This window comes from Diprion similis, chromosome 8, assembly GCF_021155765.1.
Source record: "Diprion similis isolate iyDipSimi1 chromosome 8, iyDipSimi1.1, whole genome shotgun sequence".
Taxonomy (NCBI): domain Eukaryota; kingdom Metazoa; phylum Arthropoda; class Insecta; order Hymenoptera; family Diprionidae; genus Diprion; species Diprion similis.
In genome coordinates this window covers 17722574-17781619 of record NC_060112.1, presented here as the reverse complement: position 1 = coordinate 17781619, position 59046 = coordinate 17722574, and the positions used below count along the sequence as shown (strand labels likewise).

Below are 59046 nucleotides of genomic sequence, written 5' to 3'. Positions count from 1 at the left end.
TTCCTGTTCCCCGTAGCCCCGAACCCTCCGCAACAACCCCTGGAGCGGTTAATGGCTGCAAATGCGAATGGGTTTCTTGCTGAATGGGGAACCTCCCGCAGAGTGCGTGCGCAAAGCTCTGGACCCCGTCAGAAATTTCCGGTTTAATACACGTGGATTTTGATGCGTGGTTACAACGGACAGGTAACGGAAAATCGGTCAGGGTGCAGGTTAGTTTTCGATGCGACGGTTCAAAGCCCTTTTATGGCCCTTTGACGTTCGTCGTTTGTTATTCCGTTTTCATTTCTACGGTTTTCAGCTGAATGTTTATCGTCGTATAAACGAATCGTGATATGAAGATGCTGGATTGTCCGCGAAATTGCGAGTAAGATTTGAACTGGACCTGCACGCCCGCGCCCTCGAAAATAACTCGATTATGTAACGATGTGTTGTAAACAAAGTTCCAGCTGCGCACTGCTCATGCGGTCTTCGGGGCGGCGCGGCGGCGTGCAGAAAAAGAAAGATGAAGAAAGAAAAGAAGGAAAAGTGTAAAGTGAAAAAAAGTGAAGTAAAAAATTATACGGTTATACAACCAAGCGAACGAAATCGTGGGATTCTTATTAGTATTATTATAAGTATATATATTTTCTTCTTCTTCTTCTTCTTCTTCTTCTTCTCAACGATCCAAATCTTCTACTGCGGACGGCTACTTCCGCTGTCGTAAACTCTGTTCACAGAGACGCCCTGGCACACAGGCGTGGGCGTGGCCCCGCGTAACCCGGACGCGTTTTATGAACGGCGGCATTGATGCGCCTTCCCTCAAGTGGTTCAGCTACTGCGCCTAGTTCCGGTCTCACGCGAGAGAACAACCCCTGTGTACATTGTGCGTACGTACATACATACGTTCGACATTAGAGTGGGACCGACAGGCAAGACATTTGATCGGGTCAGAGATTTCCCTCCCGGAAACGCTGTGTATAAATAATAATGGTTCACATTTTACCCATGCAACCGGGCAAACAATCGTTACAAGTAGATATAGGTATAATTTACGGCGTGAAATAAGGTAAAAGATGTGAGAAGTAAGGCGAGAGACAGAATTCGAAAAACAAAGACTGTTGCAGTTCGATATCGAATCGGAATTCAAGGCTCAACCTCCCGGGCTGTTTATGTATAAGTAATGATTACTCTCGATGACAGTGAATTTAAATTCGTGTAAACAGATTCAGAATCCCAGAAGCGTGACCTAAGCCTGAGACAAAGCGAAGCGCACAGGTAAACGTTCCGAGACAAAGGTAAAAATGCGCTCAAGGTTTCTCGTCGAGCGATGTATTCCACGTTTTCGCATCGTGTCAGGGATCTGTTTCGTTATACACACATCACACAAATCACGCCAAGGGCTCACGGTTCGTCACAGCTGATGCCACCTGCATTTCGTATTCTACACCTGCGTGAGCAGGCTGCCGGAACGGTGAAGAAAATACATTCCTGGAAAATAATTGGCTAGCAATTGAACGGCGATGTGATTTCTGCACATTTGTATCGATCTAATGAAGAGCGGCATTCCTCGAATCCAAGATGTCGTGCGACTTGCCCCGCACGAGAGCTTCCGAAAATGCATGATTTCGGGGGGCGAGACGTCTTTCAATTAGTCTTGCTTCTCGTATCTCCGAAGTAATAATTTACTCGAAATCCATGCATTATGGGTATATATAAGGATACTCGTTAAAAAAAAGTTCATGCTCCGACTTGAAAAATCTTGAGTTCACCTTGAGACAAAAAGATCCTGAAAGTTTCAATGCTCTATCTTACTATTAATGAGTATCGGCAGATTTTTAAAATAATTTCTTCTTTTTCAAGGTGAACTCAAGATTTTTCAAGTTGGAGTATGAACTTTTTTCGTAACGGCCACCCTAGTATACATATTATATATATTGTTACAAATTCGTTGATTCCTCTGTTGTACCAATATATGAAATTTTGTAGATTTTTTATAGGGGTGATGTACCCCGTGGCCGGAAATGCCGCTTGATAATTCCGTATAGCAACACCGTGATTACGCAGAAGGCGATGCGTAAGGTTCCCATCCCACGACCCTTTCATTCCGTCTTGTTCGCTATTTCCTCCTCGCGTAGGTAGGCAGACACGCAGGTCCCCCATACGCACATGCAGCACGACGCATACATAGGGGGGGGGTTCGTTCGCATTCGTTCGCCTTAAGTAACCGTACGTACCGGAAGTGATCTCACTGCTAGGAGCTCTTACCGAGTATATAACTGAGTAATTAACCGTCACAGACCGATGACTATCTCAGGCAGTTCGCTGTTGAACATATTTCACTCGCATTATCATCATCGTCATACCGTATGATCGTTACATCGCTTTCCGATAATTCGCGTTACCGATTTAACTTTGGATTTCACGTGCAACGCGACTCATCAAGAAGTCTATAGATATATATATATATATAAAGGATATATATCTTCCGGTTCAACAAACCGATTCGCGAAATTGTGTCTCTAATATTGCATCGTCAGGCTTGTACTAGTGAAAACCACGATATTGTTACTCAAATCGTATGATACACTCCAGAGACACAGTTCCACGTGAGGATAAACGCGTTAGGCACATACCACGGCATAGGTCTTCCCACTCGTCACTTGCAGTTGCGCTTAATTTACGCGACTTCCTAGAATTGCCGCTGAGTGGATGTTGCGGTAGAATTTCATTACGAGGTTTTCCTACCCTGAGTATATTTATGAAATTACTACGTTAGCAAGCTACCAAGATTTATTCAAAAATATAAAAGATTGGGCATGTCGATGCCTCGATCTAAATCGCTTCAAAATGGTTGAAAATCTTGATTCACCGGACTGTACTCGATGATAGACTATTTTCGTCGGTGGATTATTTTATATGACAAATGGAATTAAATTCTTTTTATTCATAATGCTCGCATCGTTAAATATATTCAATCTTCCAGCGTCGAGTTGCACTGATATTGACCATATGTGATCGACGAACGATTAAAACCACCAATATGATAATTTTTTATTCATTCCTAGTCTCAAATTCACGATCTTTGTACCCAACCGCATCAGGAATGATCGTTGTGCAGCGAATTTCCGAGCGGAGAAATCGTATCGCTCGACACTTCCGGTAGAAAATAGAGCTTCTCATCTTTTTCCGCAACACGAATTAAAGACCGCAGTGTAACGAACTTGAGGCTTCTGTAGGAGGACTATGGTATTCCCTGTTGAGCGTGAGATGAAAAAGAAGATTGTAGGTAAAAAGAAGGAGAAGAATCGCAGCAGGAAATCCTCGAGTAGCGATTCGCGGAAGACCGCGATACCGTCTTCCTTCAATTGTTTCACCACAGTGTGTACACGCTCGCTAATTTCCATCTTGGTAAGTGAATTTTTCGGTTACCGATGCGTAATGGTTCTTTTCGTCACACCTGCGCAACGGGAACCCCAGGATAACCCCAAGGGATTTGAACCCTACCGTCCGTTCTCCAGGATGCTGGTAAATACCCACATTGACATTTCAGCAAAGGCTATTATAGACACGAACAAAAACGGTTTTGCCAGACGAAAACAAAACCGCCCCCCGATGACCTCCGGAGTCGCATAAAGGCCGCAACTCAGGGCGGAAGTGAGGACTTAAGTCGGTGCGGTGGACTGCAGCACGTTACTGCAGGGTGAAACCCTCAAGATCTACAACGAGAGTTCTGAGAAACGGTCGGAACGGCCTCTGCAGATTAAGATCCGTTCTTTCCGTGCCTCGCAGAAGCGACCTCGCCGGCTGGATCTTCTTTGTTTGGTCTATTGTTCGCGTTTCTATGGGGTTTGATGGCTAACCTTATAATATGCAGTGTGCACACACACCTAGTTCTAGTTCGCGAAACACTTCGGGTCCCGCTATAAATGCATTGTCGTAAATTTGAAAGCGTGTTCCTTTTCGTTATACTCGCCTCACTTTTCTTTCTCGGCTTTATTAACAGGAAAAAAGTAACGATTCATGTTTCTCGGACCATGTACATGTCCGCATTTTTCTTCGATCAGGACTCCTCTGCTGTAGCTTTGTCGTCTTTTCGTGCAGGTTGGCCACCTCAAGCTCCTGCAGCTGTCAAACTTGGCTTTGCAATGATGCGATATTTTTTTTACCAAAATCTCCAATAAATAACAGAGTGATTTGGAATGGCTTTGCAAACATTTGTTGCTGATTCAATGATGACTGTATCCTACGAGTAATCATAATATACATTCAATCCGCGATTTTACGCTTCAAAGTTTTACGGCTCGTGCTCTGTTTCGAGCAAGTTGGCTGCCCTGTCTCGCAGACCAATGGAGTTCAATCATTTGCGCATGCGCAATCGGTCATTTAATCTGCTAAGTTTCATCGTTTCCTCACCGTGTAATAACCGAGTAAAATAACGTAGCAACAGAAACAAGCACACAACCGAGCCGTTGCGATATCGCGTAGATTGAAGTTCGCGAATATTGATGAAGTGTGAACGTGCCGATTGTTGCTAATTGTAAGCTTTCTAATGACGTGAGATATCGGTACTGGAACACAAGTTCATCAGCTAGTAGTAGTCTATAACATCTCAGCAAAAGCGATGAATTCATTCCTGCATTTAAACTAGGAATCAGCTAACCAACGAATCGAGTGAAAGCCAGCGCTCAACACTGGACAGTATATGTATACATCGCGAGTTCGTTAACTTCCTAGACAAAATAAACATGTCTGATATCATGTGTTTTTACGACGTAGCAGTTTGCCCCGTTTTCCACCAAATGATTAACAACTTGCATAGCGGTTTGCAGTGCGAGTTTATTATCCCCTGAAGGCATACAGACCTTGGCGATTTTTGCTAAACCATGCCGCAGCCGCTCTGCAACTATTTTTAGAATCGAGGATATGCACGGGTTCGCTGACGACTTCCGCTCCATTCATGGATCACTGTTTATTGACGCTACGTCAGCACCGTTCTGCAAACTTTTGCAAAATCAGGCCATGCCTGTACGTGTGTATGTATATGTATATCTTGGATATTTATAACGTAGATAAAATTACCGTCGTCTTGGTTATTAAGTAATTGACCTTCGGAAGCATACAATATATGTTTAAAATTTGACGGAGTCTTTGAAGTAGATAATACAAAATCAGTAGACAAGTGATTAAACATGCGGTTGCTGTGTTAAACTAATTTCAAAGAAAACTATTTTCAACAGAGTCATAACATCGTGTACAAATATGGCATAAATTGGCACAATTTGATGTGACGCTAATTCGACAAGTGGGTTCGAAACCACGTGCCGATCGCTCATTCACACCGGATGAACCGGCGAGTTTTATAGGTCTAGAGTACGATGAAAGTCACCGTCAATGGGAAGTATAACATAATGCGTCGTTATAGGCAGGCGACCTTCCGGTTTCTTACAACAATTGCCTGCAGCCGTGGGTAATAACGAGGTTGTAATCCGGCTGTCGGAGTCACTTTCGCACACCCATACCTGCGGAATTGTATACGAATATGTGCATGGACATAAGGTGCGATTGTGTCGAGTGCGGATTAATGCGAGGCGCGTTCGCGACCCGAAGGCCGGCCAACCGGCCAGCCGCGCGCCGGTTCGTGATCCGGAGTAACAGAGTCAGACTTGGCCGGAACCGGACGTGACGTACTACCCGATCGGTTAACGGCGGCGTAAAAACGTTGCAATATCGTTAACGGCGCGGCGGCCACTGGATCTACGACCGAGCTGTTGCGGCGGCCCGGATGTTTGCTGGATATCTGTAAAACGTGTAGGTACAACATACATATCACTGCTACAGGACATAACACCGTACGTCACGGTGGAAGTGTGCGGAGATATCCGCGCGGGTATCTTTCGCCGCTGCCGCCTTCTCCGCCGAAAATAGAATTGAGAAGGGAAATGAGGGGAAAAAATTCTGATGAAAAAGAAAAAAAATTAACACCCGACGAGCCCAAGGTTCGGGCTGAACCTCATCACACTTTCGTCTCCCGTTGGTTCAGATCTAGATCCTAGCGGAGGGGAATATTGGGAAATGGAAAGGTGATATGTAATAGGTAAGGGTGTATTCGTTTCGTTGCGGATCATTTTTCAACCATTTTGATGATTGCCGCATCACTCTTTATTAATTCAGTTATAGGTATACAAATTACAATATCATGGGTAAGAAAATTTATTGTGATACAACTATCGGATGCGTTTCAGCAATATTTTATTCGGTAGAATCTGTAACAATTGGATCATCAAATGTACTAGCTATGCAATTTATTGACAATAATTAGACTTCATTATAATTTTTCGTATATTCTTATAACGTAATTGCAGTAGATTCTAAAGGAAAATAACGCTGGTCTAATACAGCTACCATCCTTTTCTCCCAGATATGTATACATACCAGGTACTCTTCTTAACTCTCATTTCCGACGAAAGAAAGAAAAAAAATTGGATCAAGTTGTAAGATTGAAATAAAATCGTGCTCAATTTTCTTGATTTTTTTCCATGTATTCCCGAAGTCAGAGAGCAAAACAGGTTCGAAATGATTGCCCTATGTAACATGATGTTACGAAGACACTGCCTGCGGCGAGGAGCCAGTCACGGTAGATATTTTAGTAACTTTGAAAAGAGAGACTTTTACTTTTTTCCTCCCCCGGTAGGTACTGTATAGCCTTAATTAGGTCGTTTCTGCGGACGAGACCGTGTCAGAACCTGCACACACTCGCAGTATGTTTGAGTGTAATGAATTCGTGTGTCTAAATATCAACGCTGATAAGGAAATCCAACCCGGGATGCCCTTGGGGAAATACAGTGTAATCACGTTTTGCTGTATATGGGTATTTTTCGAAATGTCAGTGTAGATTCTGAACCGTGCATTGATGTATAAAGACACAGTATGGCGGGTGTTGTGTCTGTTCAATAATTCGGTGAAATCATGGTAGCCGCGTATCTCATACGTGCAGCAGTAAGCAATTCGAAATTTTATTTCAACTTCTTTTTTTAATCGTTAACAATATACTTACTCAGCTTCCCGAATCGTTATTGCTGACAATGAGTTGTTTACGAGGATATTGTGCAGTGCAACGGATTCGTATCGGTATACATAGATGCGTGTATAATGTGTGTTACATATTCAGTTCATTATAAATACGCGAGTTGCGCAATTACCGATTTCATTGTTACCGTCGTCGATATTGTTAGCACATCGTCGTTATATGTGTATCATTGTTCTTGCCGTATTGTAATTTTATGTATAACCCACACACGCTAATATCATATACCTTGTACTTATGATATACGCGTACGTACGTTCATGATTATAACACCGGAAGTAGACATTTCCGGCAGAAATAATACAAACAGTTTGAATTAAGACGGCGGAAGGATGGCTCGCGGTTGTACTGCCGAGCGGGAGAAGGCGGTTATGACTATGCCACAGAGCGAGACATCAATTTTCAAACAACTTAGGAACGAGTTCTTCCCCTCAAAGATCATATGTAATACGACTATCATCGCGAGCAATTTTTAAAATGCAAATTCGTTTGCATTTGTCTGTAAAATACACAAATTCCCGAACAGCAATCAATCATTTTGCAGTCATCGGGTTTGCTTTTCATACCGCAAACGTATAACATAATATAAATGTACGTCAAATGCAGCGTACAATATCCTATACTATATCATACACGCACGAAATTATTCGTGATACCAAAACGTGATTTGCAAATTTTTGTCCCAACTTTTTTTCGACCGACTTCGTATTCAATTTTCGCACCTCGCACGCGCGCGAGATAAAATCAACTGTGACAATGACATTACACAGTGATATTAGCACGTCGTTGTACATAGGTATACATGTACCCTCGTTCCACGAGCTGTAGCGGATCGGTCTTGATCGTGACGAGAAAGTGCGGAGGTGGGTAGGATTATACGTATGAAAATCCCAACCGTAGCAGCCGCTGCCACCCTCGTTTCGTCATCGAAAGTGAGCGTGGGTGCCCTTCCAGGCATCCCGTCGGGACTCTTTCTGGTCGCAAGCGAAGGCTCAGTTCCGGTGTAGCGAGAGGAACGAGCGAAGCCTGAGTGAGAAAAAATGTTTAAGCCTGAGTTACACGTCGCTACATTTCGCCGGGCGAATTCTCGCCTTCCGGTCCAACGTCGAGCCTGGAATCTTGTCTGAAATAGTCTTGCCATCATTTTGTTTCGCCTGAAATAGCCCACGGTAAAGAATAGTTGCTGAAATCACCCTACAGCCGAAACAGATCTCGAGGTGGAAGAACGGCGGCCATATTGATTTTGGACCAATGTTAAAATTGACACGTGATTAGTGTCATCCAAACGTTCTTAATCGTTTCTTTAAACAAACTTTCAAATTGGTTAAAAATAAAATTACTCTCCCGTTTTTCAGAATTCATGTAACGTATAAGTGCGTCGTCTTGTTGGGCGTTTATGTTAAAACTGGCGCATGGAGGATTGTTTGGAGCGCGCGACTCGAGCCGCTTACTATGGACGGTTGACATAAAAGCGAGATTTTAAATCACTGCCGACAAGAGAGGGATGATGACTATAACGCCGATTCCCTATGCAGCGAGTCGAGCTTCACGGCCCCGAGAGACCGGAGACGACGCGTGGAGTACGAAAATATGTCCGTACAGCTGAGTTATAATTTGACACATTTTCTGCTTGAGACACATAATATTATGGCTTCCGAGGTGATTAGAGATATATGTATGTGTACGTGCCTATGTATACTTGAAGATCCGGTGTTAGAAAGCCATCCTCTAAACCAGTGATCATTTTAAATATTTAACGCCACTCCGTTCGTAGTGTTAAAATTTATGGCAATACTTTGCTGCCGTTTTTTCGTCTGTCGCGTCTCGTGTTTGATGATAAATTGTTTCTCTGAGTAATTCGTCTGGCTTCAAGAACAATAATGCTTTGAATGTAATTTACCGTAATTTGAATAACTAATGATGTATAGTTCACCCAGTTTGTTCAAGTATAAATATTTTTCGGGTTTTCCAAGTTACAATATTAGTCCAACTTCAATTCGGAGTTTCGTTTCTTGAATAAAAACGAGCATCTACATTTTTCTATATTTTTATAACTTACAATTATTGACATTGACAACGTTTTTACCACGTTTTATTAACTCGCCTGTTATTTTTCATTTCAGCGCTAAGAATTGCGACAATGCGGATAATTCCACTGACATGCAATTATACTGCTTGTACAGTGGTGCAATGTTAAGCGAAGTTACGAGAGAGTTGCGTAAAAATCGGATTATACAGTAATTGCAAGAATCCTATTTCTCAAGTTTGCACTTTGCCTCGGTTTCCCTTATTCGATTAAACGTGCGCCATATACATAACCCAAGGGGCCGAGGGTGCGGGCTTCATGTACGCGACAAGTTAAATCTTTTCGATTAATCTCGTTAGTTAACTGTAAAACTATAAACCGACGCCTTGCAGAGTAACGCGAGAGACGGGGGTGGAATAAGACTTGCGAATTGTAGAGATAAAGAGAGAAAAAAATGAAAAGAAACTAAAATAAATAAAAACAACTTTAGACTGCACGCTTCAGTTTTTCTTCCCTCCGTCGATCCGATGTGTCTATTCGGTCTCGTCGTCGTCACGAATCGTCGGCTGGCAGCGTTCGCGTATCGATTGGCGGGGACGCGGTTCCCCGACGGAAGTAGCCTACATTCGACCCTTTCCTCTCCTTCTGTCCGACATTATTCCACCCGTCTCGAACCCAGTCGAACCCCCGGCCCACTCCTCCTCATTCAACAAATTCTTCCTCCGGTTCCCCTTTCTCGGTTAGCCATCCCTCGGCGCAACCGCGCAAAACTTCCCCTCCGAACCGAGGGTTGTTCGTGCATCGCGAGTCGCGCGTGTCGTACACCTACAAGACACGCGTAGAGAATTCGCGCGCGATATTAATCCGGCGGAAAATACTCTGCGCGCAGGCGCCACCCCAACAACTCGCCAGGATCGTCCTCGAGGATTTATCGGGCCCGCTGCATCAAAATTAATGCCTTCGTGTTGAAACATTCGCCGAGAAAGATTTGAAACACCGAACACATCTGTCTGAAAGATCTATGTTAATATTTATACATGATATACACATTATTTTGCCTGCGGGGAAATTCGTTGACTAAATCCCCTCCCGACTTCCCTGCACCCTAGATATTTTACTTGAACACTGAACAATCCGTGCAAAAACACATCATTGAGAAGAGAAACGTCTTCTTGTCGGGGGTAACGCTCGTTCTGGTTTCAGGACTGCGGGGCAAAGGGGGAAAGGACGAGATCTGAGCATGAACGAGAGGACGACGCACGCACAAAGTACCGAACTCGGAGGACGGAGTGGCGATAGTACGTTTTTACATGTATGCGTGCCGATGTCGAGCGGAGACGCGATGTGAGCAGGAAAGGAAGACGACACGAGAGCGATGCGACGGCGCGCGTCCCTTCGATGCAGCTCGTAAAATTTTGAACGCAGTTACCCGCCAGACTGCAACCTGTTCGGACGAACGTCGGAATCCGGTCGAATCCGCGTTGCTTGATCGCGAATTTTTTTCTCCACCTATATATATATACCTATGCCTACAGAGAAACGTAGAATAAATTGAATCACCCACACTGACTTATACACAAAATATACAATATATGCCAACGGGTAAAACACCCGGCAGATTCGCAACTTACAACCGATCGACTCGTGTGAATTTCCTAGAGCCTTATTCGTCGCGGTACGTATATATATATATATATATCAATGTACACACATGTATGTATTACAAATTGAGGTAAGACTCAGAAGCGTCGTCCTGACGTTTGTCTCTGCACGTATAGGTTTCATTCGAGGACCCACCTACGCAACAATTATTCCTCCGATCACGAATTAATACCCCTTAGCCTTCCTACGCGCGGGGCGCGAATCTTATCAATGGGCCGTGAGCCAAGGTCACACTTTTACACCCCCTCCTCCCCCTTCTTCATCCTCCTCCACCGTCATCCCGCCGCCCTTCGCTCCTGATTGCGGCGCTCTGCCTATCGACTACGCGGCGTCAAAAGGGCTCGCGAAGAGCGAAGACGCGCGCCTCGACGTGTCGCCCACGCACAGGGATCGGAGGCCAATCGTACAGCACGCAGTTTACGCAAGTGTGGGTTGCCTGCCTGCCTGCCTGCCTGCCTGCCTGGCCTCGGAGCCCGATTGCTGAATGGAGCTGCTATGCCGCGGCGACTCGCACCTACCGTTTCGCCAAAATCCAGTCAGTAGCACAGCCACCCTCGCCGGAGGCTTTGCGCCGGGTACCAGGGCCCTTGTTTTTCACCACCGCCGCGTCTTCTTTCTTTCCGTTTTCCGTTATCGCGCCCTACAAGCTACGCCTCGCCATTACACTCTTCGCTCTCTGCACCGTGCGCGGAATTCGAAACTCCCTCTTAATATACATACGATTCAAATGTCAACCCTGTGCCGCTACTTACTGCCGCTATATCTCTTCTGTCTTTCTCGTTATACTGTATCTTATTTCTCTGCAAATTCAACGAACGATGATATAATCAGCCGCTATCCGGAACGTTTAGGCAAATTTAAAGCCTTGCCAATATCATTTTACCAGTATATATTGCTGCATGGTCTCAAGCAGCATCGTTTGCGACTCAATTGGTCACTTACAACCTTTCAATTAATTTTTGTAAAACTCACCGTGTAGGTACACACATTGTACTAATACACGATGCGAATCATTAACATCTCATCAAAATCATTGATTGTCTCACAAAATTTTTGCAAATAAGGCGTACGAATACGTGTTTTAATTATACATATTCATATTTTGCTGTATTTTCTGTACACACTTGCGGAGTGAATTGACGCGTGTTGTAAAAATTGACGGGATGAACAGACGATTAGCTGTTGGAAATATATAAAACCCGATTCATCTCCGCGTGAATAGAACTACGTAAAAATATATCGACTGTGGTTATACATATATATTATTATCTTATTTTTATTTATTCATTTTTCATTCTCTTTGAATAACGGACAAATAAATTAACAAATAAATACTCGAACGAGGCCTTCGTACCGGGCTTCTCCTGAGAAATCTGTTTGTCATTTTTGTTTCTTTCCTCACTCTCACATGTGATTAATGTCACCTAATTCTGATCCCAATCACGGTAATATTTTCTGACCGGTTCTATTCTGTATCTATTCGAACCATGTTACGGCATCTATGTTAATAGGGCACTGAATTCACATGGTCCTCGGTACCTAAACCTTAGAATCATTGTGAAAACCAAAAAAAATATCTGCAAGCCGATTTTTATTGGGGATATGTGGCAGTGTGCTGATGCTGTTTTGTTTCACGGTAAACACTTTGTATGCATGTAATATTTCATTTAAAAATGCCCCTTGAATTTATTTCTATACATGGGGATGTGAGCATGATATTATAATCAGTAGCACGTATCTATGAGGATATTAAATATCAGATTTATTCAAATAATACACTACATATGCTACAGATTATTGTTCTATCCTTGAGTTAATCATGTTAATCATATTTACGTAGTTTCGTTCATAATTACATTACAGGTACACGTATTGTTCTGTAGCTTTGCTTGAATTTGCACTACCTTGATATAGTTTTAAATAGTGCTTTTATTATCGCCTCCATATATCCATGACCGTTAGTTATTCTTCTGGTTTCTATGTTCTAAAGAATATAGAAAAGCTCTGTTGTTCTTCTCTTCACATTGAGGTTCATCGAGATAAAAAATCTGAAATTGGCACAAACATTTTACCTTTCGATAGAGCTGTGGAAGAAAAAAAAAACGCCAAAATTTTCGACGGAATTGAGTAAATTATAGTAGTAAAAATGATTGTTAAATTTGCCAAAATAGCAATTTATTTGTACACGTTAATCGATTATGAATATTCCCTCGGAAGAGCGTATATATACATGTGGAATTGAAGGACAGTCGGGTGAAGAATAATATCCAATCCAAGGGATGAGATTTGGCGAGGCTCCGCTACCGACATCTGTCGGTCACATTAACAATAACTCCCACTCAGCAATAGGTCAATAATTTAGCCCAACACTCTTCAACGCTCTAGAGCTTAGCCGTTATGAATGGGAATAGTTTCATTTCATGGTATATACGTGGATGAATAAGGGATTTGTTGATCCAAAACACATAGGCATATTGTTAGCCTAAGAAGTACATGAAATAGAAAAGCCTTTGTTCTAGAGGATTATATAAATACGTTCAAAAGTGCGTCATATAAATTATATGTATAACCCAGCCAAAATCCGTACAGTCTTCAATCAACGTAAACGTGCTTCGACATATAACAACGTTCTAAAATCGGATGAGTTCTTTTTCTCTGTCTCACTACCATGTCAATCGGATATCGTCTACGAAAGAGCGGTCTATTTCCGTACTTCCGTATAATATTAACGTAGACGAAATGTCATTTTTACGCAAACATCGACGTAATATAATATACATATACACACATCGAACGTTACTCTTCCTGGTTTTTTCTTTCTTTCATCTTTTGTCGTGGCAACGCGTTCCTAAGATACTCATTGACGCGGTAAGAGACGAGAAAATAGAAAAAAGAATGAAAAAAAAAACATGATCCCCATAATAATGATACACCCTAAAACTCCATTGATCCGTTCGACCGCCACAAAACCTACTCCCCTGCATGTCAGCAGAGTGGGTACCCAGAAGGGGTTGTGTGCACGGTGTGAATGCGTGTTTCGGTCACAGACAGCGTCGCCCACTCACACGAAAGAACCCAGAGCGAGCGATAATTTCCCGCCAAATTCACGGGGGGTGGATTCGACGCCGTTGAGGGATTGGCTAGCCGAGCTCGGCCGCATCCCCCCTCCGATCCTCCGATCGTGCCGAGGCCGAGCCGAGTAGCGAGCGAGGTCGGCAGGCAGCAAGGCAGTTCGGGCTCTCGAGAGTCTCGTCGGTCGACAGTTCGAACGGATGTCTTGTGTAGTTGAGACGTACGAGTCGGTCGTCGACGTGCAGGCGAGCCCCTGATCACCGACACGAAACAAGAGCCGATCACGAACGAGTAGACGACGTGATTAAATACGCGATACGCAGAATGAGTTTAACCGCGAAGAGTGCACCGCTCGCAATATTATTGTGCGTGATTTTGGCAAGAGGTATAAATTGCAGGAAGATTTCACTGTGTTTTTCATACACTCCGTTTTTTCCACTCTGCTGTATTCACTAACACGACGATTTTCGCCACAAAGAGAGAGAGAGAGAGAGAGAGAGAGAAAAGGGCAAAAAAAGAAAAAACACATCGTCTTCTCGCTATTACTACCGCAGGATGTGTGCTACGCTCGTGTTTATGACAGTGCGATCCATAATACGGGGGATTTTTTCGAATGTATTACCTGTGCGTTTCTATGTATTTCACACTCTACCTCTCCAACTAACTACCTACCTACCTACCTACCTACCTACCTACCTACCTACCTACCCACCTACTTACTTATCGTTCTTTACCTAAGTGGCGTATATATCCGTGTAGATGAAATGCTTTAAGCGAGCGAACTAACGTTGCATGTGTACATAGGGTGTATTCCGTCAATCCTATTTGGCAGCTGCAGTCATCTCGTCGGCGCATGATGCATCCCGACTCTTCCAGCCTCTCTACGTCTCCTACAGTACTAACTGCTACTACCCGTCGTTCATAAAATTAACTCGAATGTTTACTTCCTGTCTGGGGAATATGCGGCGACGAGAGCAGCCTCGGTGTCTGTCCCTCTTCGCGCGTTATACGCATACACGCATACGTGTTATAGATAGATGCGAATAGATAGATACATGTATAGATGAATATGCTATGCTGTCACATGTGTTTATATTATATACACATGACATATATTATACGCTTTTTAACACGCACGTTAATGCCTGCAGTACTGTACGAATACACACACCGCGCGATTAGACTGCTTTTACATTTGGTAAACCGATTTATTGATCGGGTAGGCACTTAAAAAAGTGTTACGAAAACATCGCGAAAACCCAATCTGTGTTAGTCCATATCTAACGTGTTCAAATTTGTCAACACCGTAACGGTGGTTAAACTGGTTAAACTCTTCGTCACTTCGTACAACCTATTCTACAAACAGTTTCTATTGTCGTATTTTCTCACGGATTCAACTCCCGTCTTTTCAGTATGTACGCACCTTAGTACTTATGCATCTCATACACTCACCCACACACACACACACACACACACATTCGCCTCCCGGAAGAATGAAATTACGTTCCAATTACTGCTATCTCGATAGAGTGGCACACATGAGTAACGTATCAATTTCACAATGGGTATTTGTCATTTTTCTCAGAGAATGCGATTTACGGAAATTACCACGATATTTTCACGTTTCAGGCTATATTTTTTCCTTCTTATATATTAATTGGACTACTAAAAAAATTGACCTCCATCTAACATAAAATCCGGGTGTAGTATTTAGTATCGTCAAAAATACTGTGCTGCGGAAGGAAATTAAGGAACGCCTCAAATGTATTGTTTTTGTCGTCAGTGTTGAGTGATCATCGGTAGTATCTATTCCTGCATAAAATGGACCTGCAAGTTTTTATCTTTGTTTTTCAGGAGGCACCGGCACCCCTCTAACTCATCACTATAAGCGTGATGCAGTTCCTTATGGAGAACCAAGCGAGATCGAAGATGGTAGTAGTTCCTCAGACGCTTACAACTACCACTACTTAATTGCTGAGCCAAAGTGGCGCCCGGACGCAGTGCTGCCAGTTTCCCTGCTGCCAGCACCCGAGGGTATGTCGGCGAGATCCCAGCACAGGTAGGCTTGCGATGTGATTGTTGAAAGAAGCTTGCAAACTTGATATGAATAATCGACTAGTGACGAAGGAAATTCGCAGCCATTATTTAAGGACGTTTTGTTTTTTGCTCTTGATGAACAGGATTCGACAGTCCTCTACGGGACCGAACAATGCTGGAATGGATCTACAGATGGCACAACTTGGTGCGAAAGGTGGAGAGGAGGTTAGTTCCACCGCAACACTATCCTGGCTCGACTGGCAACTACCGCTCTTCGTAGTACTTTGCGCCCTGGTTGGTGCCATACTGTTCACTTTTGTGGTAAGAACAGAAATTGATCGTTGAAAATAACAACATTTACTAGCGCAAGTTACTTTATTGGTAAAATATTGTGCGGCGCCTAGCCTCTGAAGTTTCATTAATTATTGCAGTCAGATACCATACAATTTAAATTGAATTGTTGAACTCTGATGCCATACTATCACAAATAAACCTTGAAATAGTCGTAAATTTGAAAAGGGTGATTTTTCCTAGCAACCCAGTTTTGTCAATCATTCATGCTAATTTGATGTACACTGAATTTAGCTATCAAAATCCTGTAGTGTTGGCAGATTTTTAACAATCTGAGTCAGTTAAAAAGATCAATCCATGGTGTAAAGAATAAGATGAATTCTAGGTAGACCAAACATAAGATTTAGTAACAAAACTTTGGAACGATGTATCTACAGATCCTGTTATGGCTTCGAAAGCAAATGTCGTGTGAAAAAGATACAGAAGATGGAGACAGGCGAGGATTGGTAGAAGAAGGCGCAGTTGGCCTACCGGAAAAGCCAGCTAAAGAATTGAGGGACCCTGTTGAAGCTCAGTGGGTTTGTCAGCCAGTTATGAAACCTCCTGTTGCTATTCAACCGACCAGACCTGTTAAGCAGCCAGCTGCACTTCCAGAGGTATTTCGCACACTACTTATAATATCAAATAGAATTAACATGTTCAGGTGACATGCAAACAGCTGCTGCTGCAATATTTCTTTTCTTAACAAAATATTCGACATCCAATTTAGGTAATGACGTTATCTGCACCAGAACGAAGACCAGAACCAATTCGCATCAAGGCCAAAGGTCTCCTAGAACGTCGAGGTTCTAGTGCTAGTTTGACAATAGAGTTAGCACCTGCACCAGAAAGCCCACCTTCGATGGTGACGCCAACCCGTGAATGTACAGCTGAAGAATTCTTATTGAGTGCTGGAAATGTTCTATCGCGTGCCCAGCTTTGTAAAGTACTAAAAGAACCTGCCTTGTTACACAAAGAGTTTTGGGAAGTGCCTCTAAATCTACCCCACAAGGTCGATGTTTGTGGTTCTGGTGTTAAAAACCGATATTGCTCGGTTCTGCCAAATCCACAGTCAAGAGTTGTCCTCCCAGGATCTGACGACCCACTCGCCAGTTATATTAACGCCAATTATATCCGTGTAGGTGAAATTTTGCGTAACGGTTGAAATCTAACCTACCTCACAGTTATTATCAATGGAATAATAAATTTACGTTGTATTTATTTTATGACGTAGGGCTATGACGGCGAAGATACTCGTTACATCGCGACCCAGGGGCCGTTGTCGCACACAATCAGTGATTTCTGGAGAATGGTTTGGTCGGAACGAGTTTCTACCATCGTTATGATGACCAGATTGTATGAGGCAACAAAGACCAAGTGCGACCCGTACTTTCCACTAGAGAAAAACGGCCGAATGCAAGCTGGTACCTATACCGTCGTCGTAAATTCAGTCGAGTCTAAAGACGGCTATATGGTCAGAGAATTAGAGCTTGGATATGAAGGAGAAAGAAGACACGTACAGCACTATTGGTGAGGATATAATATACGTTATACATTTCAGGCTGAACTCTCTTATTCTGAGAAAAAAAGTCTAATGATTTTCTCTTTTTCGTTCACAGGTACGACACGTGGCCAGATCATGCAGTACCTCAGGCTGCTGGCGCATTGGTTGGCCTAGCTGCTGAAGTTAACTCGTTACCAGGCCCAGTGGTTGTTCACTGCAGCGCCGGAATTGGCCGAACTGGTTGTTTTATAGCTATAGCCACAGGAATGGCTCAATTATTGAGGGATGGAAATGTCGACGTACTGGGCATTCTTTGCCAAATGAGGTGAGAGCAATCATTGTTTGACACATTTTTCATAAATTCACTTAAATGAGTACTCGAGTCGAGCTAAATTTGTTGAAGATTCGAAAAGGGGTAATAGTAATGTATATCGAAACTATTCGAAATATTTTCACTGATATCTAAAACCTATAAATAATTAAATTGATTGGTGATAATAAGCCCTTGGACACTGCTTTTTTCATCTATACATTGCTTAAACCCGCGTTACACCTGAATTTTATTGTAATACGATTTGATGTTACAGGTATGACAGGGGTGGAATGGTACAAACTGCTGAGCAGTATGAGTTTGTACACAGGGCATTGTATCTGTTCGAGCAAACACTAGGTAACTTGACGCCGACGTCGGGTGATTGAAATATTGTTAGCGCGAAGGTTCCTCAAGAAAAATCAGGCTCATCCGATACTGGTCCGGATGTTAGGCTTCTAACCCGTGCTGCTACGGACTTTTCGTTGAAAAATCCATCGAGGATGTAACTGAGAAGTATAAAGTCTATATCAATCCCAGCTGCCATCACCAATACTGCCACGACGAATTGTTTGACACTTAATCTCAAAGGCGTAAGCTCAATGAAAATCTAGGATTCAGCGAATACGTGGGAAAATTGTCGGCCAAACAGTGCCGAATCCTAACCCAAATCAAAATGATGGATGTCTTTTAGTAATATCATCAATTGCCTGAGATTAACACGATTGGATAGCACAATGTTCGTTCGAAGGAAATTACATTTTTAAAGTATATTACGGTGCTTTATGAAAATTTGCGAGTTGTCGCAGTGATTTATTTTTTAACAAGCATTTCCACTAATATCAACTCTTCTTCCCCTTGAGAACGGAAAATTTTTACATTATAATTACATTCCAAAAAGAGACAAATCTATTCAGATATTTGCTATTGTCAAAAATATCGTGACCAGATATTAGTTTCATGTGAACCAATCGACATATTGTTCATTTCATTCGAATTTGAAAGTTTTCAACAGATATATATATTATATATATATAGAGCTTATCTTTTTTACAATACTTGCTTGTATTTGTTTTTTTTTTTTCCATCAACTCTACTAGTTCGTTTTTGGCAACTATTCATTTCGCACGACATGCTCGGAATCTTGGAGAGTTTTTCATACAGCTCCGGAATGTACAACTATACATTTAGAGCGAGATCTGCAATTTAGTATTGAAAATGTATAGAGTTCACGTAGCTATTCGATTTAAAAACAAAATTTATTATATCGTGACGCGTTTTATTTTAAACACCTTAGGAGCGGTTGAAAAAATGAATATTTAGTTCTGTGCGAAGTGAGGGAATGCTTTGAACAATTTGGGACCCACGACGAATATATACTTACATCCTGATTCCAGTTCCTAATTGTTTTTATTTATTTTTTTTTTTTTGTGGTATTAATTACTAATATTTGTTATATTATTTTATTTAATTTATTGACCAAGACTGAATGCGAGTAGTACAATGTATTATCATGGATTATTATTACTATTACTACTGTTATTATCAATAACTTATTTTTTTGAGAAATGTGTATGTAGATGAAAATATATTGAAAATTCCATGTCATATAGAATCAGAAGAAAAGGAAAACGTGTGCAAAATGAACAAAATGACGAATATGTTGGATCTTTGTTAAAGAAATCAATGTCTAAAATATCAATTAGAAAGATAGATAAATAATTTAAAATGCCTACAAGATAAAAATTGATGATTAATGAATATTTAGAATAACTTGAAGATCCACGACCGCAAGTATCCTTAAATTTGTAAAATACATAACTGTCGAATCAGTATTTATCTATTTGCAAAAAAAAAAACCAAAATGCAAAAGATTTTCGTTATTTGTTTCTAAGTTTGAGTTTAACAGGAACAGGAAAAACAAGACAATTTAATTATAACGTAAAACATGGTAATTTTCGTGTAATTTTTATTAGCATGAATGAATACACAGATTATAGAGAATGATTGCGGGAGATTGTGATATATTAAATACGTGTATAGTAATGATAAATGATTATATTTGAGAGAAAGGAAGAGAGAGAGAGAGAGAGAGAGCGAGTGGTAGTATGTGTTTGTGTAAATGAACTGAAAGAGTAAATTATAATATTAATATACGGATATGTACATATATATTTATATAAATATGGGTATTTGTATACCCAAGTATACACACATATATAGATATATACGTGTGCAAGCCTCAAAAAACCACTCTTACGATTAGAGTAGCGAAAAAGAATAATAATACATAATAATAATAATAATAATAATAATAATAATTTTAGTGACCCCTCGGTGTTCAACTGTACTTATGTGACGTAAATAAATGTTTATAATCTCCAAACAGGTCCTTCTCTCATTTCTGCGATTACATATGTGTAAAAGTAAGTAATAAATGCAGTAATTTTTTCTATTATACCTAAGTGAGTTACAACTATAATTACGTATCGGACAGGAATTATTTCGTTCAGTCAGAAATCTCAAATTCGTTGTACAGTCCGCCCCCGTAATAGTGCCACTCCTAATAGTGCCGCTTCCCCTTATTCTCGCTCGAACGTAACCCCCACCACTTCGGGTTTCATATTCGTCTCTCTCAATAGTGCCAAACGCTGGCTTTTTAATAACGTTATTTCATCACAAAATTCATAATATAGTAATAATATCATTAAAAAAATTCTATAAATTTTGATTATCATCATTAAAATAATAATTGATTTGATTTAAAGAAATAGATATTATATACATTTGATGATTTTACTATATCAATGTGTATTTTTAACACATTTTGTGAAAGAAATGGGAATACATGTGAAAAGTTTTCTTAAAATAACGAAATTTAGAAAAAGAAATTGAAATTAGAAAATCGAATTAATCCATTCTTGCATATAGTAAGGAAAAATGGTCAGAGTGAAACAAAACGATGTGGAGGTACAACAAACTTATGTATTTATGTAATAAACTATCACAGAAAAGTACATGATATAAACATATTGTCAATTTCTTTAACTTATAAGATCCATTTTTAGAATCATAAGTATCGGATAGAATAATTTAATTTATCGATTGAAACGATCAGTTAACTACATATTGATCTCACTCACCCTTTCTAATGTATGGTTTCCATGTGGATTTCTAAACTCAAAAGAGAAAATAAGAGGCAAATAATTCTGACGAAATAATGATGTCGTTATAAAAAATCAAAATTACGCTTATGAAAATCGTAAGTTTTCTCTCAAACTCATGTATCATTAAAAGTTCTGAAATTACGTTACGAGTTGGTGGGGATACCTGAGAGAGCGGACTGTAGTATCAGAAGACATTGTTGTTGCAGAAATTAGCGTTGATATCAGATTTCACTTTATACTTTCAGGGAAAATGATTAATTATAGTCATTTTATCGTGTTGCAATTTTTCAGATTTTTCTTTGGGTACACTTGAATCTACTGAATTTAATATCGCGAAAGCTCAATTCGATCATTAGTTCGCAATCGCAAACTCCGGCCGTTATTCTCCAGCGCTGCGATCGAATTTCGCGATGCCTTCAGCAGTCGGTTTTCCCATAGTCTACGAACCTCGCTGAACACAGAATGATCTCGGTCCCGCATTCAAATATTAATATCGGAATAACAACAGTGCAAAGTTGTCGAAGTGAAAACTTGATTCTTTAAACGTTAATGAATTACACACGTTGCTCAATATTTAAAATAATTAAAACGATTTTTCGGTATCTCCGCAAATTTGAATACTATATCGTATAATCGAATTTGCTTTATTATTATATTGAATTATGTCTTAATATCGTCGTTAAATTCTCTGCTGGATAGTGAAGGCGCTTAGCTGAAGTGAACCTGCCTCAAAATACAACTGTGCGAGCTACCGCATTTTTCCTCTACAAAATTATTATTACATGTATCGCAGAAACATGTACGTTTTCTATTCTTCATTGCATAGATCAGCTGCATAAATTTCATACTTACGGAATATGTGATGAACATTAGAAAACATAACGAAACATTTTTTGGCTCACCATGCACCATCACGGAATAGGTAATCCACAGATCATTTATGGATGTAAAACTATATTGTGCTATATAATACAATACAGGAATCGCTAAGTAATTGCGATTACTACGTACATAACGTTGTAAATTTTCAAAAGAGTTTTCACGCATTCAGGAATAATTCTGCTGCATTGTTGTTTCACAAATAACGTCTATAATCGCAACCACAGCTGCGGTATATGAATATTGATCTTTGAAAAAAATGATAACTGCAGCTTGAGAAATAGATCGATCATAACTATAAGTTATATCCACTACCCGGGATCCAAATGTTTCAATATATTATAAATGGCTACATTAGGGTGGTCGTTAAGTGGATTTTTGGGAATTTCAATGTTGGATAGCAGTAGATCGGTTTTAAATATTAAAAAAAACGAATCTTTACTTTTTTCAATTTTTATTTCGAGCTCTGAGTCTCACTGCTGGCCTTTGTTGGTACTTAATTCTTGAGCACTAAAATGGAATTCCCCTGCTCACATCTTCGTCGTATACAATCGAAGATAACGATGAAGATTAAAACAAGTATACAATACGTCGTTATATCGTTTGAAAAATGATTAAAAAATAGTATACTAAAATTAAAACACCCACGACTCGTGTGGAATATACAATCTACAGGGAGACTAGGGGCTGAGAATAACAATCTGAAAAATTAGCAAGCAGTTTTTTCTACATTTGTAGCAGATTTATGATGACCATCCAACGTGATCTTCCATTTAACGACCACCCTCTGCTAGATATATCTCAAAATGCACGTGAGGCGTACAGCTTTTAACTTTCATTAAATCGATCGAATCTAAAAAAACAAGAAAAAAAAACATTTCAATAAAATCAATCCCAATTGTATTTTCGAGTTGTCTAATGCCCAGTGCAGAAGTTCACTATTGTGATGTACTGAGGTACTTATACGTACAACGCGCATTATAGGTACACAGGTTACATAAATACACTGATATACATACTTGTGTTCCGTATTCGACAGAAATTTCCCATTGATAGGTGCACGTGAGCGGCTGGCACGTGGCTGCGCTGAACTTGGTCAAGCCTCGCGAGGCGCTGCCTGTTTAGACCATGTATGATATACATATCTATCGAGCTATAAGCTGGCTAGAGAAACACGGCGCAACGTTAAACGCCGGTAGAAACTATATTTCAATTTGTACTAGAACGCGCAGGTACATTTTTAATAGTAAAATAGTGATTATCATTTTTCTGCGAATGGCACATTTTTTCCCTTTTTTATTTGCTGTAAATTTGCCTTCTAATATACGTATACGTCATTCTCATGACGTCTTCGATAATCGGACAACGTGAGAGCAGTTTATTCGACTTGGCATTAGATGTGGGCAAAGCAATGTGTAGTGCACTATATAGCGTCATTTGATCGTGCACCACCCTTAAGAATTTTATTCATCCTACTAACATAAGCCGTTTAAGTTAGAACTAAGGGAACCATTGCATCATGCAGCTGCATTGCAATTTGATTGATACATCGCAGTTGCATTATAATCTACCGGCTACATGTAAATGAAGCCAGAAAGCTGAATATATACACATACCGAATAATGTAAAATATTTTTATACCCAAGATTACACAAGACTAAGGTATTCAATCATTACACCACGGCAATAACTCCATGGTAGCGTAATAACTTTTAGAAATCCAGTTTTGAGGCCAAGAATATAAGAAACACTTCGAACGAATATAATTTAACACGTTGTTGTAAAATTTCTGTATTAGAGATATTTTATTCTCATGATTACGTTCGCAATCAATATATACGCAATGCTTTATGTACTTGTACGAATTATACGTCAGTTCGGTGTATTAATTTTTTACAGCGTAGGTGTGTAATTGACCAACAAAACATTGCAGCAACGATCTGATCGATGAATTGATGACACGAGCTTCGGACTTGTGGAATAAAAAGCTGCAATGAAGATGACCTGCAACGGCGGCAGATTCAGCTGGGCAACGCTTCCAGCTGAAGCGCTGGCTCGAATCTTTGGCAATTTATCTTATGACGAATTAATATCGGCTTCGTTGGTCTGCAAATACTGGGAGATGGTCGTGCACAGTCCGTCGCTCTGGCGAACGGTCGAATTCAACTTGAGTAAAGCAGACAAGTAAGAAATCAATTTAGCAACGGTAATTGTAAAAGTGTATTAGGGGTGGGAGAGGGGTAATGTATATGCAGATTCTTCGAGGTATTGGATACTGCAACGATGAGTGAAAGAACGGCTTAGCTGTATGCGCAGTGAGGTGTCAAGGATACGCGTCTTTCACCTACATGCAGAAGGCTCATAGAATTATTCTTTTTGTTAACATGCACGTGTCTGCTTCTTACGATCAGTAACACGTGCTGCTCCGAAATAAGTATCCTTTCCCTTCATTTCAATCTCTATGCAGCTCCACCAACCCCCACCTGATTGACTACATACTACGACGTCACGGTAACCACATTCGCGACGTTTCTCTCGAAACTGACAACTCTGTCGAGTCTGCGGAGGCTGCCTGCATCGTTCTGTCTCGCCTGATCAACTCTTCCCTAAAGGTTCGTATACTCGAATCGTTACCTAGATTTTATGTTTGATTATGGACCAAATTGAAAATTTCTTTTCGAAGATTATACAGTTATCAACTTCTCACGCACACTCGAGAAAGGCAATTATTCGAGAAGATTACAGTTCTTTACATTTCACATTTGCAATTAAGATTAAAATTCTAAAATAAAAATTTTTCATTCAAACCCCCAGACACTAACACTGATGAGTGCTGCGAAGCCAGCATTCATGAACATCGAGGGAAAGAAATTCACGTCGGCTCTAATTATTGCCCTCGATCATTCGCCGCTTAGGTCACTAGATATCGACCACACACCTGTGGATGATCCATCTTTAGCCACCCTAGCCTCGAGCACATCCGGTACACTGCAACTTCTACGGATCAAGAGTTGCCCTCGATTGTCACCAAGAGGTAATTATTGCCGCCGATATCGGTGGGGTCACCCGTTTACTTTAAAATGAAAATATGCAATCAAACTACTTTTAATCGAGTGAATAAACACTTTTCGAACAATGTTAAAATGTTTCGGATATGTTTTAGAGGTTGATTTTTTTAAATCAAAATGTGAGAATAATTCTGCAAAAACAAATAACGGCAATCGATTTGCCAGTAGAAAATTTGACCCCTGTTTCAAATGCTTGACAATTATTTAATATGCAGTATATTTCTAGAAAATCATAAAAAATTAAAATCAAGATTGTACACTATAGCGTACAAAAAGGCGAATGGGCTAATCGAATGAAATGAACTACCAAAGCCTCACCCCATAATCACTTTTACAGTGTAAACTATAATTTTTTATTCAATTTCTGCAAGGTATTCTAGCACTCGCTGAGCATTGCCAATGTCTCCGTGAACTCTCGTTATCTTATTCTCTCCTGAGCGATGAACTTCTGGTGGCTCTCAGTGTGGAGAAACACGTTCGTCTAGAGACGCTGAGGGTTGAAGCGTATCCTGAATCAAAACCTCTGCCACATCTGAGTGACAGAGCGTGGATTGCGTTGACAACTCACTCGCCAAACATCAACCTTGTATTGTGAGTTGGCAAAAATCAGTTTCAAATGATTAGCTATGGCTTGACTGTTTAATGGACCGTTAATGGAAAAGATTCTACCTGATTTCTGCAGATTGTCCTATATCACGGACGAAGACGATTTCGCACCGCTTCTTGCCTCTTATGTACCCGTTACTCACCTCTACTTCGGCGAAGATGCACCTGCAGCAGTCGTCGCTAGGATTGGAAAGTTTTGTCCCCGACTTGTGGAACTGGTCGTTAGCACACACAGTCCTGGACCAATTGATCAAGCTTTGATATCTGCTGCTAGAGGATGCCCCCAACTCGCCGCCGTCGGTCTTGGCGACTGTGAACTCACGTATGCACACTATTCCACAAGTTTCTCATGCAAACCAATATCAGGATAATCAATTACTTTACGAATCCTAGTTCATTCTAGCACAAATTTTCCGCTCAAAGTATCTGCTAGAGATGAACGTATAATAGTAAATAACAAACTCAGGAATTTACAACAGTTATATCAACGGAATCATAAGATTTTCGTAAATTTACGGAAACCCTTACAGTTTACAGAATTGGAAATGAGTATGAATTGTTTGGGATTTAAAATATAATAAATTGCAATTGGACTTCAACCAGTTGACGTTAATTTTCAAGTAATTTTTTTTTATATACATATTTCAGATGCTCTGGATTCGTCGATTTTGTAGTTCTGTGCGCAGAGCGTCTTCGGGAATTGTACGTATGGGAAGCGTCGTTGCTGGAAGACTCCAAGTACGACGTTGCAGGTGCAGCAGGCAGAGTGTCATCTTTGCTAGGACGCAATTGGGCACCAGAGTACATTCCGATGTGGTAAAACGTATGATCGAACCAACGCATACAGATTACTATTAAGATCATTGTTATGATAATAATAAGTTGGAAAATCTACACAGCCCAACAACGATGTTAGACTGCACATTGAACGCATTATATTTTAATATGTACTTCGTATTGGATGTGTGAATATTCAGAGAGAAAAGCTTTGGTTCAAGTTGAAATTTACGTGTCTAGTTGTGTTATCTTTCGCATTGAAATGATGCAATATTCAGTAAATCCAATTCTCAATATATTAACGTCATAGCAAAAAAATATAAACTTTATTAGGTTGTAATTTTTTCTTACGCGTAATACATATATGTTATACTATATATGTACATATAATAATAATAATAATAATAATAATAATAAATGAATTGTCATATTAGTAAACATATATAATGTTTGATAATTATTCGATATAATATAGTAATATATATACGTATATTAAGGTATTTCAGAAGAAAATATTTTATTATTTTGTACCATAGCACCCCCCACCCATTACAACGTTTTTTTTAGGTTAAAAGAATAGTTCTGTCAAAAGATGAGCGTTCTACGTCATGTGTAATATCGCGCTCAGTTGATTTTTCACTTTTATACATTTTTTCAAATCTATGAAGTATCGTGAATAAAATTTTCTTTTTATTGTTTACATCAATCACGTAATAACAATTTGCGTCACAAAGAAGACCCATATTTGTGATATTAAGGCTCCAGTTGATGTTTGAGAAGTGTATGTGCCAATTTTTTCATTATTAATTCAATTCTATGGAATAACTATAATTTAATATGAACTTTTAATTCAGAAGAATAAGATTCTCGATTGATATATTGTTGTATTATGGATGTGATCTGTGGGCTGAATATAAATGTCAGGAAAGAAATAATATTTGAAGTGCTACAACGTGTTTCTTCAGAAATTCAAATAATGTGAAAAAAGAAGTGAAAAAACAAATGAGAGCGATCTTCCACGCAACGTAGAAAGCTTATACGTTTACAGAATCATTCTTTTAACCTAAACAAACTGTTTTTTAAGGAGTGCCACGGTGGAAAATCGTAAAATATTTTTTTCTGAAACACCCTAATGCACATAAATGTGTATATATATCAAGGTGGATACTCAAAAACGTCATTTTCGAATTTCGACTGCCCCACCCCCCAAATTGGCTCCATATAATTCAAAAATGAATCCAAATTTTTTTTCAGATTTTCACCTCAACTGTAATCCCTTCCGCCAACAGGATAGATTTTCCCATTTAAAATACACGTGTTTTGGACAGATTCACTGTATATATTTTATTGCAAGAGTAACAATGTTCAACAAAAATCTGTAACTGCAAAGTTTTAGTGGGCATTAGTGCTAGTATCTGAGAAAAAATTCACATCGTTATACCATGCAATCTAGACGAATTGCACAATTCCTCTAAATAAAATAAAAGTCAAATTTTCAAGGTATGCAACTCATCAAACTACAAGGTATAATGATGTCAATTTTTTTTCAGATACTAGCACTAATGCCCGCTAACACTTTGCAGTTAGATTTCTTTTTTACATTCTTACTATTATAATAACATACATACTGTGAATGTGTCCGAAAGACGTGTATTTTAAGTCGGAAAATCCATTCTGTTGACGGGAGGGGTTAAAGACGAGGTGAAAATCTGAAAAAATTAGGGAATTATTTTTCAATCATTTGGAGCCAACTTGGGGGATGGGATAGTCGAGATTCAAAAATGACCTGTTTAAAGACCACCCTGATATACATATATACAGACTATATAATAATGTTATTATAATATAACAAGATCTGTACATAATTTCTACGTAACGCATAATGTGACGAATGATTGGGCACTCTAATGCTTCCATTTTATACCAACATCAACAACGCTCCATTAAAAGTAATAATTTTTTCGTGAATTACATTCCTCAACGTCATTATTTCTTTTTCGTCAAGTTCTCTTTGTACAATTTAATACTATGCTAAAGATGCGAGGCACTCAGTCTTGTGTCCAATCCGTTTCCTCAACGAAACTGATAAGATAAAAAATTATTTGACACGTGACGTACATACATGAACGATTCTTAATGTTAATATATGCAATACAAACACCTACAGTCTTCAGCTCGTGTTTTTCAATTTTTTAATAATAAGATACTAATGACACTGCAATTGCACGATGAGTAAATATACAGGCAAAAAATTTTCATGTATTTTATTTCTGACCCGTTTGGTATTTTTTAGTGAGACAAAATATCCCGGCGTATATCGATTGTCAGGCAACATGTTAACAACATTTTCATTTACTTTATCATTGCTCAACACTTGACAAGTAATATTCTACTACTCGAGTTGGTAGAATTCCAAAAGATAATACTCAAAAAGAAATCCCTTGAGCAGTCATGGACGAGAGACAAAACTTGATCATCCAACTGGACATTTGGCTTACCATTGATCCCAGGAATATAACTAAACATATATAAATGGTAAAAGTTCCATACTAATAACTTTTTTACAAATGATACGTGGCAACTTATTCGCAATTTTTCCCTTAGTATCCCGCGTTACAGAACCTTCTTGAAATTTTCCCAAAACGCATAGAGCTATTGAACGAACATATCTTATTTTTGCAGTTTTTAACGTTTAATCACAATCTGAAGTGAGTCGAAAAAATTTCCCGAGATTTCGTAAATTTAAGAAGCCAATCATGCAGTTATTTGGGAAAACTTTGAAAAACTTTAGCCAAGGACGAAATTCAATACTGTGTAGGTTTGATTGGTCAATCATATTGCAATTGAAACTTACCATTCGATTCAAACGATGAGGTAACTATCAACATGCCTCAGCTGTTTCCCGTCACAAATCTGATCAGCAATCATTTGGCAGAATAAACTAATAATTAGGAGTCCTTCGACTTGTCTCAAGTAACTTATTTCAAAGTTCAATGCACTATATGCATACTTACAAGCAGCAAAGAAATATCAATTAAATTGATATCTGACAGATCAATTTAGAGAGTATCGTTTTAGTTAATGTCGACTCCTTTTTAATCATTAAGGGCAGAATTTCAAGATTTGATTTTTCAAAATTGGGATACTTTGGCTCAATCCTGATGTAATTAAGACGAAGACCTATATATTCGATTGCGTTATGAACAATTATTGTGATGATTTGAACCGAGGGTTAACCAGGTGGACCTAATTAAATTCGTTTTGTACAAGCACCTATGATTAGATGATCAGTCAGGCATGTCTATGATCTCTACAGGCACAACAGGTTTAGTTAGGTCGTGTTTCTTGATACGCTTTTGACTTTTTTCAGACACCATCGGCTCTGAAGGTGGCTGATCGGCTTCACCCCTTGGTTGGTATGAAATATTACCGTACTCTTGAAGCAATGGACACAACCCCAGGAGGAAGTGATAGAAATCTTTTCTGATGCCGAACCACCCTTAAAAAGACAAAGGTAAATGAAAAAATAAGTAAAACTATTCAAGAATTTTAACACGACAATTCCTATGTAGGTGATATGTTAATAATTGTCTAAGAATCAGCGACATTCGAATCTACATTATTTTGTTAAAAAAGTTTTTGGAACATTCATGTTGTAGTATAATCACTGGGTTGTAAAGTGGCGGTCTGGCTGGCGAACTCCGTTGCAGCTGGTGTGGGTGGCGTCGCGAATAAGTAAAAAAAAATATATGAAAAATCAATCATTTTATCAAAGTTAATTTTTTTTATACGACAACTAGTGATGTCAACTATTGTACAATGATATTATCAGACCAATGAGCCCTTGTCAAGGTACCGACAGACTAATATAAGAATACTTCAATAGAGGTCATATTTACATCATATTATCAAAGTTCAATTTTTGATTTTAATTTAAAAGACGTGTTCAGGATTGCATATATAAAATGCCAGATCAAAATGCCGTTGCTAACGTGCCGACAGATGACGTCAAAGAGCACCAATTTTCTGTTTGTTACGTCGAATTGGCAGAATGCGTCATGATCTATGAGAATTGGCACTCTTTGACATGATCTGTAGGCACATTAGCAACAGAATTTTGTTCTGGCGTTTCACATGTGGAATCACGAACACATCATTTGGATAAATACCAGAAATTGAACTTTGGTAATATGACGTAAATACGACCCCGATTCATCCATATCTTAACAAAGACTCATTCGTCTGGCAATATAATTGACCAATAGTTGACACCACTAGGTATCATTTAAATGTAAAATCAGCTTGGATAAGACTATTTATGTTTCAAATTTTTTTACCTGCTCATGATACTGCCCCTGCGAGCTGCAACAGAGTTCGCTAGCCAGACCGTTACTTTGTGACTCAGTGATTATACTACAACATGAGTGTCCCGAAAACTTTTTAATTAAAATAACGTAGGTTTGAACGTTGCTGGCTCTCCATCTATAACAAGATGAAAATCAGTAAACCTGGAAGTTATAGTTAAGCTTAAAGATGTACAAATTACTTTAAAACTGTGAGACTTACATCTATTTCCGCCTTTGGCTCCAAATGACATTATTATAAGAGTGATGTGAGAAACTAGCAACGGCATAGCCACAGTTGTATACTTGATCAGGTCACCGTCTAATTTATTAGCTAATAACACCTGCATAAAAAATGTTATACAAACGTTAGTTCAGTTAAGACTATGAAGTTCAGCAGACAATTTGATATGAGAATATTCATGGATTTATTTAATTGTCAACGTCTTATTTACTAACAGCAAACAGGGCTCACCTGGAATACTAAAATGGGAACTACAAGAAAAGTGTATCCCAATGCAGAATTTAATGACGTCCGCCTTTGCCGCGCATTTATTTGTGGAGTTCTAAGTAAGACGGCGGCAAAAACAATGGCATATAATACAGCAACTAGAGACAAACATAACAATGCCCAGAGAGGTACAAATACAACTTCCCAACTCCATGAGATAAAACCATCCAATCTCAGAGCAATAAATATAAATTGTAACACATTGACTGCACAAAATAATTCCAGCTCAAATGATCGATCGTGTTTCACAGCCCAAATGCATACCTGCAAAAAATAAAAAGTAGCTCATTCTCAATTGTACTCGAGATAGATTACAAATGTAAACATCATATTTCTGGGGTAAAGTGCCTAAATCAAGTAAGCTCTGTACTCACAGCTATCGATACAATTGATATAAAAATCAGTGGTATGAAGACTAATATCCACAAGTGTCTTCCGGATTCTAGCTTGTCACAGACAAGTAATTCAAACATCAACAAAATTAGGTGTAGTGCTAAAGTGATCAGCATTGCTTTATAATGAACATAGGCTTCGCCTTCCAGCCTAGCATGGGGATGCCTCCACCAGATATAGCTTCCAACCGTTGCCCCCAAGATTACCATGCCTTTCCAAAACCATATCGGGCTAAAAACGGACCAGTAGCTCCATTCTATGACATCGTCCTTTCGGAGAGCAAATAACACCGTGAATACCATTAGGCAGCAGTGCACCAAGAACTTGCTGGAATTTATCAAGAAGAATACAGACGTAAGCGTGAAAATTGTGTACGGAAAAGTCCTTATGCTAGATATATTTGTCTAGAAAATATAGAAGTTCTTTGATTCCATAGGACAAACAATAAAAAAGAATTCATCCGTGACCAATGTAATATACTAAACATCTAGGAGACTAGCTTTAATCAACGAAGAGGATTACACGAGAGACAATGCACCTAGATGCAGTGGTGAAACTTATTGAAGAAAAATGTGTAAAAATCGTACATACACTTAAGGTCCAAACAAGTAGAATTGAATTTATGAAATTATAAACTAACTTTTGACAAAAATCAATCGGATTTGGTGAAAGGACAACATCGGTAATAGTTATAGGTGTTCCAAGAGAAGTGGATGAACTTTATTGAAGCTGAAGCGTGCTATGGGAATTGTGTATTGAAAGATAATTACGACAGGATAATATAATACCGTCGACATTCTATGCAAGCAGTATTTTTTCGAACAGAGGTCGAGCAGGTAACGGATATGTACTAATGAAATTACCCAGGATTGAAGTCTTGGAATAACGTTTGAAGATTCATGGTTAGCTTGACGGTTTGCCAATTAGGTTAGGCTTTTCACGAGACTCGATACTCATTCATAAACATGTTCATTTTATAGATATTCTATATTTTTCACTTTGTAGATTGCAAATAATATAATCCCGATCTCGCGCATTTACGCAAATGAGGAATAACCATACGTCCAGACACGTACATTCAGCTAACTGAAATTAGGCGATGGCTGTAGGCTAGCAGCTATCTATCGAACTTCGAGAGCGCGGACGTGCGCCGACTTCACAGCATTGACTTTCAATATTTTCGACATTCGCAGTTTCCCGAATTTAGCTGCAGCTGAATAGAAGCAAACGAGGAAAACGATTAATTTAGTGGTATATATAAATTATTATAATGCACCGCTCATTACTCGTCAAGTCTAACATAATATTTTTTTTTTTTTAATCAAATTGTAGGGATACGTAGATGTACAATATAGGTAATTTGGCTTTCCGTAATGTAAGGTAACAGTTAAATTAATTAATTCAACTCCCACAGTACGTGCATTCTGGACATTCTTACAAAATGCATTTTATGTTCCAATCTCTCGAATCGAAATGCAAGTGTATCGATACCTCGATTAGTGGATTCGATAGGGGGACCAATCAGCGTGTAGACTTGTCGACTCGAGCTTGGCCCGTCGACGACAACTTCCGTCCGCAGCGCTCTAGACATCTTTTCTCTTTCCGTTTATATCCCTAATCATGGCGGTAGGGAAAAACAAGGGTCTTTCGAAAGGAGGCAAGAAAGGAGTAAAGAAGAAGATGTGAGTGAATAATGTTACGATATTTGCCTTGCCCAAAGTTTCGCGAGTGAAAATATCTCAATTCTACTCCGATATGTAGAGCGATGCGCGTGATTCGAGTGGATTTCCTCCATCCCGTGACGGACCTGCCATGCTGTGTTTCCGGCATACTTGAAACTATTCGTTTCTTCAACTATTATCTGTCAACTATTTAATTTTTGGACAATGCGACATGAATTCTACTCCGTTATAAACTTTCTAAAATGATCTTCGACTACTCGGTACTAATTTGATTCGGACGTGTAAAAGTTCGGGGCTGAAGATTCATGTTCAATCAGTTGATCAACGGAATTTGAGTTTCGAATACCGATTACTTGTAGCCCACCCCTATGTAAACGGACTTGTAGTTCGACCAAAGTACTCGGTTCTAAAAAAAACTTCCTATATTTAAATTTTTCCAAGTGAAAAGCAACTATTCGAAAATATAGGTTATGGTCGTTGAGGCCCTCGGAATTGGATCGCAGAAAACATTTTTCAATTTGAATGGCGAGAAAATCGAGAAATGACGCGTTACTATAATTTTGTTTTTCACCTTTTTAGCTAGTCTTATATATTTTCAGTGTTGACCCTTTCACTCGTAAGGATTGGTACGATGTCAAGGCACCTTCAATGTTCACCACCCGCCAGGTGGGTAAGACCCTTGTGAACAGAACTCAGGGAACAAGTAAGTTATCTCAAAATTAAAATGTTATATAATTTACTACTTGCATGCAAATTTTTATTTTTATATCATTAAAGTTTCTGTCTTTCTCTAAACTTCATCTCAATATCAATCATTTGTCAAACTCACTTGCAGTGCAGTCGTCTCGAACAAAATTGAATTGCTTACTCGCAGCCCCAGCTTCACACTGTTACTCATTGAAGTCTGTGTGACGTTTAGTGTTGCGTAGATCAAAGCAGACGCTTACCACACCATCTCTTAGTCAATAAGAATGGTGAAATTATATGCTGCGACAAATAACAAAAGCTATTGAAATCTCATAGGGTTTTTTTTTTTTAACAGAATCCTATTTAATGATTGATACTACTGTAAGCTCATTCTCTTATTTGCAATTTTCCATTCTACAGAAATTGCGTCCGAGGGGCTCAAATTCCGTGTGTTCGAAGTATCTTTGGCTGATCTTCAGAGCGACAACGATGCGGAAAGATCATTCCGAAAATTCAGACTCATTGCCGAAGATGTACAAGGCCGTAATGTTTTGACCAACTTCCATGGAATGGACTTGACTACTGACAAGCTACGCTCGATGGTCAAGAAATGGCAAACCCTCATTGAAGCCAATGTAGATGTTAAGACAACTGATGGATACCTCCTCAGAATATTCTGTATTGGATTTACCAACAAAGACCAGATGAGTGCAAGAAAGACCTGCTACGCCCAACATGCCCAGGTATGAGTTTTAAACATGATACAATAGAATCCCATGAATCTATATTTGATGATCACTAAACACTATGATGCCAATTGCTTCATCATTCAGTAATAAATTAGACACTTTTAAAATTGTGACTATCAAATATTAATGTTGACTGCTTGTAAAAGTTTTTAGTTAATCTCTGACATAGTTGATGAATATCTACTATCTCCGAATAAAAGTGGTCATGAATATTATTTGAATTGCCATTTACGTTGGGAAATATTTTTATACGAAAATGAGCCATAATTACTTGCTAATGATCACGCATTTTGGGGTGAATTATAATTTGTTATTGTTTCATCTGAGACTGAGTCGCATAGATCAGACTTAATAATTAAAGAACACCACCAAACGTGTATCCTCCCCATTGTCCAGTTGCAATATGTAATCCATTTCAAAATGTTCTATTCTCGTAGGTTCGCAACATCCGAAAAAAGATGGTTGAAATCATCACAAGTGACATTACATCCAGCGACCTCAAGGGAGTTGTCAGCAAGCTATTGCCCGACGCCATTGCTAAGGACATTGAAAAGGCTTGTCAAGGAATTTACCCACTCCACGACGTTTACATTCGCAAGGTTCGTAATGTTAATTTTTCTGTATGCATTTTCAATTGATTCACTCGAACTCGATGCAGATACTTTACAATTGCTTACTGCTTTATGAACGATTTTACGCTTGGAACTGTTTTCGTGACATACCATTTGTTAACTATGATATAAGCAATACATGGTTTCATACATATTTCCAATAATTGATGATTATATGTATAATTTGTATTCCAGGTTAAGGTGTTGAAGAAGCCACGTTTTGAGCTGAGCAAACTTCTCGAGCTCCATGGTGACGGAGGTGGCGGCAAGAGCGGAGAAGGTGGTGAAAGTGGATCGAAGGTCGACAGGCCCGAAGGTTATGAACCACCTGTTCAGGAGTCCGTTTGAAACAAAAACTGTACTTCTAACATCCCTTATTAAAATAAAAGCCACTGATCAGTGTAACTGCTGAATTTATTTTTCATGAAACTTTTTAATTTTTAGCTGTAACTTGATCCGTTGGTCGCAGCGTGTTCGGACTGCGCTCAATTGATTCCTTGCGAAAAATCACGTAGGAATAGTGCACGAAAAAATCGATTCAATCATTTCTCAGAATCAGCCTTGCTTTTTTGCGATTTTCAGAGCTCAAAAACTTTTCGTCCGAGAATCGTTTTGCGGGGCTCTTTTTCCACTAATTGGACCCTCAGGAATGCGAAAAAGACATCAGAATGAGCGTGAAACCAACAGCAGAGAAATGGCAAAGGAAATTTTTCGTTTTTCGGCTGTAACTTTTGATCCGTTGGTCGCAGCGTGTTCTGACTACGCTCAATCGATTCCTTGCGAAAAATCACGTTGAAATGGTGCACGAAAAAATCGATTTAATCATTTCTCAAAATCAGCCAAATTTCACCCGAAGAAATCCAAAGGGGTTAGCCTTGCTTTTTTGCGATTTTCAGAGCTCAAAAACTTTTCGTCCGAGAATCGTTTTGCAGGGCTCTTTTTCCACTAATTGGACCCTCAGGAATGCGAAAAAGACATCAGAATGAGCGTGAAACCAAAAGCAGAGAAATGGCAAAGGAAATTTTTCGTTTTTCGGCTGTAACTTTTGATCCGTTGGTCGCAGCGTGTTCTGACTACGCTCAATCGATTCCTTGCGAAAAATCACGTAAGAATAGTGCACGAAAAAATCGATTCAATCATTTCTCAAAATCAGCCAAATTTCACCCGAAGAAATCCAAAGGGGTTAGCCTTGCTTTTTTGCGATTTTCAGAGCTCAAAAACTTTTCGTCTGAGAATCGTTTTGCAGGGCTCTTTTTCCACTAATTGGACCCTCAGGAATGCGAAAAAGACATCAGAATGAGCGTGAAACCAACAGCAGAGAAATTGCACAGGAAATTTTCCGTTTTTCGGCTGTAACTTTTGATCCGTTGGTCGCAGCGTGTTCTGACTACGCTCGATCGATTCCTTGCAAAAAATCACGTAAGAATAGTGCACGAAAAAATCGATTCAATCATTTCTCAAAATCAGCCAAATTTAACCTGAAAAAATTCAAAGGGGTTAGCCTTGCTTTTTTGCGATTTTCAGAGCTCAAAAACTTTTCGTCCGAGAATCGTTTTGCAGGGCTCTTTTTCCACTAATTGGACCCTCAGGAATGCGAAAAAGACACCAGAATGAGCGTGAAACCAACAGCAGAGAAATGGCAAAGGAAATTTTTCGTTTTTCGGCTGTAACTTTTGATCCGTTGGTCGCAGCGTGTTCTGACTACGCTCAATCGATTCCTTGCGAAAAATCACGTAAGAATAGTGCACGGAAAAATCGATTCAATCATTTCTCAAAATCAGCCAAATTTCACCCGAAGAAATCCAAAGGGGTTAGCCTTGCTTTTTTGCGATTTTCAGAGCTCAAAAACTTTTCGTCTGGGAATCGTTTTGCAGGGCTCTTTTTCCACTAATTGGACCCACAGGAATGCGAGAAAGACATCGGAATGAGCGTGAAACCAACAGCAGAGAAATTGCACAGGAAATTTTTCGTTTTTCGGCTGTAACTTTTGATCCGTTGGTCGCAGCGTGTTCGGACTGCGCTCAATCGATTCCTTGCGAAAAATCACGTAAGAATAGTGCACGAAAAAATCGATTCAATCATTTCTCAAAATCAGCCAAATTTCACCCGAAGAAATCCAAAGGGGTTAGCCTTGCTTTTTTGCGATTTTCAGAGCTCAAAAACTTTTCGTCCGAGAATCGTTTTGCAGGGCTCTTTTTCCACTAATTGGACCCACAGGAATGCGAGAAAGACATCGGAATGAGCGTGAAACCAACAGCAGAGAAATTGCACAGGAAATTTTTCGTTTTTCGGCTGTAACTTTTGATCCGTTGGTCGCAGCGTGTTCGGACTGCGCTCAATCGATTCCTTGCGAAAAATCACGTAAGAATAGTGCACGAAAAAATCGATTCAATCATTTCTCAAAATCAGCCAAATTTAACCCGAAAAAATCCAAAGGGGTTAGCCTTGCTTTTTTGCGATTTTCAGAGCTCAAAAACTTTTCGTCCGAGAATCGTTTTGCAGGGCTCTTTTTCCACTAATTGGACCCTCAGGAATGCGAAAAAGACACCAGAATGAGCGTGAAACCAACAGCAGAGAAATGGCAAAGGAAATTTTCCGTTTTTCGGCTGTAACTTTTGATCCGTTGGTCGCAGCGTGTTCTGACTACGCTCAATCGATTCCTTGCGAAAAATCACGTAAGAATAGTGCACGGAAAAATCGATTCAATCATTTCTCAAAATCAGCCAAATTTCACCCGAAGAAATCCAAAGGGGTTAGCCTTGCTTTTTTGCGATTTTCAGAGCTCAAAAACTTTTCGTCTGGGAATCGTTTTGCAGGGCTCTTTTTCCACTAATTGGACCCACAGGAATGCGAGAAAGACATCGGAATGAGCGTGAAACCAACAGCAGAGAAATGGCAAAGGAAATTTTTCGTTTTTCATCTGTAACTTTTGATCCGTTGGTCGCAGCGTGTTCTGACTACGCTCAATCGATTCCTTGCAAAAAATCACGTAAGAATAGTGCACGAAAAAATCGATTCAATCATTTCTCAAAATCAGCCAAATTTCACCCGAAGAAATCCAAAGGGGTTAGCCTTGCTTTTTTGCGATTTTCAGAGCTCAAAAACTTTTCGTCCGAGAATCGTTTTGCAGGGCTCTTTTTCCACTAATTGGACCCTCAGGAATGCAAAAAAGACATCAGAATGAGCGTGAAACCAACAGCAGAGAAATGGCAAAGGAAATTTTTCGTTTTTCGGCTGTAACTTTTGATCCGTTGGTCGCAGCGTGTTCTGACTACGCTCAATCGATTCCTTGCGAAAAATCACGTAAGAATAGTGCACGGAAAAATCGATTCAATCATTTCTCAAAATAAGCCAAATTTCACCCGAAAAAATCCAAAGGGGTTAGCCTTGCTTTTTTGCGATTTTCAGAGCTCAAAAACTTTTCGTCTGAGAATCGTTTCGCAGGGCTCTTTTTCCACTAATTGGACCCTCAGGAATGCGAAAAAGACATCAGAATGAGCGTGAAACCAACAGCAGAGAAATTGCACAGGAAATTTTCCGTTTTTCGGCTGTAACTTTTGATCCGTTGGTCGCAGCGTGTTCTGACTACGCTCAATCGATTCCTTGCAAAAAATCACGTAAGAATAGTGCACGAAAAAATCGATTCAATCATTTCTCAAAATCAGCCAAATTTCACCCGAAGAAATCCAAAGGGGTTAGCCTTGCTTTTTTGCGATTTTCAGAGCTCAAAAACTTTTCGTCCGAGAATCGTTTTGCAGGGCTCTTTTTCCACTAATTGGACCCTCAGGAATGCAAAAAAGACATCAGAATGAGCGTGAAACCAACAGCAGAGAAATGGCAAAGGAAATTTTTCGTTTTTCGGCTGTAACTTTTGATCCGTTGGTCGCAGCGTGTTCTGACTACGCTCAATCGATTCCTTGCGAAAAATCACGTAAGAATAGTGCACGAAAAAATCGATTCAATCATTTCTCAAAATCAGCCAAATTTCACCCGAAAAAATCCAAAGGGGTTAGCCTTGCTTTTTTGCGATTTTCAGAGCTCAAAAACTTTTCGTCGGAGAATCGTTTCGCAGGGCTCTTCTTCCACTAATTGGACCCTCAGGAATGCGAAAAAGACATCAGAATGAGCGTGAAACCAACAGCAGAGAAATTGCACAGGAAATTTTCCGTTTTTCGGCTGTAACTTTTGATCCGTTGGTCGCAGCGTGTTCTGACTACGCTCAATCGATTCCTTGCAAAAAATCACGTAAGAATAGTGCACGAAAAAATCGATTCAATCATTTCTCAAAATCAGCCAAATTTAACCTGAAAAAATCCAAAGGGGTTAGCCTTGCTTTTTTGCGATTTTCAGAGCTCAAAAACTTTTCGTCCGAGAATCGTTTTGCAGGGCTCTTTTTCCACTAATTGGACCCTCAGGAATGCGAAAAAGACATCGGAATGAGCGTGAAACCAACAGCAGAGAAATGGCAAAGGAAATTTTTCGTTTTTCGGCTGTAACTTTTGATCCGTTGGTCGCAGCGTGTTCTGACTACGCTCAATCGATTCCTTGCGAAAAATCACGTTGAAATGGTGCACGCAAAAATCGATTCAATCATTTCTCAAAATCAGCCAAATTTCACCCGAAAAAATTCAAAGGGGTTAGCCTTGCTTTTTTGCGATTTTCAGAGCTCAAAAACTTTTCGTCCGAGAATCGTTTTGCAGGGCTCTTTTTCCACTAATTGGACCCTCAGGAATGCAAAAAAGACATCAGAATGAGCGTGAAACCAACAGCAGAGAAATGGCAAAGGAAATTTTTAGTTTTTCGGCTGTAACTTTTGATCCGTTGGTCGCAGCGTGTTCTGACTACGCTCAATCGATTCCTTGCGAAAAATCACGTAAGAATAGTGCACGAAAAAATCGATTCAATCATTTCTCAAAATCAGCTAAATTTCACCCGAATAAATCCAAAGGGGTTAGCCTTGCTTTTTTGCGATTTTCAGAGCTCAAAAACTTTTCGTCTGAGAATCGTTTCGCAGGGCTCTTTTTCCACTAATTGGACCCTCAGGAATGCGAAAAAGACATCAGAATGAGCGTGAAACCAACAGCAGAGAAATTGCACAGGAAATTTTCCGTTTTTCGGCTGTAACTTTTGATCCGTTGGTCGCAGCGTGTTCTGACTACGCTCAATCGATTCCTTGCGAAAAATCACGTTGAAATGGTGCACGAAAAAATCGATTCAATCATTTCTCAAAATCAGCCAAATTTCACCCGAAAAAATTCAAAGGGGTTAGCCTTGCTTTTTTGCGATTTTCAGAGCTCAAAAACTTTTCGTCCGAGAATCGTTTTGCAGGGCTCTTTTTCCACTAATTGGACCCTCAGGAATGCAAAAAAGACATCAGAATGAGCGTGAAACCAACAGCAGAGAAATGGCAAAGGAAATTTTTCGTTTTCCGGCTGTAACTTTTGATCCGTTGGTCGCAGCGTGTTCTGACTACGCTCAATCGATTCCTTGCAAAAAATCACGTAAGAATAGTGCACGAAAAAATCGATTCAATCATTTCTCAAAATCAGCCAAATTTCACCCGAAGAAATCCAAAGGGGTTAGCCTTGCTTTTTTGCGATTTTCAGAGCTCAAAAACTTTTCGTCCGAGAATCGTTTTGCAGGGCTCTTTTTCCACTAATTGGACCCTCAGGAATGCAAAAAAGACATCAGAATGAGCGTGAAACCAACAGCAGAGAAATGGCAAAGGAAATTTTTCGTTTTTCGGCTGTAACTTTTGATCCGTTGGTCGCAGCGTGTTCTGACTACGCTCAATCGATTCCTTGCGAAAAATTACGTAAGAATAGTGCACGAAAAAATCGATTCAATCATTTCTCAAAATCAGCCAAATTTCACCCGAAAAAATCCAAAGGGGTTAGCCTTGCTTTTTTGCGATTTTCAGAGCTCAAAAACTTTTCGTCTGAGAATCGTTTCGCAGGGCTCTTTTTCCACTAATTGGACCCTCAGGAATGCGAAAAAGACATCAGAATGAGCGTGAAACCAACAGCAGAGAAATTGCACAGGAAATTATCCGTTTTTCGGCTGTAACTTTTGATCCGTTGGTCGCAGCGTGTTCTGACTACGCTCAATCGATTCCTTGCAAAAAATCACGTAAGAATAGTGCACGAAAAAATCGATTCAATCATTTCTCAAAATCAGCCAAATTTAACCTGAAAAAATCCAAAGGGGTTAGCCTTGCTTTTTTGCGATTTTCAGAGCTCAAAAACTTTTCGTCCGAGAATCGTTTTGCAGGGCTCTTTTTCCACTAATTGGACCCTCAGGAATGCGAAAAAGACATCGGAATGAGCGTGAAACCAACAGCAGAGAAATGGCAAAGGAAATTTTTCGTTTTTCGGCTGTAACTTTTGATCCGTTGGTCGCAGCGTGTTCTGACTACGCTCAATCGATTCCTTGCAAAAAATCACGTAAGAATAGTGCACGAAAAAATCGATTCAATCATTTCTCAAAATCAGCCAAATTTCACCCGAAGAAATCCAAAGGGGTTAGCCTTGCTTTTTTGCGATTTTCAGAGCTCAAAAACTTTTCGTCTGAGAATCGTTTTGCAGGGCTCTTTTTCCACTAATTGGACCCTCAGGAATGCGAAAAAGACATCAGAATGAGCGTGAAACCAACAGCAGAGAAATTGCACAGGAAATTTTCCGTTTTTCGGCTGTAACTTTTGATCCGTTGGTCGCAGCGTGTTCTGACTACGCTCAATCGATTCCTTGCGAAAAATCACGTAAGAATAGTGCACGGAAAAATCGATTCAATCATTTCTCAAAATCAGCCAAATTTCACCCGAAAAAATCCAAAGGGGTTAGCCTTGCTTTTTTGCGATTTTCAGAGCTCAAAAACTTTTCGTCCGAGAATCGTTTTGCAGGGCTCTTTTTCCACTAATTGGACCCTCAGGAATGCAAAAAAGACATCAGAATGAGCGTGAAACCAACAGCAGAGAAATGGCAAAGGAAATTTTTCGTTTTTCGGCTGTAACTTTTGATCCGTTGGTCGCAGCGTGTTCTGACTACGCTTAATCGATGCCTTGCGAAAAATCACGTAAGAATAGTGCACGAAAAAATCGATTCAATCATTTCTCAAAATCAGCCAAATTTCACCCGAAGAAATCCAAAGGGGTTAGCCTTGCTTTTTTGCGATTTTCAGAGCTCAAAAACTTTTCGTCTGAGAATCGTTTTGCAGGGCTCTTTTTCCACTAATTGGACCCTCAGGAATGCGAAAAAGACATCAGAATGAGCGTGAAACCAACAGCAGAGAAATGGCAAAGGAAATTTTTCGTTTTTCGGCTGTAACTTTTGATCCGTTGGTCGCAGCGTGTTCTGACTACGCTCAATCGATTCCTTGCGAAAAATCACGTAAGAATAGTGCACGGAAAAATCGATTCAATCATTTCTCAGAGTCAGCCTTGCTTTTTTGCGATTTTCAGAGCTCAAAAACTTTTCGTCCGAGAATCGTTTTGCAGGGCTCTTTTTCCACTAATTGGACCCTCAGGAATGCGAAAAAGACATCAGAATGAGCGTGAAACCAACAGCAGAGAAATTGCACAGGAAATTTTCCGTTTTTCGGCTGTAACTTTTGATCCGTTGGTCGCAGCGTGTTCTGACTACGCTCGATCGATTCCTTGCAAAAAATCACGTAAGAATAGTGCACGAAAAAATCGATTCAATCATTTCTCAAAATCAGCCAAATTTAACCTGAAAAAATTCAAAGGGGTTAGCCTTGCTTTTTTGCGATTTTCAGAGCTCAAAAACTTTTCGTCCGAGAATCGTTTTGCAGGGCTCTTTTTCCACTAATTGGACCCTCAGGAATGCGAAAAAGACACCAGAATGAGCGTGAAACCAACAGCAGAGAAATGGCAAAGGAAATTTTTCGTTTTTCGGCTGTAACTTTTGATCCGTTGGTCGCAGCGTGTTCTGACTACGCTCAATCGATTCCTTGCGAAAAATCACGTAAGAATAGTGCACGGAAAAATCGATTCAATCATTTCTCAAAATCAGCCAAATTTCACCCGAAGAAATCCAAAGGGGTTAGCCTTGCTTTTTTGCGATTTTCAGAGCTCAAAAACTTTTCGTCCGAGAATCGTTTTGCAGGGCTCTTTTTCCACTAATTGGACCCTCAGGAATGCAAAAAAGACATCAGAATGAGCGTGAAACCAACAGCAGAGAAATGGCAAAGGAAATTTTTCGTTTTCCGGCTGTAACTTTTGATCCGTTGGTCGCAGCGTGTTCTGACTACGCTCAATCGATTCCTTGCAAAAAATCACGTAAGAATAGTGCACGAAAAAATCGATTCAATCATTTCTCAAAATCAGCCAAATTTCACCCGAAGAAATCCAAAGGGGTTAGCCTTGCTTTTTTGCGATTTTCAGAGCTCAAAAACTTTTCGTCCGAGAATCGTTTTGCAGGGCTCTTTTTCCACTAATTGGACCCTCAGGAATGCAAAAAAGACATCAGAATGAGCGTGAAACCAACAGCAGAGAAATGGCAAAGGAAATTTTTCGTTTTTCGGCTGTAACTTTTGATCCGTTGGTCGCAGCGTGTTCTGACTACGCTCAATCGATTCCTTGCGAAAAATTACGTAAGAATAGTGCACGAAAAAATCGATTCAATCATTTCTCAAAATCAGCCAAATTTCACCCGAAAAAATCCAAAGGGGTTAGCCTTGCTTTTTTGCGATTTTCAGAGCTCAAAAACTTTTCGTCTGAGAATCGTTTCGCAGGGCTCTTTTTCCACTAATTGGACCCTCAGGAATGCGAAAAAGACATCAGAATGAGCGTGAAACCAACAGCAGAGAAATTGCACAGGAAATTATCCGTTTTTCGGCTGTAACTTTTGATCCGTTGGTCGCAGCGTGTTCTGACTACGCTCAATCGATTCCTTGCAAAAAATCACGTAAGAATAGTGCACGAAAAAATCGATTCAATCATTTCTCAAAATCAGCCAAATTTAACCTGAAAAAATCCAAAGGGGTTAGCCTTGCTTTTTTGCGATTTTCAGAGCTCAAAAACTTTTCGTCCGAGAATCGTTTTGCAGGGCTCTTTTTCCACTAATTGGACCCTCAGGAATGCGAAAAAGACATCGGAATGAGCGTGAAACCAACAGCAGAGAAATGGCAAAGGAAATTTTTCGTTTTTCGGCTGTAACTTTTGATCCGTTGGTCGCAGCGTGTTCTGACTACGCTCAATCGATTCCTTGCAAAAAATCACGTAAGAATAGTGCACGAAAAAATCGATTCAATCATTTCTCAAAATCAGCCAAATTTCACCCGAAGAAATCCAAAGGGGTTAGCCTTGCTTTTTTGCGATTTTCAGAGCTCAAAAACTTTTCGTCTGAGAATCGTTTTGCAGGGCTCTTTTTCCACTAATTGGACCCTCAGGAATGCGAAAAAGACATCAGAATGAGCGTGAAACCAACAGCAGAGAAATTGCACAGGAAATTTTCCGTTTTTCGGCTGTAACTTTTGATCCGTTGGTCGCAGCGTGTTCTGACTACGCTCAATCGATTCCTTGCGAAAAATCACGTAAGAATAGTGCACGGAAAAATCGATTCAATCATTTCTCAAAATCAGCCAAATTTCACCCGAAAAAATCCAAAGGGGTTAGCCTTGCTTTTTTGCGATTTTCAGAGCTCAAAAACTTTTCGTCCGAGAATCGTTTTGCAGGGCTCTTTTTCCACTAATTGGACCCTCAGGAATGCAAAAAAGACATCAGAATGAGCGTGAAACCAACAGCAGAGAAATGGCAAAGGAAATTTTTCGTTTTTCGGCTGTAACTTTTGATCCGTTGGTCGCAGCGTGTTCTGACTACGCTTAATCGATGCCTTGCGAAAAATCACGTAAGAATAGTGCACGAAAAAATCGATTCAATCATTTCTCAAAATCAGCCAAATTTCACCCGAAGAAATCCAAAGGGGTTAGCCTTGCTTTTTTGCGATTTTCAGAGCTCAAAAACTTTTCGTCTGAGAATCGTTTTGCAGGGCTCTTTTTCCACTAATTGGACCCTCAGGAATGCGAAAAAGACATCAGAATGAGCGTGAAACCAACAGCAGAGAAATGGCAAAGGAAATTTTTCGTTTTTCGGCTGTAACTTTTGATCCGTTGGTCGCAGCGTGTTCTGACTACGCTCAATCGATTCCTTGCGAAAAATCACGTAAGAATAGTGCACGGAAAAATCGATTCAATCATTTCTCAGAGTCAGCCTTGCTTTTTTGCGATTTTCAGAGCTCAAAAACTTTTCGTCCGAGAATCGTTTTGCAGGGCTCTTTTTCCACTAATTGGACCCTCAGGAATGCGAAAAAGACATCAGAATGAGCGTGAAACCAACAGCAGAGAAATTGCACAGGAAATTTTCCGTTTTTCGGCTGTAACTTTTGATCCGTTGGTCGCAGCGTGTTCTGACTACGCTCGATCGATTCCTTGCAAAAAATCACGTAAGAATAGTGCACGAAAAAATCGATTCAATCATTTCTCAAAATCAGCCAAATTTAACCTGAAAAAATTCAAAGGGGTTAGCCTTGCTTTTTTGCGATTTTCAGAGCTCAAAAACTTTTCGTCCGAGAATCGTTTTGCAGGGCTCTTTTTCCACTAATTGGACCCTCAGGAATGCGAAAAAGACACCAGAATGAGCGTGAAACCAACAGCAGAGAAATGGCAAAGGAAATTTTTCGTTTTTCGGCTGTAACTTTTGATCCGTTGGTCGCAGCGTGTTCTGACTACGCTCAATCGATTCCTTGCGAAAAATCACGTAAGAATAGTGCACGGAAAAATCGATTCAATCATTTCTCAAAATCAGCCAAATTTCACCCGAAGAAATCCAAAGGGGTTAGCCTTGCTTTTTTGCGATTTTCAGAGCTCAAAAACTTTTCGTCTGGGAATCGTTTTGCAGGGCTCTTTTTCCACTAATTGGACCCACAGGAATGCGAGAAAGACATCGGAATGAGCGTGAAACCAACAGCAGAGAAATTGCACAGGAAATTTTTCGTTTTTCGGCTGTAACTTTTGATCCGTTGGTCGCAGCGTGTTCGGACTGCGCTCAATCGATTCCTTGCGAAAAATCACGTAAGAATAGTGCACGAAAAAATCGATTCAATCATTTCTCAAAATCAGCCAAATTTCACCCGAAGAAATCCAAAGGGGTTAGCCTTGCTTTTTTGCGATTTTCAGAGCTCAAAAACTTTTCGTCCGAGAATCGTTTTGCAGGGCTCTTTTTCCACTAATTGGACCCACAGGAATGCGAGAAAGACATCGGAATGAGCGTGAAACCAACAGCAGAGAAATTGCACAGGAAATTTTTCGTTTTTCGGCTGTAACTTTTGATCCGTTGGTCGCAGCGTGTTCGGACTGCGCTCAATCGATTCCTTGCGAAAAATCACGTAAGAATAGTGCACGAAAAAATCGATTCAATCATTTCTCAAAATCAGCCAAATTTAACCCGAAAAAATCCAAAGGGGTTAGCCTTGCTTTTTTGCGATTTTCAGAGCTCAAAAACTTTTCGTCCGAGAATCGTTTTGCAGGGCTCTTTTTCCACTAATTGGACCCTCAGGAATGCGAAAAAGACACCAGAATGAGCGTGAAACCAACAGCAGAGAAATGGCAAAGGAAATTTTTCGTTTTTCGGCTGTAACTTTTGATCCGTTGGTCGCAGCGTGTTCTGACTACGCTCAATCGATTCCTTGCGAAAAATCACGTAAGAATAGTGCACGGAAAAATCGATTCAATCATTTCTCAAAATCAGCCAAATTTCACCCGAAGAAATCCAAAGGGGTTAGCCTTGCTTTTTTGCGATTTTCAGAGCTCAAAAACTTTTCGTCTGGGAATCGTTTTGCAGGGCTCTTTTTCCACTAATTGGACCCACAGGAATGCGAGAAAGACATCGGAATGAGCGTGAAACCAACAGCAGAGAAATGGCAAAGGAAATTTTTCGTTTTTCATCTGTAACTTTTGATCCGTTGGTCGCAGCGTGTTCTGACTACGCTCAATCGATTCCTTGCAAAAAATCACGTAAGAATAGTGCACGAAAAAATCGATTCAATCATTTCTCAAAATCAGCCAAATTTCACCCGAAGAAATCCAAAGGGGTTAGCCTTGCTTTTTTGCGATTTTCAGAGCTCAAAAACTTTTCGTCCGAGAATCGTTTTGCAGGGCTCTTTTTCCACTAATTGGACCCTCAGGAATGCAAAAAAGACATCAGAATGAGCGTGAAACCAACAGCAGAGAAATGGCAAAGGAAATTTTTCGTTTTTCGGCTGTAACTTTTGATCCGTTGGTCGCAGCGTGTTCTGACTACGCTCAATCGATTCCTTGCGAAAAATCACGTAAGAATAGTGCACGGAAAAATCGATTCAATCATTTCTCAAAATAAGCCAAATTTCACCCGAAAAAATCCAAAGGGGTTAGTGTTACGTCCCGACGTACCGCCTCGGCGAACCTTTTTCAAAATTAAAACATAATCACAGAATTGCTTCATCTTACTCAACAGCCACAGCGCTTGAGAGTTTCGTTTCGATGATTATAACGCAAAATATCATATTGCTTCAACCGACGAGTTCCACCCCTCCTAGAGAAAGTCACGTACAGGCCCGCGTATTAGGTTTAACTTGGTGCCATATTTAACATTACCAAGAACGCAAAGCGCGAAGTGGTGAGATAAACCCCAACGAGTCTCAACCCAAAAGTGTCTCTTCTTTTTAAGTCAAAGTCATCATCAACAATCAGGCTAAACCATACGTACAATATGTACCAAATTAAAATAGGTTGTTCATTAAGGTGTATGGATGAATGTGTGAGAATTGCATCTCGATATCTTTTACTCGTAATCATAGTATGTAACCGACGAGATTGAGAATCGTCGGAACACCGTCGGAGCACTCGAGTCAGGCCCGGAGTGACGCTGACCATGCCGATTCTGGCACCGGGAGGTCGCCCTCGCATCTCATTGGCTAATTACCGCTGTAACTTTGTTGCACCGAGGGCTCTTGGACCGTCAGGCCCAAGACGCCATGTCTTTCGTCTGTCAAGTCGCGAGGTGCGTGGACGTCAACCCGTATTAGCCCTTCTGGTCGATAGTAGTGTTCGGAAAATCTTCATTGTGACCGGCCTAAAGTACCGTGCTAATTCGTTAAACTCAAGCTTTCAATTTATATTGTGAATTGCAAAGACTTACTATCACCTTATTTCAAATTCTTTCCTGTTCTGTACTGACTCTCTTATCTTCGCGAATAGACATTTTTATGACATTCATTTCCTTTAACAAAAATTAAATCAAGTTCTGCCCTGATTCTACCGAGTCAGGTAATTTTAAGTGATTAACGATAATAAGATATAACCATTCAATTTCTCATCTAATTAAACTTGAACACCACATAACTAGTAAACGGTGTAAATCAGTAGATTCCTTCGCAATTTAATTCATCCAAATTTAACGTACTGCCCGAGTGACGGTAATCCGAATCTACGATCATCAACCCCCGAGTCTGCTTTGGTGGCTGATCTCGAGCTCCAACATCTATACGTAATCCATCCATTCGTACGACTCGAGGTGAGGCTCAGGTCCAGATTACTAAGACCCTGACCGACACGATCCGACGGAACTCAATCTCGACGCACCACTCTACAAAAGCTAAGTCAATTCGAATGTTTCACTCCAACATCAACCGAATCTAGATAATCACCAATTTGATAAATTTATATTCCTATTCAAATATTGCCTATTGGTAATTAACATTCTGTTTATTGGCCAGCATCTCTAGCCAAACGAAAAATCGTCTTTTTCAATAACTCATGTCTTGGTGGCAAGCTTCACTAGCCACTCCTTTAAACCACCACTAATTGTTCACCAATACCTATATTATAAATTCAATAATTAAATCAAACAATAGAATTGGTGCCTAGCTAGAAGTCAATATCGTTTAGGTATTTCGAGAGGTATTCTCTGGCTTTCAGCTTGGCTCCTATCACCTTGGTTAATTAATTAGGAACTATATATATATTGTCACCTGTGTTTTTCGATTAAATCAAAGTATAAGAATAAGTATACACGTTCAATCCGATCGACGGAACCACACGCACAGGATCTGTCTAAACAAGGTTATCGTTCGTGGATCCTCCTGGACACACTGCAGAGTTACTCTCCTGACGATACCTTGATTATTAAATTTAGACATCGAAGATCCTAGATATCTTTGTCCTGTACGGTTATCGTTCGTGGATCCTCCTGGACACACTGCAGAGTTACTCTCCTGACGATACCGTACACAATTAGGACTTTATTAATAGACAAACAAGTGTGTGTGTTTCCGAGATTGGGCGGAACGTAATATATATATGTTGTAATTTAACTAGAGGATGCATAAATCTAAAAAGAGAGATACAAATTACTAAAACGACCAGTTATACTTAATGCGCACTCATTATAGATCTTGCGGCCTTAATTTATCATTTTATGTTATGTAACAAATTATATGTAACCTTTTTGTAACTTCAACCCTTATCATTTCCAAAATCGTTTGAAGAATATAATCCATATTTTACCAGTTAAATCCAATAACCCGTTTATTTCGAACAACAACCTTTCTCAATTTCAGGATTAAGTCATTACTATTATAAATTAGCCTCAACCTATTTAAATCAATCTCACAGACCTGTATAGGACTATAGCAACACGATCCTACATATACCGGCGTACCGAAAGGTAGGTCTTCCTTAGTTTTAAGTTTTATTCAGCGCTGTTACGTGGGTGCATAATCGATTATTATCCTTAATAGTCGTAAACTCTTACCGCTCTCCTCACGTCCACCCTCCCACGTAACATCCTGTTTTGGTGGCAGCGGTGGGATATTGTTGCTAAAAGTGAGATTTGTTTAAATAAACAAATTAAATAAAAAAAAAAAAAAAAATTTTTCTCGAAAATCTGAATTTTTGAATTTTTGAAACCTCTTTTTGAAAACTGGTCAAACGCTTGAAAAAAAAAAAAAAAAAAAAAAAACGTATCTTTCTTTTTAGATTAGATCTATTCTATTTACAAGATACTGTGCATGAAAAACCTGTGATTCATTATTTGTGCTATTGTGTATATACATATTTTGTTATACCCTGATATCGTATATTGCCGAATTTTCCATTGGTCATTTGTGTATTAGCTGTGTATAAAAATTGTTACTGTTACTTTTGAAAGACATCCGCTAACAAATTAAAATGGTTCACCAATCTGGAAACCAGAGCGCGGACCGAACCAATGTCACGAATCGAAGCGTTAATGATTCAACGATAACAGACTACTATGCCTTACAACAGAGCATGGCAAATATATCCCATTTCGACGGGAAAAATATTCGATTAAAAGATTTTTTGCAAGACGTTCATAACGGTTCGATATTCGTACCACCAAATGCGGAAGCAGCATTTATAAAGGCTGTTATATCAAAGCTTCAGGGTAAAGCGCGCGATAGTACATATGGAAAGACATTCGAGACAATCGATGATTTAACAAAACACCTAAAGAAACGGTTTGCCGCGAGGAAAACTTTTCCTTATTACCAACAAGAGATTTCGTCTCTACGGATGAGACGCGACGAAACCGTCAGTGATTTTTACGATCGACTTAACATCTTAATACACGGTGCTAGAGTCGCGTTAGAGGACAAGTATCCGGGCGCGGACATAGAAAGTACCATGAATGTATTAAAGGAAAATGCTTTGGATGCGTTTATGCGAGGATTACCAGTATCCATATTTAGGTATGTTGAGGGACGGGTAAAAACCCTCGACGAGGCCCACGACCTAGCGTGCAAGACGGAAATGCGAATTGAAGAAGGGATAGTCCCTTCCGAGGAAACCCAAAGAATACAACTGGCTCGACCAGTTTCTCCTGCTCTTTCCGACGATTACTATAGGTCGCGAAAATATTTAACACACTCAGTTTTGGAAGAAAGCGGAACACGTGCGAGAAGCCCGTCGCCGAGTGCGACCCGGCACAGCAGGTATCCGACGGCAAGCGCTAGCGGGAGGTCGTCACCAACCACGTCCGAAACGCGCGGGTATTACCCACCTAAATATAATTATAATACCCAGCACGGTCAGCCTTTTCAACACAACGCGAATGCGCAATACGGACAACCGTTCCAATATCCTCCTTTTCCTTACATGTATCCACCGATGGGATACCCCTATTTTTCACCATATGGATACCCGCCTGCTATGACGAATACTTCGGCTTCTAACCAACAACTCGCTTTACCTGCACCGACTTCGACTCCTGCGTTAAATTATCAAAGACCGCGATCGCCAAATTTCAGCCCGAATAGATCGGCATCTCCATCAGGAAGGTGGTCCGAAGCCAGAGGATCAGGCAATCGAACGAACAGACCAAATTCACCTAATCCATTCTCGCGTTCGCATGACACAAAAAGATCAATAGAAAATGACAGAGCGCGATCAGCTTCGCCGAGTAGGGATTCTGAATCAGATCATTTAAACTACAACGCGACTCGTCGCCCGGACGCGACGACGAGGAGCGCGACGACCGAGCGTCTGCCGACGGTCCGATTTGCGGAACCACCAGCCGGGGAACACACACGGGCGAGCGACGTAGAAAATCGCCGCTAATACGAATAACCGCTCCAGAATTAAAAAACCACTCAGGCGAATTCCTTATCGACACTGGCGCGGATATCAGTTTAATAAAAGCAAAAATCTTACACCCTGACGTGTTAATTTGCACCGACGAAATTTCAATCATCACGGGAATAACAACTGAAGAAATCAAAACCTTAGGAGTTACGAATTTAACAATTCAAAATTATCCAAGCAAAATTCGCGTGGTGCGTTCCACGTTTCCATTACCTTGTGACGGAATTTTAGGAAAAGACTTTTTGCGTGAACGAGAGGCAGAAATTTCTTTTACACACAATACAATAGTCATGAATACAGCACCGATAAAACCGATTCGATTCATTGGACATGAGGACGATTCAGACTCTGATTTAGAAACGAAACCGCGGAAAAGATTTTACAAAATTAAAGCGAGAACAAAACAAGCTATCGGGATCGACGTTTTCAGCTGCGGCAGAAGCGAAGCCTATTTACCGCAAATAGAAACCATCGAAGGCGTATACATTGGTGAGGCTGCTGTCTCGGTTGAGGATGGGAAATGCCATGTCCTTGCCATTAATACACTAGATGAGGATGTTGAAATAGAGATCCCTCCACAAGAAATAATACCCTTTGAATATCACAACTTCCCTGAAGAGGAAGAATACCATGATTTAAGTTCAGATGAATTAAATATTGAACCTGTAACGACTAACCGATTCGAAGAAATTCAGTCAAAATTACATTTAGATCATTTAAATAAAGAGGAACGCGAACACGTGTTAGATATCATCGAGGAATTTCCGGATTTATTTCACTTACCCGGAGATAAATTAAAATTTACACCTGGTATTAAACACCAAATACCTACAACCGATGAAATCCCAATTAACACGCGTCAATATCGGTTTCCCCCGATTCATAAAACAGAAATTGAAAATCAAGTTAAAATCAAAATTAACAGCAAAATTATAACACCATCAAACTCACCCTACAATTCACCTGTGTGGATTGTACCGAAGAAACCAGATTCTGCGGGTAGAAAACGATGGCGCATGGTAATTGATTTCAGAAAACTTAACGAGAAAACTATCGGAGACGCGTATCCATTACCGAACATCACTGATATTTTAGATCATCTTGGCGAGGCGCAGTATTTTTCAACCTTCGATCTTGCCAGCGGTTTCCAACAAATTGAAATGGATCCGCGCGATAGAGCCAAGACCGCGTTCACAACACCAAACGGTCATTACGAATACGTTAGAATGCCAGAAGGATTAAAGAACGCGCCTGCTACTTTTCAGAGATTAATGGATCAAACATTACGCGGATTGCAAGGAGTAGAAGTTTTCGTTTATTTAGACGACATCGTGGTTTACGCGAAGAATTTGGAAGAACACGGTAAAAAGGTCCGTCGCCTGTTTAATAAATTAAAGGAAGCAAAATTAACTTTACAACCAGATAAGTGTGAATTTTTAAAAACTGAGGTCGCATATCTAGGCCACATAATTAGCAGATCAGGAGTTAAACCGGACCCGAAGAAAATAATTGCAGTTCGAAATTTTCCAACACCCAAAACTCAGAAAAATATTAGAGAATTTCTTGGACTCGCTGGTTATTACAGGCGTTTCATAAAAGACTTTGCGGCTAAAGCTAAGCCACTCACTGAATTATTAAAAAAGGAAGCACCCTTTATTTGGGGAAAAGACCAAAAGAAAAGTTTCAAAATTCTTAGAAAATCTTTATGTCAACAACCAATTCTACAATATCCAAGTTTTGCAAAACCTTTCACTCTGACCACTGATGCATCCGATTATGCCATCGGAGCCGTTTTGAGTCAGAAAGTTGACGGCTACGATATGCCTGTTGCCTACCTGTCTCGTGCTCTGAACAAGGCTGAACAAAATTATTTTACCACTGAAAAGGAATGTCTCGCAGTAGTATATGCCGTGAACCAGTTTCGACCTTATCTTTATGGCCGAAAATTTCAACTTTTTAGCGATCACGAACCACTAAAATGGATCGATAACTACAAAGATCCGGGACAAAGGTTAGTACGATGGAGGCTTAAACTAAGAGATTATGATTACGAATTCAATCATAAAGCCGGACGATTAAATGTCAACGCGGATGCGCTTTCACGTAACCCAGTCCCTGAATCGGACGGTAACGACCAATGGTCGAACTCATCTGATAGTGATAGTGATGATAGTAATTTTATAGTAAAGTCAGTAGAGGACTTTCCGAAATATTCAGACTTTTTGAAAATAACTAAAACAGCAGAAATTAAAAATCCGGACATAATAGAAATAGACGAGAGTGTTTTCGACAAACTCGACAATTACGCACATACAGTTTCAGCGGACCTAGAGATGAAAGCCGGCATTGCAGTCGACTTCCGAAAACGGTACGGTGTACCGGATCATCTCATTAGTCAAGCCGATCTACACTCAGTAGCAAAGTTAGATTTACCGGATCACAAAATTTATTATATTATGACTAAATTATATTTTTGGGATAAACCAACTTATGAAGATTTGTATCGCAGTTTGATAAATTTCCGAAAAATTCTAGAAGACGATTCAATAAAATCAGTTAGAATACCTAGAATGGGTTGCGGCTTGGACAAATTAGAATGGCACAAGGTTAGAATTATGTTACGATACATATTCAGAGGGACAGGAATTAAAATCTATGCCTGTAAAAATTTAGCCTTGATAGAAAACCAAAGCCTCAAAACGATATTTGCTAAAACCAATCCGTTACCTGCTCTAAAAATGAAACCAAAACGTAATCATTGGCAGATTTTACCACTTAGCTCGAATCCTCCTAAAACAGCGACGTCAAAATTTAAGAGACCAATCGCGAAGTCAACTCCCTCCGCGAAAGGCAAAGCACCGTCAAGCAAACCAAGCTCATCCAGCACAACTAGAAAATCAGGTGATGATAGTTTCCAACCAAAATGGAAATACCAAAAGACTATTGAACCGGTTGCGAATACAATCGCATCCAGAACGCGATCTAGAGTCAAAACAACACCTAGTGCTAGACAAGATCTGAATCCGATACCAGAGGCCAATTCAACGGATTCATCCGATGATGAATCCTCCGAACCACCGGCCTACCGAAAACAGCGCAGTGTACTGCCGAGTTTAGGTTCAGAACAAGCGACTACATCTCAGAAAACAATAGAACAGGAACAGACCGACATACAGTCTGAAACAAATAGTGACGCGGATGACGAATCTAATTTAGAACCTGATAATATAGCCATTGAATTAAAATCAACACGACAGAATAGCGATTCAGACGATGATGTATTTTTGCCTCCACAATCAAATCGAAAAATCAGTAACAAATTACCAATAGATCGTGAAGAATTACAGAAATCATTCGAACAGTTTGATAAATCATTGCATGAAAGAAGTATAATAGATCCAAAAGAATTACGAAAATCATTTGACCGTTTTGACAAATCATTACACGAGAAAACCCTTTTAGATAACTCAAATGATACAGACGATGAAGAAAGAGGAATAGAATTACCAGATGCTATATCAGAAGGCGAAAATTTAGAGGAGTTAGCTCGCGAAGTACTAGATGAACTAGACGAAACAGATGACGAAATTCTAAATAACAAAATTGAAAGATTTATAAAACGAGTGAAGAATAACAAAGGCAGTAACGACGAGGCTGTCGAAACTGAGACCGTTGAGAGTAATTCCAACGAATCTTTAGTTAGCAGACCTTTACAAAAATCAACTCTACCAACACCTTTAGTTGCTCCCCGACCAATAGCACTATCTACTCCGTATCCTTTAAGTATGATACCAGAGTTAGATGAAACAGGGGATATTTCAATACGAAACAAGGTCACTAAGACGCCGAGACGTTTACAGCCACAATTAGAAAAAGCTAGTTTCACAAACGGGATCAAAATTACAGAAAAGATACCACCAGACCTAGAAGAGAGACAACCTTTAAGTTTACCAGCTGCAACTTGCACTAAACGAGGAAAAATTTTGCTAAGCAGAGAAAATTTAACCTATCATAAAGATAATTATGTTTATTTTACATCCATTGATTCAGAACTTTCGACACCAATTAGCAGACTGCTAAGTGATTTAGAAATTATAAATGCGAATGAACAAAAAGCAACAAAACCAAAATTAAGCCAAATCATTATAACAAATCATGGTAAACACCGAGTATTTGGACTCGTGATAAAAGAAAAATATTATGACAAAATAAAAACTCAAAATGTAAGAAACGCACTGGAAAATTTAAAAGACGTATTAACAGAACTCAAAATTAAAACGTTTAGAATCTCGAAATCAGGAGACCTGACGGATGAACTACAATCAGAGACCGTACCTAGATTACTTTTAGATGTTTTCAAAGAACAAGACATTGAAATTACTATTTGCCTAGGAATGACCGAAATACCACCGGCAGAAATTAGATCCGGGATAATAGCAGAATTACACGCGGGAGTGATCGGAGGACATAAGGGAATGACAAAAACGTACCGCAGGATAAGGGAAAGGTTCTATTGGCCACGAATGCGAGACGATATAAACAACTTCATTAAAAAAATGCGTAAGTTGCCAAGAACAGAAATTGGTCCGTGTAAAGACTAGGGAGCCAATGTTGATAACGGATACTCCATCAGAGCCGTTCGAGAAAATTTCACTCGACACTGTAGGCCCATTACCACAAACACCTAATGGTAATAAGCATATTTTAACTATGCAAGATAACTTGACCAAATTCTGCATCGCCGTGCCCTTGCCTGATATTAGAGCTGAAACCGTAGCTCACGCGATGGTGAAACATTTGATTTTGCAATTCGGGACACCAAAAATAATTTTGACAGACAGAGGAACAAGTTTCGTAAATAATCTATTACAGAAATTGGCTAATGCTTTCAGAATTAAACACATTACTACATCGAGTTATCGCCCGCAATCTAATGGCGCTTTAGAACGAAGCCATATAGTTTTAACAGAATATATAAAGCATTATATAAACGAGTTCGACGATTGGGACGAGCTAGTTCAATTCGCGATGTTTTCATATAATACGGCAGTTCATGAAGCCACAAACTTTACACCGTATGAACTAGTTTACGGAAGAACCGCGCGTTACCCAAATTCATTCGACACAAATGAAAATCCTCCAACGTACAATTCCTATCTCGAAGATCTTATAATTAGAATGAAGGAAATGCAAACCTTAGCTGCTAATAACTTAGTGCAGGCAAAGGAAAGGTCGAAAAGGTATTACGACAGGAAAGTGCATCCTTTTAAAGGCAAGCCAGGGGACATGGTACGCGTGCGAATAGAAGCAAGGAAGGGAAAGTTTAGCAAACGATATCAAGGACCATATAGAATCATAAAGGTTTTGGAAAACAATAACGTGGTGTTAGAGGATAGTAATGGTGAAAGATTCGTAAAACATAGAGACAAACTCGAATTGGCTTATTAAATGATAAAAGGAGTCAGAACATGCGGAATAGATGAAGAGCACTCATTTTCGGAACCAGTAAAAGAGGAAGGTCATGTGGAAACCGACGTGACACAGACGAGCCCAGAAGCGAGTACGATGCGGAAAGACCTGCGAAACAATCCGAAGAAATTTTCATATAAAATATGCGTAGATTCTTTAATTTTAAATAGTTTTAAGATTAACGCCATCGGCTGGGGCGTGACCAACCGCAACGAGGGATACGCATCTGTAACTAGCTTTAAAATTGAAGTTGACATCTAGGATGAACGTTCACAGTTGAACTCCATCCGCTCTTAGAGCCTGTTCAGAAGTTTCCCAAATACCCAGTATGACGTTAACCTCAAAACCCGTCCTTTCTTTCAAAATTCCTTTATTCCCAAATTGAAATCAAAAACTACAGTACATTAGTAAATATGACCATTGGAATTCCGGCAAACACTTATGTGAAATGGCAATCTGCTGAAAAATTTTACAAAAATTAACAGGAGAAAAGGCGAGTACGAGTGGCTGTATGCAGTCTACAAGCTGTTGAGTCCAGACTGTACCTATTCCAAAGGAACCCAGGGAAACATCATTCACCTGAGGCGACGGAAACCTACTGGCACATAAGAGGGAACCTGCCGATCTGGTTGCCGATACACCGCAGCACTCCAGAGTACTGCCAAAATGTTTTCTCGTCAACCAACATCGATGAGGATCCGCTGCCAAGGTACTCACCCTACACCTACGGAAATGGACCACCACGAGTATCTGTGGGCCACATGATACTGGACTCGCCAGAAGGCTACCAAAACCTAAGCCTTCTCTCCGAGCTAATGCTGCAGACCTCGACCACCAGCCAGAGGACACGGTACACCTGATGTCCAGCAACGCCGAAGCTGGATGTTGATAGCACACAACATCGCAGCTATTAGAGCAATGGCAAACATAAGTCATTTTACTATATAAAATCATTATCACTATTCGACGCTTCGATATAATCTTAACATACCCCAAACACCTTTCCATTAAATCACTTGCTTCACGAACATCTAAATCAGGTTCACATTTCGATTGATATAATGTACAATTCCGAATATCTCTGAAATTGATGTACACGGTTTTCGCATGCTAACCCCAATGTAAGATCAAGAAACGGGTAGAGACGGATATTCAATACTTGAGCTTTTCTATATTCTACATATTATAATATCAATATATATTACCTATAATAACCCATGCCTATAATAAATAGATTATCAACGAGGACGTTGACTTTTTCTAAGTGGGGAGGGATGTTACGTCCCGACGTACCGCCTCGGCGAACCTTTTTCAAAATTAAAACATAATCACAGAATTGCTTCATCTTACTCAACAGCCACAGCGCTTGAGAGTTTCGTTTCGATGATTATAACGCAAAATATCATATTGCTTCAACCGACGAGTTCCACCCCTCCTAGAGAAAGTC

The 59046-nt window shown here is 39.8% G+C and overlaps 4 protein-coding genes across 7 annotated transcripts; 3 read left to right on the top strand and 1 right to left on the bottom strand.

Annotated features, from left to right (window-relative positions):
• The first annotated feature begins 12302 nt into the window (after positions 1 to 12302).
• Positions 12303 to 19015, top strand: LOC124408914 (tyrosine-protein phosphatase non-receptor type 7-like). Of its 4 annotated transcripts, none has more exons than XM_046886214.1 (8): positions 12303 to 12387; positions 15678 to 15882; positions 16004 to 16181; positions 16589 to 16807; positions 16921 to 17328; positions 17425 to 17720; positions 17810 to 18019; positions 18282 to 19015. In XM_046886214.1, exons 1-8 carry the CDS (start codon positions 12354 to 12356, stop codon positions 18391 to 18393), a joined length of 1662 nt encoding a protein of 553 aa, XP_046742170.1. In that variant the 5' UTR covers positions 12303 to 12353; the 3' UTR covers positions 18394 to 19015. The 4 variants fall into 4 exon arrangements, with proteins under 4 accessions (XP_046742170.1, XP_046742169.1, XP_046742172.1 ...); XM_046886213.1 differs by lacking the exon at positions 12303 to 12387 and adding an exon at positions 13990 to 14208; XM_046886216.1 differs by lacking the exon at positions 12303 to 12387 and adding an exon at positions 14327 to 14447 and having other exon boundaries at positions 15678 to 15857.
• Positions 19016 to 23701: 4686 nt separating this feature from the next.
• On the top strand, positions 23702 to 26857 carry LOC124409440 (F-box/LRR-repeat protein 3-like). Its single transcript, XM_046887043.1, has 6 exons — positions 23702 to 24234; positions 24518 to 24662; positions 24865 to 25084; positions 25490 to 25709; positions 25801 to 26046; positions 26373 to 26857. Exons 1-6 carry the CDS (start codon positions 24044 to 24046, stop codon positions 26542 to 26544), a joined length of 1194 nt encoding a protein of 397 aa, XP_046742999.1. The 5' UTR covers positions 23702 to 24043; the 3' UTR covers positions 26545 to 26857.
• A 1894-nt stretch (positions 26858 to 28751) lies between these two features.
• LOC124408650 (transmembrane protein 185A) lies at positions 28752 to 32655 on the bottom strand. The gene is made up of 5 exons (XM_046885748.1): positions 32612 to 32655; positions 31730 to 32075; positions 31320 to 31619; positions 31068 to 31188; positions 28752 to 30000 (listed from the first exon to the last, which is right to left on the bottom strand). Exons 1-5 carry the CDS (start codon positions 32647 to 32649, stop codon positions 29789 to 29791), a joined length of 1017 nt encoding a protein of 338 aa, XP_046741704.1. The 5' UTR covers positions 32650 to 32655; the 3' UTR covers positions 28752 to 29788.
• Positions 32656 to 33271: 616 nt separating this feature from the next.
• LOC124408649 (40S ribosomal protein S3a) lies at positions 33272 to 35882 on the top strand. Its single transcript, XM_046885747.1, has 5 exons — positions 33272 to 33430; positions 34030 to 34133; positions 34538 to 34860; positions 35304 to 35465; positions 35673 to 35882. Exons 1-5 carry the CDS (start codon positions 33369 to 33371, stop codon positions 35823 to 35825), a joined length of 804 nt encoding a protein of 267 aa, XP_046741703.1. The 5' UTR covers positions 33272 to 33368; the 3' UTR covers positions 35826 to 35882.
• Positions 35883 to 59046: the final 23164 nt, after the last annotated feature.

What these genes read in the sequence shown, in the direction of transcription:
- LOC124408914 (XM_046886213.1), top strand. Translation starts at nt 14,148, where the DNA reads ATGAGTTTAACCGCGAAGAGTGCACCGCTCGCAATATTATTGTGCGTG. An exon ending in CCATACTGTTCACTTTTGTG is followed by an intron (nt 16,182 to 16,588) that starts GTAAGAACAGAA and finishes ATGTATCTACAG; the next exon opens with ATCCTGTTATGGCTTCGAAA. An exon ending in TTAACGCCAATTATATCCGT is followed by an intron (nt 17,329 to 17,424) that starts GTAGGTGAAATT and finishes TTTATGACGTAG; the next exon opens with GGCTATGACGGCGAAGATAC.
- LOC124409440 (XM_046887043.1), top strand. Translation starts at nt 24,044, where the DNA reads ATGAAGATGACCTGCAACGGCGGCAGATTCAGCTGGGCAACGCTTCCA. An exon ending in TGATCAACTCTTCCCTAAAG is followed by an intron (nt 24,663 to 24,864) that starts GTTCGTATACTC and finishes TCAAACCCCCAG; the next exon opens with ACACTAACACTGATGAGTGC. An exon ending in CCCTCGATTGTCACCAAGAG is followed by an intron (nt 25,085 to 25,489) that starts GTAATTATTGCC and finishes AATTTCTGCAAG; the next exon opens with GTATTCTAGCACTCGCTGAG.
- LOC124408650 (XM_046885748.1), bottom strand. Translation starts at nt 32,649, where the DNA reads ATGAATCTTCAAACGTTATTCCAAGACTTCAATCCTGG. An exon ending in TTCCAAGACTTCAATCCTGG is followed by an intron (nt 32,076 to 32,611) that starts GTAATTTCATTA and finishes GATAAATTCCAG; the next exon opens with CAAGTTCTTGGTGCACTGCT. An exon ending in TTCCCATTTTAGTATTCCAG is followed by an intron (nt 31,189 to 31,319) that starts GTGAGCCCTGTT and finishes TTTTTTATGCAG; the next exon opens with GTGTTATTAGCTAATAAATT.
- LOC124408649 (XM_046885747.1), top strand. Translation starts at nt 33,369, where the DNA reads ATGGCGGTAGGGAAAAACAAGGGTCTTTCGAAAGGAGGCAAGAAAGGA. An exon ending in AAAGGAGTAAAGAAGAAGAT is followed by an intron (nt 33,431 to 34,029) that starts GTGAGTGAATAA and finishes ATATATTTTCAG; the next exon opens with TGTTGACCCTTTCACTCGTA. An exon ending in ACGACGTTTACATTCGCAAG is followed by an intron (nt 35,466 to 35,672) that starts GTTCGTAATGTT and finishes TTTGTATTCCAG; the next exon opens with GTTAAGGTGTTGAAGAAGCC.